We start from the raw sequence: 72,089 nt of genomic DNA, 5'->3' as shown, positions 1-72,089 counted from the left end.
AAAGTAAAAAGAGATTTTTTGTATCTATGAGTTTTAACGTTTGACGCACTCGTATAAAACTTGATATACTATATGTAACTATATGTTTTCCGTATAGTCGACATCAAAAAAAATGAGAAATAATTTCATTCCTATCTAAATAATTTTACTTTTATGAGGCTGCAATCATAGACTAATTAAAAACAGACATTTCTGTGTCATCAATATAGGCACAATTTTTTTTTAATTAATCCATAGCCAATAAGTGATATTGTCAGCCAATGAAATGTGTAAACGTAATTTTCCATTTCCTATGACTTCGACTATATGTTTCGAAAGTGGAAACTCCGTCAGGTTCCATCTAATGTCAACATTTATGAAATAAAATAAAAGTAGATGAGGGGAACTTTTTATTGATATATTCATTTTATATGTCTTTCGTTTGGACAAAAACATTTTTCATCCAGTGATGCAAAACTAATTCAAAAGGTCTGACGAAATTGACACGTGTACACTCGATACAAAACAAAGGCTTTGCGAGAGCCGTGACGTCGCTCAATTCAAAAGCAATAACTGTTTTTTTCCGTTTTGTTACATACGAAATAGAAGAGTTCCAATTTGCAGTTAACAAAAAGTTGAATTACATTCCACGACTTGCGGAATATAACACGACAACCCCATATTGATTATTTATTATGTTCTCATTAGTACATCTAATAATTTTGACTAGATCAAAATATAAAAAAAAAAAACGTTACGTATATATTATTTTAAAATTACAAGGACGTCACAGGTGTTTACTAGTAAATTTTTTATAATAATAAAATACGACAAGAACCCAGCTGTATTCAATATAACGAGATCTGTTCATCGGAACTCGTAATAAGCTGTTCTCACTGACTCGCTAAGAACTCGACTGTAATTTTCTTTATTACGCTACTCGAATTCGAATCATCGTTCTCACTTCGATTTCATTTATTTGAATTGTTGAACTGGAAACAAGAGTCGTCCGTACCCGATAACGATCTTGTATTTCTATTGAAAATCTAAAATATGTTTGTGCGGATGTCAGTAAAGGCTTTGCGTAATCTTATTGTACAGTCAGGGCCCTTCGCGGTGAAAGCCTTCGTCTTCTATTAATAATTCTATTACTAACAGTCCTATTAGTTCTCAGTTAATTCACTATTTGAAGTTTTAAATTAAATTTGTTGTACGAGGTGTTTTCCATGCGACAAGGTTGGGAAGTCTTTGTTAGTCGTAATAAACGTGCCGACCGAAGCGAAACTGAACAAAGCGTGTCCCAGCGTCCCGTCGTCCACTGCTCTACGACGCAACTAATTTGCTAACTTTCCTCGAAGCCTTAAGCAATTAACAATGCTCACTTAATTGTTATTTTATTGTCAACCGGTACTCTTAAATATAGTGCTCTTAAACTCTTAAATACATTAGTGTATTGTTTGAAAATTTATTCGATTATATAATCCAATATAAACTGTTGAGTAGATTTATTTATTTATCTTTCTTTCCTTAGCTTTGTAAAAGAGATCTCTGATTAATATAAAAACTTGGACACTTTTTAATGACCGTACTTAAGTATACTTATTCCGAAAATTCTAGTACATTATAATATAGAGTACTGCAATTAGAATTCTAATAATGTTCACATTCCATTGATGTCCTGCACAAAGGGCGTCTCTCATCGATTTTCTGTAAAGCCTCGGTGTACCGAATATCCGAATAGCTTTTAGATTTACAATAGGGAACGCATAGTTCGACGAGGATTCGAAATTGCAAGATAATCTGCTATTTCATTAGCATAATTCTATGGATATTGTAGGTACTAAAAGATATATACATACCTATAAAACATATTTCAAAAAGAACGTGGTAAAGTGTTTGAGAGATACGCATGTTTATCAATATTGTACTTAGAAGAAATCGCGAAAAACTTTCCACAAATTACTTTATACTTTTTACAGTTTCAATATACTGGACTATCCATCAATCTAAATAAATGTCCTATATAAACATTTTCCTTTATAATTTATTTGCGGCAAACCCTTTTCAATCACGTAATTTTCCTTCGAAATTCGATTAGGATTGATTTCAATGGTATAAAAAGTTATAGAATAACTCTGTTAAACATAATTACTTAAAAGTATGAGGTACACACTTTAAAAGGACGAAGGCACGAAAAAATATAACATTTTTACAGAATATTTACTCTCTCAAGTTTTTACGTGCTTACGTTACACTTGCATGTAGCAATACTTTATGTGTGAAGAAGTATGGAGACCACAGCAATAAAGACCATGTTGTTTTATGTTGAACCGTCGAGGACGTTTATTTCCTACCCGTTCCTGTGAAATGACGCTATCAATGTAGTTAGATTGATGACTTGTCATAGCAACATAAATACTTGCTAATTCATTGCTCTTTATTTTAGAATTCCTCTTCCGTTAATATTTTATTAATATTACAGACACTAGTGGTCATCCGCGACTTCGTCAGAACAGAATTTAAAAAAAGTCGCCTATAATATTCACTCTGGCGTTAGCCTACTTTCCCGTCAAAGCCCCGTCAAAATCGGCCAAGTCATTACAGAGAGTACCCGGCTTGCGGACAGACCGACAGACAGATAAAAATTTTAAAATTGAATTTTCGTCATAAGCAACTATATTACACTAGCTTTTACCCGCGACTCCGTCCGCGCGGAATAAAAAATAGAAAACGGGGTAAAAATTATCCTATGTCCTTTTCCTGGTCCTAAGCTACCTGCCCACCAATTTTCAGTCAAATCGATTCAGCCGTTCTTGAGTTATAAATGGTGTAACTAACACAACTTTCTTTTATATATATAGATTATGTTAACAAAAAAATTATTTTTTTAGATATTTTGTATGGATTTTATCATACCTTTCTTTCCCTTTGACAAAGGAGTGAGTACAATATTATGTTAATAAAAGTTTCACGTTGCTATATGAAATTCTATCTTAACTGGGAAGTGAAAACTATTTGATTTTTACAATCCAATATCTATGAATGAACAACAGGAGTTTGCTTTATGCGGACTCTATGAATATTAACGAGATTCTGCATCTGGTCCGGCTTTTTTCTGCGCACAAATTTATGCTTCGGATAAACCACAAACAAGCACCATTGATTCTATTGACACAATTTATGCACCAAATCAAAATTAAGTTGCACTTTGCTTTCAATTTTTTATTGTTATTTTTTACAATTGCCTTGATTTTGTAACTTTGGAAATGTGTCTATATATTGTATGTTATGTCGGCGACTAATTAATTAAAAATAACGTCTCACAAATGTTTAAATCATTCTAATATACTTATATAATAAATGTGTATGTTTAGATGGATGGATGGATGTTTGTTTGAAGGTATCTCCAGAACGGCTCAACGGATCTCGATGAAGTTTAGCCTATTGTAGAACATAGCCTGGAAGACCACATCTACTAATTAAGTTTATTTTAATACGCGCGGACGGAGTCATAAACGACAGCTGTAGTATTATAGTAGGTAATATTGTTTTATGGTATAATTTTTTAAATAACAAAAACCTTTGTAGAGCTTTCGAAAATTCGTAGCATTTACAGATATTTCAATAAATTCTGAGCACTCAAAATAATTGCACTGAATTCGTCGTCCTCCCAGTTGCAAGACGTATAGAGGCGATGTCGCGCCGTTGTAAGTGTTGAGTTTTGGTTCTGTTTATTTTGTTTTTAGTTAATTTTCGCCTCCACCATTACTGAAATTATAGCAAAGAGGACAACAAATAATTTGAGGTAATGATAATGGTAGTTAGATGGGGATTTAGAATTTAGCTTTAAGTTTTATTTATTTGGTATATGTTATTTAATCTGTGAAGTAAACAATGTTTTATACTTGTTGTAGTAAAATTCCTTCATCCATCAATCCTTTTCACTTTGTATCAAACTGTTTGGTCATCTTTTTTCATTGAATTTATATCCGTTTAGAAATTGAAAATAAGAATATTTAATTTGATTTATTTCAATTCGTCAGGTTTTTATTACAGCAATTGTTGTAAAGCGAAAAAGTTGAGTATCGAATAAAAAAACTCGCTGGCAATCTATTTTATGTTAAAGACATTCATTGAACCATTGACATGAAAGTAAGTTGATTCTTTTCCGAAATATTCTGGAGCACTGTTCAGAATTTCCAATTTACATGGTACGTTTACTATAAGAATGCGTACTTAATGTCTTATTCCGAATTAGCCGTTGCCGGTGACTCCATCCGCGCGAAATTAAAAAAATCTTAATTAATAGCTTATGTGTTCTTCCAGGCTATGTTCTACATCTGTGCCAATTTTTAATATTTTGGTTTTTGTTTTTATTTCTACAAGGATATCTGATATTAATATAGGTAACCACCTTAATCAGAATTTGATTTTTGTAATTATCTGATGAGACCCAATATAAAGCACAAGTTCGATAAAAGAACGAGCGAATGAATCCAATAAATATAAAAAGCTTAAGAATGTTATACAATTTTGTATAACGGAAGACAGTTACATGAGAAAATGACGACTTTATTCCTTGTAATCTTTCATACGGACATTATTTCCTCGAAATGTCTTCGGAAACGTGTTTGTGGTAGCTCCCAGACAATTTGTAGAAAATGTCTACCTGTTTATAGCCGACTTCAAAAAGAAAGAGGTTAGGGTAAAGGCGGGATAGTTGCCCCACTTTTTGGAATATACTCCTAATTCTAAAAATATTAAGTTTATATAAATAGTGTCTATTAATATAGCTAGTTTAATTCTTTATCTTTTACTATGATTTGTCTTTTTGGGCGTATAAATGACAGATTTTGCAGATTTTAGCTTTTTGTGGACCTCGATTTTTGAGGATAGATGCCTTCCCATATGGATAGTTGCCCCACCATGAAAATACTAACAAGGATAGATGCCTGCGGCGCGGGATACATGCCCTTCATACTGTAAAATTATAACATCTATATATATAAAAGAAAGTCGTGTTAGTTACACTATTTATAACTCAAGAACGGCTGAATCGATTTGACTGAAAATTGGTGGGCAGGTAGCTTAGAACCAGGAATAGGACATAGGATCATTTTTACCCCATTTTCTATTTTTTATTCCGCGCGGACGGAGTCGCGGGTAGAAGCTAGTTTATAATATTTTATTTTTGTCTTTGTCTTTTTTTATTTATAATGAAAAGCATTTTGCAGTTTTTAAAATCTTTTAATTGTCATCTTTACAATTTAATTCTAATTATGAGATCAAATAAAATTATCATAATAAATTTCTAACATCATTTGTTCAACAAAAAACAGAAATTCTAAATTCTTATTATAACTTATTAATTATTAAGTTTCAACACGCATATTCAAAAAAGCCTTTACTTATACTTTACGTTTATAATTTTCAAATCATTCTGTGCAACTGCACATCTTTGTTTGTATTTTAGGCTTATGCTGTTCATCTCTTTTTGTTCTCTTTACCGGCAAATCTTTAGTTTTCTTCCCCTTAATTTGTATTTTTGTCCAATTCCTCGAAAGCTGACTATAATTGTTCTGTAGTCCAAGAACATACTCGAGCTCGGACTCCTTCCTTTCTTTTGTATTTTCGTGGCATAGTTCTGCTACAATCAGTAAAAAGTCTAAATATAAATATACATAAACACATATAAAATATAATAGAACATAAAAATATGTTCAAAGCGCATTCAGTACAACGTGGTGAATGGAGGGATAGATGCTCCTAGGGGCACCTATACCCCGGAAAATCGGGGCAACTATCCTTTTTGATAGGGATAGATGCCCAAGTAGTTTTTAAATAAATAAAAAAACAAAAGAGCTACTATTTCCACCTAGATGCATACTTGATGAATCAGTATATTGACGTAATAAAAAATATAACGGAATTAATAACTACTTATAAAGATATACAACAGCAAATACTTACCTTTAAAACTTTGACGTGTTTGTTAAGTTCGCCGCGGACATAAATCCACAAATAAGCTAAATGCATCTTCACCGCACCACGGCCCATTGCTAACTAAGGTGCAGGGTACCTGCGGCTCTTAGTTATACTATTGATTTTTAGTCGCGAGTTTGGGAAGTTAGGTTTTATGAAAATGAGGCATCTATCCTACTGAGGCATCTATCCCGCCTTTACCCTATAATTCGACTGTATTTTTTAATGTGTTTTACCGCAAAGCTCCACTCCTGGTGCTCCGATTTTGATAAAAATATTTTAATCGAAAGGTAGTGCTTGCAGATGAGTCACATTTTTTTGATTATTTTTTTAAATTACTAGAAGACTTAGATTTTGAGTTTAGCTTTAAAATGCGTTGCGAAAATTAGGGACTTTTTTGCTTACATCCTTTACGTAGGCTAAACTATAGGGCCTACATAAAAATGATGTATGGAAGAATTGTAGCTTTTTAGATGTGCTAAATAAAAGTCCGGGATAGTATATATCTATCTTTTATAATTTTCTCACAATAACCAATGTACTCACAATAATGTAATTGTAATTGTAACCTTTTTTTTTTAGAAACATCAATTATTATTTTATACAAAAATAGTTGCCAGTCAATAACTTTACAACTCTTTCCTAAATATGTTATTTATCATAACTATGTAACAATATAGCTATTACTTTATCATTATATAAACCTTTTGAAGGTTCATGGAAATCTTATATAAGCTTCTTATCATTTTTGCCGACCCTTGGGTTTCATTAGTGGAACATTTATTTGACATGTTCTTGTTCTCCTTTTATAACAATTTTATATTTTACTACTCAAGCTAGAAACCTACCTATACTGTATTTAAAAAAGATTTTTGAAAAATTATAAAAACTATCGTGAGACATGTTTAATCTAGCTGTCTTAGTAATATTATAAATGAGAATGTTTGGATGGATGTCTGTTTGAAGGTATCTCCGAAACGACTGAATAGATCTTGATGAAATTTGGCACAGATGTAAAACGCATATATTACGTTTTTTTAATCCGCGCGGACGGAGTCACGGGCGACAGCTTCTTAATAAAAAGTTAAACAGCCAAAAGATTATTAAAGAATTTTCACATCGGTTCGGCGGTCTTTTATAGTGAGTGGGCTATTTTCGGCGTATCAATATCGACAAAATTCGGATCAGTTCGAAAAAAAATCGGTCATCAGAGTCAGTGGTAAAATTCGAAAAGAATAATTAATGTAATTTAGCTGTTTAATTTATAATTTAATCAATTCCAACTAATAAAATAAGATGTATATGTTTCTATGCGGTAATATCTCCAGTTGTCAAAGCGCTAGTTATTATGTGAGGCCGGGATTGTTTGCAAAGAGACACGTGTAAGATCAGCTCTATTGAATTTGTTCTCTATATATTTGTGTATTCAAGCAGAAAAGGGAAGCGGGCTACGTCTATATGCGTAACTAGTTAACTTGTATTTAATACATACTTGTATCTATTATAATAAGTTTAATAATTTCGATAGAAGTTCAATTACGATGTCAGTTATTTTTGGTTTCGTATTGAAGCTCATTTCTGTTTAATAAGTAAGGGCTTTGAAGCAGCAAAGATGATTTTGTATCATTTTCTCGGGTTAACGAGTTGTCAAATAAAAAACAAATACCGTGTATGTAAACATTTATCACAGCCGTGTATCTCTCAACAGATCTCGATATTTAATATGTAAATAACTCTGAGAGTTCCAATAAAAATATTGATATACACTCAAACCATTTTAGTATTAAAAATATCAGTAATAAATTTACTACTAAACCAAAAAAAAACTAATTAGATCACAAAAAATAGTCGTATAAATCTTATGAATTGATTTTCTACGCTATGAAACACTTAGATGCCTTCTTTCATAGTAAATCCATGGCTCCTAAGTAAACTATCGTATGTTTGAAACGCAAATTTTGATAGTCAAAACTTTAAACACTAATACTATTAATTACGAAGGATCGAATATGAACTTACAATAGACGAACATACAGTTCACTTTACTAACGTTACTTTAACATTTATACACTTATTAACAAATATTGGTAACGTTAAACACTCACGTACATTTGTCCGGTGTCGGCACCGACTAGTTTCGAGCCCATCGGGGACAATTCACTAGTGTCGGTGCCGACACCGGACAAATGTACGTGAGTGTTTTAGCGGTTTCCTATATAAGTTAAGGATAATGTCTCACGAAAGTTTGAATAATCTACACAAGTAATAGTTATCAAGTTAATTTAAAAAACATGAAACAGATGGTAAATAACAAAATCGTGGCTTACGATAGTCTACGTAGGAACCATCGAAATCTGTGTAATGTTTTATGTCAATGTGGAGCGACGATAAAACATAATGGGTGCCGGCCGTGAAATGAGACTAGCCGAGCGTATGCCACTGGTATGAATTTTCACAGACTAGTACAAAGGGATAGCCTTCGATGCGACATGATTAACCACTGGAAATGCTTATTCGCTCCAATAGTTTATGGATTAGTTATTTTTGATACCAAATCATTTTTATAGCTCAGCATTTATAGCTCACGTTTCACTCTGGAGCAAAACAAACGCAAACGTGGTCCACAAAGTTTTATGTCCCTCATTTAACAAATAACAATTTAGAAGATAACAATATAACAGTAGTAATTATAAAAGAAGAAAATTATAATGCATAACTCAGTTATATTAAAAATATTCAACTTTATGTAAGACTCTCGCTTACAAGTTTATCATTACAACTACTCATTTTGTGGTGTCTACCTTTATAACACGTTTGTTTTAAAATTAGCAATTTTGTTTTCGTCATGTCAATATTATGTAAATAAATGAGTTAACCAAAATCATTTATGTTACAAACTATTAATATTTGATACCAAAGCAATTAAATTGACTATTATACTTGCTTATCAACCCGTTCCGATTGACCGCGGCAACTATTAATTACTTCTGTAGAGAGTTGTAACGCGCGTATCGGTTTGTTTGTAATTTAGTTCTATGATCTCGTTGTATCTGACAGAAATAGAATTGTTCGCTATCTAAATTTAAAAATCTTTAACGTGCATTTTAATGTTTTACACAGATGCGACTTAAAAAACACTTATTTTCCTCATTAAAACATTTTACGGACAGATCCATTTCCCTCTTTTGCGTAATTTGCAGCCATATTAAAACGACAACTGTCGTTGTTACAACAGCTGCCCATTAGCGACGGACAGTTATTTTTAATTTAACAACTTTTGAAGATGTTTTTGTAGGGCATGTGTAAGAGTATTTAATTTTAAGATTTTCTTTTTTTCGTATTTTTATTTCACATCTTATTCAAATTAATTAATCCTTACTAATATTATAAATGCGAAATTAACTTTGTCTGTCTGTCTCGTTTTCACGCTAAACTACTGAACTGATTTAAATGAAATTTGGTACACAGATAGTCTAGAATTTGAGAAATATTTTTCGTATGTGAGGCAATATCTCCTTTGCTTCTATTATGGTTTTATTTACACTTAAAGTTATTTATAATTTTCGATACATGATTATACATACTTCATACATACGGATATGGAGCTTGATACATTGTACCTCAAACTATCTAGGAACGTAATATTGTGAACAATAGACAGGCTTCGCATTATTGACAGGCGATAATATGCAAAGCAGAGCTTATTGTGCACGCTGAGCGCTCGAACATTACCGGACACCTAAATTAGGCTTATGATCTCTTAGTACCCTATACTTATAATTATACTAAACTTAAATGGTTATTAAGTATGATGTTTTTGTACAATATTAAATTTTTTATTAATTGATTCAGTTACATTTTAATTTAACGGGCGTATTCTAGCAGGATTTAAATCGCCTTTTGTTTTTAAAGATTTTATGAAGACGGCTGTTTTACAATAATTAATATAAATATTGTAGGAGAAATGTGAAAATTAAAGTCTCGGTTTTATTAAAACTTTTTGCACATCCTAAAAAATACATGTATAATATAATATCGTATTCCTGTTTGAGTACCAGGCGCCCTGCACCCTGCTACCGCTGTGGAGCTAAATAAAACCACTTCGTGTCGAAGTAACTCGTGCAAACTTAATTTCCTTTACAGTGCATATCCACTTTTAATCATACTTAATAATACAGCTTTATTGTGGGACTCGTTTTATATCTATTAAAATAGAATCAAATTAGCTATCAATTTTGTATTAATTTGTTATTAAATATTCTTACAAAGTGCAATATTAATAAAGTTCAAAATGCATAATTGAATATTTCTATTTTCACTCATTCTTTCAATAGTATTTTGTAACACTGTTTATCTGGAATTAAAAAGTAGATTTATATTTCTTGTCTTAATTAATCATTCAAGTTTTTAGTATATCGCTGTTTTAGAAATCTTACTTGTCTAGTAACATCCAAAATATGTAAAAAAAATATTACCCTTTTAAAGAAAATGAGAGATTTCTACTAAATTATAATAAATTACATGGATCCTAAACAAACAAGGGAATGCATTATCCCTCTCTAGTATTTGCTCTTGTCCCGGAACTACCCTCCCACAGCTAAAAATAACTAAGTAACGGCTCAATGAAGCGACCCACTCGTGTGGAAGTGATTCCCTTTAGTTTGCACACTGAGCTTTAACCGAGGCACAACTCTACGCGTTTTATATTTACTGTCACATAACGCTGTTACTGCGTAGAGCTTGTGGAGATGCTTTTATGTTTTTAATTGAATTTCTATTTAATTTGTGCTTATATCTTCTGGTATTGTTCTTACTTAGAAGAAAGGAAGACATTCATTTAGGAAACGATATTGTATCAATGAAAAAAAAATGACTTAAAAACATTCGGAGTGCAAAAGTGACTAAAAATAATGGCCTATATTTTTTAAACGTTCGAAAAATTTGGTCCACGTTGTTAAGGTAGTTGATCAATGCTAGAACTTGCGTTTATTATTTGATCACTGAACTATTAGTCCATTTAAAATAAACATAAAATGGAATACTGTTTGGTCTTTTTTTATTTTCTTAATTCCAAGAATTTCTCCTCAAGATACAAAAGCTGTCATTGCAATTACGAAACAGCCTTCACGAGATCCGTAATATTATGTAGCGAGTCTTGATTATCTTTATTACAACTCACTTCAAAAGGATTTTGTACATTTTACAACATCAAAGGGAATCTCATAAAGCTTTGAAACACGATGTGATATTAAGTTTAAAAATTTACTACGAACCTATTTTCATGATTTTTCCTGTATGAAACTTTTTAAGAATCGAAAATTAATACAGTCTTGACCAGTAACAGGTTTAACTCTTCTAGCGCCCTGACTGAGATATCTACGGCGACCTTTTTTCTATGACGAGTAATTGGGGGTTAACAGAGTTATGTGTCACTGTGTAATTCGCAGACCTGTAGCACCCCTTTCTATCAAGCGCCCTGGGCGGTCACCAAACCGTGCCCTACCCTAACTACAGCCCTGGTCTGGACAGATAACTAGTAACATTAAAATCTTGGCATATGATTTTACTTGCTTGTCTCGACTAAATATAAAAAAAAAAAAACAAATCTTGACATGAATAAAAATAATAGTAACATTAGAATTAAACTGTTTATGCTTTCGTGAGACATCATAATTAATTAATTAAGAAACGGCTTAATTCACGTTTGATTGTCCGGTGACGGCACCGACTAGTTTCGTGCGAGACGCGACGCGACCGCGAAGTCCTCGGATTACACTCGCCCTGAAGATGGACCCCCGTTGGGTCCGAAACTAGTCGGTGCCGTCACCGGACAATCAAACGTGAGTTAAGCCGTTTCTTAATTAATTAGTAACATTAGAATTTACAAAATTAGATGACATGTAATTTTTTTTTCAATAATTATGTACTATGGACTTAAAATAAAAAAAATAAAAACATGCCAAGAAACCGTCTGAGAAACTTTAACATGATTTTCAATTGCACTTGCAGGTTACATCTATTCATTCACTTTAAGGCGTATTTCTTTCCGAGAATTTCTTTAAATTTTACGAAAAATTTCATCTTGTAAAATATGTTCTCCTTTGATCTTTTAAATTTTTATTAAAGTATATTGGATTGTAGATATCTACATGCATCCATAAACACTTTGATTGGATACGCAAGCAAGTGGTAAAAAATCCTTAAATGTTTATTAGCATCAAAGTACCAAATATTAAATAACACACATTAAAAAAAAAAAATTCAGTCGAATTGATAACCTCCTTCTTTTTGAAGTCGGCTAAAAAATATCTGAAATCTATGATTTTCACTTCGAAAAGAACATGATTGCTATCTCTGTGTTTTCTAAGAGAATGAACGGGATGGCAATATTGTTGTCAACTCAGTGCTATGTGCATTATATCAACAGTAAATGGCAATATAATTGTTACACAAAGGATCTATTCACTAATGAAATTCATATTACATTGTTGTTAGACATGTCCATCAACAGCCTGTCGCTTGTTCGCTTTCTCACCAAATTAATTGCTATTAAGTATATGCCACTAATTAATATATTATACTATAACTATAATTAAAACAAAATTTTATAATATCGTTAAATATTTTGTCAATTATGACCAGTACCTATTCCCTAGAGCCTTATGGCTTCGCGGAGTTCCAGAGCTCAGCGGAACACCTTTTGAATAAAACTGATTAATGTATCGTCTTTAACTTTATCAAATATGTCTAATTATTGGCTAATTAAATTCACAGTGATTTTATTCAAAGCATCTTTTAATTCTAACCCATTTCACTGAAGTATTAAGTTACATACAAATGAATTCAAAGTAATTGAATTTGCTCCGAGAAGTCTACCGATAGCCAATGAAAAAGCAAATTTAATTAATTCACAAGAGTCATATTCCAATAGAATCGTAATTCACATGTTATTTGCAATCAGCGCCATCTAGTTAAAATCTTCACCTGCAGTCGACTCCGGTTTCAATTCAATGAATACCTATGACAATTTTTTCATTTAATACATCGCTGGAGAGAACGAAAAAATGTTTTTTTTTTAATTAATATCTTAAACAAAGACGTCGAAGATATGATGTATGTAATAAACATTTACCTACGTTGAATTGGCCCTTTTATTTTCTTTCAAACGCAGAGCTAACAAAAACTTTTTGCGTATCTCAGGTGTACTAGGAAGTGAAAGAAAAAACATCTGAGCTGCGGTAATTTAGACGTCTTTTTATTAAAAAAAAGATTGCAGCGACTGCAAACGTATGGATACGACGTATCGTTTTAAATCAATAAATCAAGGTAAAAGCTGGGCAAAGCGCTTGCAGCGATGCTACGGGCTACGGATAAAAGGATTTTAAAGCTACTCAGCTTATATCGAACAATAAACCAATTAGGTATCAAAGAGTAGCACTTCGATGTAAGGGTATCATTTTGTATATTTGTATGCCTTAACTTGATACAAAGCCATGATCCGTAATTGATTGTTCTGCTTGTAAATCTGGAGATCTCCATTTTAATCTCAAATGGGCAGCAATAATAGTTTAATGATCATGTTATTATAAAGTTTAAATTTCAGTTGTTATTTTGCTCCTAGATTTTTCCTACAGGACGTTGTAGGTCATTTTCATGGTGATGAAAATAAGATCTACTTATCTTTCTAACTACATTTTGTGTATGTTGTGCTTTTTAGAGTAGAATAAATCCTAAAAATTGGAATAGAGATGTGTTGTTTAGTAAACAAAACCACATCTAAACAATCCATAATTTCGAATAATTATTATAATGAGTTGTTTTTTCATTAACTATTTAAGAATACACTGTTCTAAGTACTTATCTGTCTGTCGACGTTATCCTTTGAAATAACCGGGACAAAGTTGTAATATGCATGTGTATGATCACGTACCCGACCGTAATCTTTACTAATTAAATCAGTGACGGTACAAAATGAATGGTTTACTAGCTTTGGAATCGTTGCCACAGCTATTTACCCAATTTATCGAACCGAATCAATTTAGCCTTCGTTATTAGTGCGTAATAATATAACGATCGTTCATCAACTCATCGTCGATCGCCGCGGCGTTTACTTGCCGCCTTGACGTCTTGCCGCATTATTCAAATGTTATGTTTTCTGATAATTCATATTAAGTTTTTTTATTGTTATAGATAATTAGCTGTCGCTCGCGATACTGTCCGCGTGGAATTTAAAAAAACTTCAAAGTAAACTGTGTGTTCTTCCAGACTATGTTGTACAACCGTGCCAAATTTCATCAAGATCCGTTGAGCCTTTCTGGAGATACCTTCAATCAAACATCCATCCATCAATTAAAACATTCACATCTTCTATCTATCTATATAGATAAAAGAAAGTCGTGTTAGTTACAATATTTATAACTCAAGAACGGCTGAATCGATTTGACTGAAAATTGGTGCGCAGGTAGCTTAGAACCAGGAAACGGACATAGGATAATTTTTACCCCATTTTCTATTTTTTATTCCGCGCGGACGGAGTCGCGGGTAAAAGCTAGTTTATAATATTAGTAAGATTTGTATTGACAAACATAGCATTTGCATGTTAGAAACAGCTTTTCAATAGGATATCATTATTTATCTTCAATAACCCCCTGTCTTCCCAAAAAAAAAAATAATTCCATCATTAATGAAAAAACAAGAAAAACCTGTTCTCAATTAATCTTAACGTCAAAAACTAAGAAATGTCTAGGTACGAGTATTGTCAAAAATCGAAGACACTCCATCATTCTTTAGCTTGTTCTTCTAAAAATAATGATTCATTAAACACTTCAGATTGCTGTTGAGCTTCATTTAACGCTCTTTGTGATTCGAGTTTTGTTTAGGGTTGACACCTCTGTCGAAACATTTTTATAGACACAATAAATAAAATTTCATAATTATTAATTTTTTTTTTTGTACTTAATGTTATTTACGTTCCGTATAATTTTTATGGATTACCTAGATTATATTTTTATTTTTACAATGCAATCTGATTTTTGGATATCAAAGTTGAAAGTTCTTAGTGTCATAGTTTCTACAAGACAAAATATGTTAGTCGATTATTTTAAACAAAATGGCTCCGTCTCGCTTGCGTGCTTAGTTTTTTGGCAACCCTAGCTTTGCGATAAATGTTTTGTCTTCAATATGGGCGGTAATTAAAACTTGAGAAGTTAATAAAAGTTTGTTGTTTACAGCTGTCGAAGAGAAGTTTAAGGCTGCAAATATTTTATGGTGCGGGCTTGTTCGTGGCCGTCTTACTTAATATTCTTTTAAGATATAAAATTGAGAACATGACTTGGTCGTTAAGGCGTAGTTACACCTTTTTTTTATAACTGTGAACAAACTGACTGACTATTACTATAAAAATATTGGAATTTTGGAATATTTCAGTTACATTTTTTATTCTATACTAGCTTTTGCCCGCGACTTTGTTCCCGCGGAATTTAAAAAAAAAAAGGAAACGGGATAAAAATTATCCTATGTCCGTTTCCTGGTTCTAAGCTACTTGCCCACCAATTCAAAATCAGTCAAATCGCTTCAGCAGTTCTTGAGTTATAAATAGTGTAACTAACACGACTTTCTTTTATATATATAGATTATTTCCTATGTTAAGGAAAATTAACTGCACCAGCAACTAGCGCCATCAAACTATGTAACTTGTAACAATATAATGTAATAAATTGTTACTCGTGCACTTCAGTATAGCGTCCCAGTTATATATAATTCTCTTAACAATTTAACATATTTGCGTGTTACGGTGTTAAAAGTTACTGTAGTAAAGTTACTGTAGTACCTCTTGTATATACATCTTGTAACAACACAATGTCATCCTTGTCAGAAATCTTGTACGCATCAAATTTAATAAAAATCGTCCTCTCTGTTTACCCCCGGTGATGTAAAGACGCGTTATTTAGGTTATAATTACATCGAGGTTGTACAGGAAATCGTTTCTATGACATTTTAGATTATAAGATTTTCTAAATGTCAACCAAGTTATTACATATATATGTCGGGTGACATTTAGATGGGTGAGAAATCTTTCAACGACTGTTTATTTATTTTTTCTAAGTGTATCTTTTAGTAAATTATACTAGCCTAACATTTATACGAAATATATTATTTTTAACTTGAAGTTAATAATCAACTTCAAGTTAAAAATATTCAGGTTCTATTCTTATTTAAAACGCATTTTATAACTACTTAAGTCTAGATACTCATAGTCCATACATAACTTCTCTGAGTACAGAAGAAATTTATTAATTACTTTCATAATATAAACTTGAGAGAACTTTCAAAACTTTAATCAATTTTAAATTTAAATTTTCAATCGAGTTTCATTACATTTTCAATTTACAAGCTTCAGTGTCACGATACACGGATGTAACAGAAATTTTATTTTTAATTAGCGAGTGTTCGTTGAAAAGCTTTTGCAGCGCGGCCGAAATGAAGCGGGCATTTTAATTACGCGTTCCATCAATCGAAAAGCATCATCTACCTAAAAAAAAAAAACATTATTTATAATGACAACAAGCAATACTAAAATAAAAAATATCACTAGCCACTTTTTTCTCACACTCCGTGAAAATTATAACTTTGATTTTCCAAGATTACTCATAAAAAAATGTTATTCCCATACATAATTAATTGTTTTCACTTTCATCACAATCTGATCTATGGATTAGAAATACATAGAAGACTTACATACATACAAACATTAATTCACATTGATGTTATATTTAGCGTCATAGCTACAATCGTTAAGCAATAATTTCCGCAGGTGTAAACAGCACAACGGCATAGAGCAGTTAATTAGCGGTATTACAACTAAGCAATTGATTGGCTTACGACACTGTATAAGCCTGATTACTTAATCATTTAATTAACCCGTTGGTAATCTATAACTATATAAATAAACACCAACGTCCGTATGCTTACGTTACTCAAACAAATATTGATGAAATAGGTTTCGACACAGAGAATATATAATATACTAGCTGCCTGATAACTAAAATAAACATAATAAGTAGCCTATGTGTTCTTCAAGATTATGTTTTACATCTTTGCTAAATTTATTCAAGATCCATTGAGCCTTTCCGGTGATACCTTCAAATAAACATCCATACATCCCTCTAAAATTTCGCATGAATGGCTTACTTAAATCAACATTTAAGGTACAAATTAATTAGAAAATAAATAACTATAAATATTTCTAAAACTAATAATTATTGTCTGGGAATTTGCATCGACTATGAAATCGTCATTCGTCTGGTTCAAATAGAAAAAGTTTTCCCATTAAATAAATTCAAACGGGAGCCGAACAGAACGTGTCGGATGACCGTCTACTGGCAACTTTGATCTGCGATTTGAATTGGAAAGCATCAATTTTTTTACAACTTATTTAATCAACTACGTAGAAAATGAATAACTGAATAACTAACAGCCATATACAGGGACTTCTGACCCCTAAGTCCTCTCTGGTGGTATTTATGATGTTTTAGCTTACCTCTCCCCTAAAACCTAAAATCACGTGTATTTTTTTAGTGCAGAGTAATACTAAGCTTTTCAACATTTTATTAATTTACTAATTAAATCGTCATCAGCTCATCAGTCACTCCTTTTGACGTTTCGTGATTTTTTTCGTGATCCCTCCAGATTTTTTTGTTACCACACGTGAGCTTACTTAATGAGATAAATCTACAATAAAATTTAGCGTACTTAAGAAAACCGTCACTTAAGTCTTAGTAACAAAAAACTGCACTAAGGGCTCACATAGTAACTAATTAACGATTCTGGGAGCCGATGTAAGCTTTTTAAGTTAACATAAAGTGATTAAAACTTGAGATACGTAAGTACAAGTAGTATTGTTTATAAACTTGAGCTTTAATTTGTAATTGAAACTTCTTATTTTACCTGACTAAATAAGTTTAATATAATACCAGTAAGACAGAAAGGGAAAAGTTTGTTAGCAAAATGTTTTTGATAGCTGCTATCTGATCTCAAGACTAATTATGAGATTTAGTTTCTTCTTTTAAAGTTTTATCCACTTTTTCATGTAGTCTCGTCATTTTTTAGTCGTAGCTTTTTAAATTGTTTCTTAGTCGTCAATCTATAATTGAATATAGGCTTGAACCGTTTTCAAGAATTTAGTACAAAATTAAAATATATTCTGTTCTCCTTCATATTAATCCCCCACAAAAGCTTCAGCTATTCTAACCCACTATCTCTAATATCTGGATTTTAAATTTTATAAGGCGTTATTCAATCATCATCAGCTCACTCCTTCTCTGCTCCTTCACCGTAAGAATCTCGTACATATATAAATCGAAAAACACATTGGTACAAGGCAGGATTCGAACCCAGGACCTGCAGATTACAAATCAAGTGCTTAACCCCTGAGCCACTACCACAATAAAGTTGTTCAATATAAAAGTCAAAAAGTGTTAATTAGTTAGCTTTGAATCTCGACTGTGTTTAAATGTGCCGTCCTGAAACAACAATAATCCTAATGTTATTGTTTTTATATGAAAATATATGTAAATCGAATAATATTCACAGAACTTAGTAGTTTAACTTTGTAAAAACATTCAAAAATATTACCACTTTAATTACATTTGTTTACCCTGTTTATACCTGTACAGTATTAGTGCAAACGATAAAGTTTTAATCAATTTTGTTTGATCGAGATATTCAGCATTTAGAAATCTAGTTTGTGCCGGTCTAGAAAGGCTTATCCAGATTGATAAAATGCTCAAGAACAACAAAGAGACGTACATACATACATGCGTAGATGTATGAAGGTAGAAGAAGCGAAAGAGATATCAGGACCGCGCCAAATGGAAGTCCGTAATCACTGCCTACCCCTCTTGGTTACGAACGTGAGTCATATTGTTGTTGTATTTAAAACGAGTGCAAATCATTTGACAAAGGCGAAAAATTTGATAAAGTACGAAAAGGTACTGATAAAATATTGTAGGTATCTATATTTATAACAATATCAAAAAACCCCTCCGGCAGTATAAAGTAATCTTATTACAAGAAACTTAATTATCTACGCAACACTTCAAACGAATTTCCTTCCAGCTTATATCAAAGGCATCTATAAAAGCTTTGAATTCTTAAAAGCCGGTTATCGTTCCTTCTTTTTCAAGTAGATAGAACATATTACAAGAATTCATCCTTGTAGAATAAAAACAAGTAAAGCTAATTTTGTATGCACATTCGTATGTCTTCATAAATTCATACTCCTGTTATATTTATCATTGGTTTAAGTATAAAAATTCACCTGAAGATGGCGCTTTTTATGAGCAAATTTAAACAAAATTACTATCATTGTTTTAGCATTTAAAAACTAACGTACTACCTATACCTAAATGTCGTACTTAATCATTAAGATTTAAAAGCAATTCAGTTTAAGTAGATGGCGCCACCAGCGTATTAAATAGCACTGGCACATATTGGCGCCGTGAAATATTTAAAATAAAATGTATCGAATAGAGTCGTCTTTTATTTTTTATTATAACTTCGAGTGAGTGTTTTCTTCACGTTTCAACATATTTGTGTTGTCCTAGTGTTTTTACGTTTCGTAGTTGTGTATAAAAAAAATAAAAACTTAACGAATTTCAAATTAATAATGTTGACAAAAATACTTTACGTTCAAATAATTAAGCATCCGATGCTTTGTTAATTTTTAATGATGTATCTCGAGTATAAAGTTTCAGATTTGCTTCACACAAGTTACAAACGATTTAATTAATGCCTGGAAAATGTCGATACACGGTACGTCCTTTTTGATTAAAAACTGTTTGAGGCATCACGAGCTTAAGTAATTCCATTTCCAACTATTAACTACTTCAAACGATACATTCAACTTTAAATTAACCTCAGTATCCTTTTATGTTCTATTTAATAAGATTATTGTTGAGGATTGTTAGGTACATACAGACTTAAATAGAGATAATTTTAGAAGTTACTTATGTATTATTTTTTTTAAATCAAAACTGACAATACTTAACTATTGTAGATAATGTAACAGTGAATTAAATAAAAAGAAAGTGGACTCTATATTAATTTAGTGCGAAATACTTACTCAAGAAATGTGTTAACTTTAAAGTTCATAATGTGGAACCCGAACGCAACAGACAACAGACCGATGGAGAAGAGAGTGGTGATAGGGAGAGTTCGACCAACATGGGCACGTAATCTCCCAGACGCAAGAGAAGAAGACGACAAGAGTGATCAAGAAGTAGGCGTGATGCCGCACAGCGAACCACCTTCGCCCACTGACACCTGGGACCATCAGAACAAACAAGAAGACAAATTTGATGTATTTGGAAAGGTTCGTTATTACAGTGGTCTTGTTCTGTTGAAGCACCGTACAAGATATTGTCATCTCTGTCTTTTACAGCGATATCGAGAGGGATGGCAATATGTTTTTGGACAGTTCTTTCGTCTATAGAAACAAATTGTTACATTTAGCAAAATGTCTACAAATTATATTTAAGCTAGCCTTTAGATTTCTTATCAGTCAGTTCTTTCGTGCTTTTGGCTTTCGTCACTTATTTAAAAAAAAATTATGGCATTATTTGTATATTTCAGGTGATGCTGCTAGGAGACAGTGGCGTGGGCAAGACCTGTATGCTGGTGCGGTTCCGCGATGGCACCTTCCTCGCAGGCAACTACATATCCACTGTCGGCATCGACTTTCGGGTACTTGAAGAAACCTGAAACCTATTCTGTATCAAAATACCTATGATGAAAATTACAAAGGATAATAATTTAATATCTACTAGCTCTGTTCCTAAGCTGTTATAGTATTTGTATCAAGTGTATACAAGCGGGGTTACTTTTGAACAAAATGTGAATATCGATGTTGTACGATAATAAGGCTTACTCAACAGTATTAAATAATCCAAAGATATATGTAAAGCCGCAGCCAAGCTGATATGAACACCAACAAAGTTTAAGCCATACAGTTTTACAACTGCATTCCAACATGACGAATAAAACCTTTTCCGTGACTCTAAAAGTATTATTAGCTGTCAATAAAAACATAACTGGCTGGTTGATGTTTTTTTTTAGTTACAAGCCGCATTATAAAATAAAAAAAAGCAATTAAGTAATATTAACCAAGGGTTCGGTCTCCGCGAGCCACTCACGAGTGCTGTTGCCCTGGTATCCGCACTGCTATTGGTCTGCTTCGCGCGCTTAGCACGCCCCTAGCCAGCTGTGAACTGACTTCCATCACTGACTTGATTTATTGTTACGTAGTATTTTTTTGTTCCCAGTTTTTGTCGGCTGATTTATAGCATTTGTCGCCGACTGTTATTCATTTCGACGGGATAACTTAATATAAAAAGTTTGGTCCCTTCATTTTAGATTGCTAGAGTTAGGATATTCATATTATTTTTTGAATTATGCCTTACCATAATACTTTTTTATTTTAAATGATCTGTTGAGCCTTTTTAAGAAACACACAGCGACTGAAAACTGGAGTTTGCTCAAATTACTATTCAAATCACTTACAATTTGTTGTGTTTTTGAGACATACTTGTTATTGCTATGGAGTAAAGAGTGTATAGAGATATTAATACGAATCATTTTGTTGCATTATTTCTTTAATTCTAGCTGATTATTTTCAATATCTGAATTATTTCTCAATTAATCAAATATACAATTTATTCGTTGTTGGTATATTTTGATACATATAACGCCATCTGTTGCAGAACAAAGTAGTGACGGTGGACGGCGTCAAGGTGAAGCTTCAGATTTGGGACACGGCGGGGCAGGAGCGCTTCCGTAGCGTAACTCATGCGTACTACCGAGATGCACATGGTAATTTTTTTTACACATTTTTGGTAATAAATTGTCCAATTTCTTGGAAGGTTTATATAACTAGTTATTATTGCGTTCAGTTTTGTTTTCACATCAAAATCAGATTTTTGCTCTCTAAGAATAAAATAATGGTAAAAAACGCCATCTATGGGCGACACCGTCCACCTTTACTGTAATTCAATTAAAACAGTTCTGATAAATGATCGAAGATAGTTAAATCATCGTTACATATTACAAAATTATCATTTGATAGATTTTGTTTAATTAATAATGGTTAAACTTATGTTATTCAACCCTATAATGAGATTTTTATTTCTATATAAACAAAGTATAGTGTCAATAGACGTGACCTCAATTAGTTCATACCGCGTACTGTGGAAGGCATTGGGAAAGGCCTATGCCCAGCAGTGGGCAGATAAAGGCTGTTGATGATGATGATGATGATGAGTATACCTACAAGTGTGTGATGGTTTGACGTTCTCAGGTAGTCCAAAATAACAAACCGGATCACGTTGTACATCTGGCAAGCTGACTCTTTCATATATTAACCATTAACGAGCCTCAATTCTACAACATAATGATCATAATATTTAGAATTAAAATAAAAATTAATTGAATCTGAAATCTATACTAAGAGTCAGCCTAAGTTACGAATTAACAACTGTTAGTGTTACTGTGTGAAAGTTAGTAAAACAGAATTATAGTTTTAGTTCCGAGTTTGTTAAAAAAAAAAATAGTCTTAAAAAGGTAGCTACTAAACACATCACGTTATTAATTTTTAATTAGGTTTGTATTTAATTAGTTACATCAGTTTTCTATTATGTGACCGATGTATGAATGAGGTCGAATTGATTACTCATTGGTAATCAATCAGCGTGCAGCAATGAGTCGAATAGAACGTGCTATGAATGTAGCACTGGTCGCTATATCATAATAATGTAGTGAAAATAACTCACAAAAATATCATCAATCCACATTTAATAACGGCCGTAGATCAAAAAAACTACATTTACTTAAAAAAAACATATTGTAAAAAGTGTTTAAAGCTCAATATAAAATTTTGAAATAAGTAAATATGTTATTATGTGATAAGTTGGATGAAAATAAAATAAATACGATCTAGAATCTAAAATTATAGTAGCAGATTGTTCTCCTATAATTCCTCACGTGCCTTTCTAATCATCATATAGCTTGTTTTATGTTTGTTTTTGTAGCTCTCCTACTTCTGTACGACGTGACTAACAAGACGAGTTTCGACAACATACGGGCGTGGCTGGGCGAGATACGAGAATATGCACAAGATGATGTCGTCATCATGCTTCTGGGTAAACTTTTCTCTGTACAATTCTTTCATATTCATATCCAAGCCGATGCAACATCAGAGTTTCAAACATATCGCGGGCAGGGTAGGTCTTTGTAAGGACTTTTAACTTATGTTATCTACTGAAGCTAAAGTTTGTCTCTTTAAACACACAAATGCATGCTGTGTGCTGTTTCGGTGTGCAATTTTTAATCTTATCATTAGCCACACCTACTTAATTTATAACACAATGACCACATCTCGTACAGGTCAAATATTTATTTTACAGACAAAGATATACGACAAATTCTATGGAAAGTACTGCCTTTTTCTAACAAACATTATGATAAATTATATTAGTGACTAAGACTAACAATAATATTTATGTTCTTTATATGGAATATTCTATAATAACTACTCCATTTTCCTGCAGGAAACAAATCGGATAGCGGCCTAGAGAGAGCAGTGCGGCGGGAGGAGGGGCAGCGGCTGGCGCGAGAATATCAAGTCGCCTTTATGGAGACGTCGGCTAAAACCGGACTAAACGTGGAAGCGGCGTTCGGCCATGTGGCGCGGGCTCTCGTCGCAAAAGCGAACCCCGTGGACCCAGCGCGCCTGGCGGTGCGCGCGCAGCCGTCGCAAGAACAAAAGTCCTCGTGCCCGCCATGTTCCTAAATTGACATGCACGTTTTCCCGCCACTCGTTTCTGTTATTCTTGGCATGTGTATTTATTAAAGATCTTGAAAAACTTATTTCATCATGTACAACTAAGTACGGTTTTAAAATTAGGTTACACCTGGGATAGACCCTTGTTCCTAAAGAACACTATTGACGTATCTGCACAAGTTTGCCTCAAGCATTTGTATGTACATGTATTTTTATGAGTATTTATTACGACGGATTTAAGCGTACGATGCTTGTTAGCTAATTTTCTCACAAAAATCTTTACTGTTTTTATTAATATATTTTTACCTTACTAAATATCACGACGTTGGAATTGTTTGCTTATTGCAAAAAAGTTAACACAGTATGTTTCTGTTTTTTTTTTCTTTTTAAGAAATAATAATATATTATTTCATTTTGGTATAGCGATTTGATTAATGTACAACCATGATAAATAGAATAATTAAAAATATTGTTTGAGTTCTGCATTATTTGAGTAAAGAGCACAAAAGTACATAGTAAAGTATGATAAATAAATTTATTTATTATTTTGAGTCGTATTATAAATTCAAAAATAAACTTATATGTGTAAAATAAAAAGTAGATTAAAAAAATGTTGTTCAACAGAAAAATATCTTCAACTTTAATAAACGTTTTAATGCATTAATCATAAATCTAAGGTAACTAGTACTACTAATAATTATCCTATCCTATATCATCCTATACCTCAAAATTAATTATGATTCTCTTTAAGAACTCTAATTGTATGTAGTGATAATGAATTAATATACAAAAAATATATAGAAAATACTTAACATATGCATGTTAATATTTGTGCAATAATTGTAAATGTGTAGCATTAAATGTTGCTTGTAATAAAATGAAATCAAACAAAATTTTAAAGTGTTTTATTTATTACAACATTTTGTAGGTTTATGGTAAACTTAAAAATTCAAAACGAGGAAGTATAAGTATAAATAATGCTAATTAATGTCAGTCTTTTCCTTCTGGTAAACTACGGTAAACTTAAAATAACGAAGAATAGAAACTAGCAAATAATCATATTTTAGTCGTGTTACTAAACAATAATACAAAGTTAGCAAAAACTTTAAAACGCTAATAAAGTTGGCAGGTGGCAACACTGAGAATCTTTTTATTGAATTGATGATTTAAAAATTAATAATAACCACCGTGGACGTCAAACGTATATTATTTTCAATTGTATTATAATTACAAAAATAGATGCAGACTTTTTCATTATTTAAAAACATTGTGATTCTAAGATATTACATTGCGATAAGTCGTTTGATTTCATATTTCCCGCTTTGTGTGAACAGCTGCTAAGTTCACTCACGTTTGAATTTAGCGCTATCGTCACACATTGTAGACAAAGACAGAATGATGTTCCAGGGGTCCTAAACTATTGAAGTAGAACGTAAAATGTTTTCTGTCATCAAATCATAACAACATAAAGTTCTTTCTTGTCGTTTTTGTTTGAGGAATATTCACAATTAGTTTTTACTAAAGTCAATCACGACCAAATGGCTATTTCTCGTTTTTCAAAAAGTTTTACTTCAATTTCCTATTCCATGTTTGTGTATTTTAAGAAGTCACGGCTTATTTACATTTTTATTTTTATGACAAAATTTGACATTATTTATGGCTAATAGATACCATAATTATTTTACATTTATTTAATTTCATATTTACTTCAACAAAATAATACTTTAACGACTTTAAAACGAGTGTAACTTATTTAGTTGATGATACCTGACTTTTGAGTGCTAGTTTGTTTCGTTATGTTGGCACTCTTGCTACCATTTTACGCGCACATGCGCAGAACGACAGGTGGTCGGCGACTCGACCCAGCTATTCCGACCGAACATCGACTTCTCATGCTCATCATCAGCCGCTTTCATACTCAAGCTAGAACGATGTGCAGTGTATTGTGTTGAAGTGTTCGTGGTGACATGGCGTCCGTTTATTAAGCGCTGTACAAGTTTATACTTAAAAAAAATTGTTTATTTACAATGCGTGTGAATTATGATCGTGTTTGTAGACTGTGCTTGTCATCTCGAGGCGAATTACTGCCGATATTTCCTACCACCAGTTCGGATGACTCGGAACCTTCTGGCCTCGCATCAAAAATCAGGGATTGCGTGTCTGTAGAGGTAAGTAATTTCTAAAATATGTGTTGGAATCATGTTTTGAGTGAAAGTAGACCCTTGGTGTACGTGAGAACTCGTCATCCGTCCCTGTTCGAGCAACGCTGTGTCGAGGTGGAGATGTCGTAAGATCGTCCACCATTTTGTAATGTTCCACCGCTATCGCTCGGGTCGTGGCCGCGTCGCGTCGCATTCCGTTCAGCCGGCGAGGAATGGCGCGCATTATGAGGGTCGGGTTTGGCATTATTCCCGGGGGTCTGGCCGGGAGGGGGTCTGCGTGCCGTCAGATAGGCATGGCGTTGGATGTATTGATTTACCGGACGAGACCAGGCCAGTGCAGCTTATCCCTCGAACGGATCGAGCGTCGGTCGGTGTCTGCGTGAGTTCGCTATCGGCGTGCATGTGTGCGTGTGTGCCTATATCGCGGTAACCCTCGAGGGGCTCGCTGGTTGCCACTCGACTCGCTTCTACTTATTCGGTCGAGGAGCAGCCGTCCGCCGCGCGCTATACCTACGCCTACTTAGTTTCTCTTCGCGTCGTATCTACACACGAGGCGCGGTTTGGCTCGTCCGTTCTGATGAAATGCGTCCGTCGACCTTCATACATTGATTGCGTATGATTATTTTTCAGATAAACGAAGATGACGACCTGCCAACTAATGTTTGCAGAAAATGCTGTGACAATGTCAATAACTGGCACATTTTTAAGGATATATGTGAAAGGTCACAAAACAAACTACAGAGACTCATTAAAAATGATGGCAGCCAACTAGAAGAGGTTGGTTCTCTCTTTGATTTTCCATTGCCATTCGTTTTTCAACTGTCAACTTCATTGTTGTTTACATAAATTAATTATGTTTTTACAGGTGCAAATTAAAAATGAACCTTTATCTGATGAGGCTTATGATGATGGAGTGGTTATTGAAGGATCATACCCTGACCTTGAGGTATGTTATATGATAGTTATGTCATTTGTTTGAGAGTTCATTTGTTGTAGGGAAGTAAAACTTTTGGTAACTTTTGCTTAAGGAAAATATTAATTACTAATCAAAAATAACCAATTTAAATATGATACTTAATATTGGCTGCCTGCAAATTAGTGTCAAGGGCATTAAATATGCAGTGTTTTCAATGTAATTTGAATTAAGTTTTGTTTTTATTTCTTGGAATTAAAGTTGTAGCTGATGCTTAAATATCTTGGTTTTTAGAACAAATGTAGTGTTATTTTTTGTTATAAAATTTCATAGATATAGGTATATAAATGTAATGATATATGACATAATGCAGTGACCAATATTATCATGTTACATTCCAGTGTGCATCTACATCAAGCAAAGTACAAGCTGAAGGCCCTCCTATCTTGGCTTCGCTGGGTCTCACACCGAGGAGTGATAAGGTAAAGATTAAACATATTCATGCCTGTCTTATCATTAAACACTGAGAATTGTATCATTGTATAAAATTGATATGTCTTTGTTTTCTCTTCATACTCTTTGTACTTCTTATAATTTTTGTATTGGAAATGTTAATGGGAAAAACAAAATGGAAGTGGGAATACCTTAATTGAATTAATTTTATTCACAGAATTATGTAGATCCAAGGATGGACTGGCAAAGAGTAAATGCAATATTGGACCTGGTTCAAAAAGATGAGGTCATTGACTCTCTGCAATCTGCCGAAGAATGTGATGTGTTACATCATTCTGATCATGACTCTGAATCTGAAACTGAATTAAGTTGTAACACTAATGCGGAATACCTTGATTGTGATAATGGTTACTTATGTAGAAATGAACAAATTATATCAAAAAATCCTTTATCTAAAACAAATAATGACAATGCAAAAGTGAAGAAAGTGTTAAAAAGGAAACGTAAAGTTGAAAAGAAGAACTGTTTGCTGCCGAAAAATGTCTGGCAACTGTTTTTTACTGAAGAAATATTGGAGCTTATAGTTACAGCTACAAATGAAAAAATTGAAAAACACAAGGAAAATTATTCACCATCCACAAACATGAGTGAAATAAAAACATTTATTGGTATTTTATATTTGCATGGCATATTGCGCCCTACAAATGAAAAATACAGTGACCTCTGGCTTAATGATTGTGGTATTGTATGCGTTCAAAATGCAATGAAGTTTGAGAGATTTAAATTTCTTCTTGAGAACTTAAGCTTTCATCAAGACAATGTTAGAGATACAAAACAACATGACATAATGAAACCTATTCGTACAATTTTCGAGATGTTTGCATTGAATTGTAGAAAAGTTTTTGATGTCAATGACATGGTTGTTATTGATGAAGTACTTATTCCTATTTTTGGTCCGTGTCCTTTTAGATACTGCATTAAAAAGAAACCAATAAAAGGTGGTATCAAAATGATATTAATGGTTGATCCAACAAATTTTTACATCAGTAATATTAATGTTATCACTGACCCATATTCAAGTGCGGAAGAAATTGTCTTGAAAGTTGTGAAACACTTGGCAGGTTCTGGTCGAACAATTATATTGGATTCTTGGTTCACATCTTTTAAATTAATAGAAACATTAAGAAAAGAGTATAATTTATTTACTATTTTGGCAGTTAATCCCTCTAATAAAATAATACCACCATTTTTTCTTGCCAATAATAGAAAAAGTGAAGATTTTATTACTGGTTATGTTGATGAAAATATTTCATTGACTTCATATGTTAATACAAAACATAAATCGATAAACATATTAAGTAATGTACCAAGGTTTTATGAAAGAAACAAAGGTAAAGGTGATTCGGTTGTATCAACATATAAAAAAAACCAGTCTGCAGTTGAAGTTATAGATGTCCTAATGCACTATTATACAACAATGCAGAACTCTAACAATTGGGCTCATTCATTATTTTTTATGTTATTAAATATAGCAGCGGTGAATGCTCAAGTTATTTGGGCTTCTGAGAACTCTGGTAAAATAGTTAACAGGCGTTTGTTCATAAAGGAATTAGCTATTAGTCTTTTGGAAACTAAATGTTTATCAGTTCCGCTGGAAAATCAACTAAAGATCAAAAGATTTGCTACAATGGAAGAGTTTGCAACACCGAAAGGCAGGATAAGATGTAGAATTTGTGTCGAGTTGACAAAAAAAGACCGAAGAACTCAACAACGTTGTAATAAGTGTGGATTTTCTGTTTGTAAAGAACATAGTGTACTTATTTGTTCACTTTGTGATACATAGAAAATACCATAGTAATTTGGTTGTTAATGTGGTGTGAGAGATTTTAAGTTCAACTTAGTATATGAGATTTTTTTTGTAAAGTTTGTTAAGTTGAAATACAAAGACATGTCAATTATTTTAATATGCAATAGTTAACGTCATGTTATAGTTAAATCAATATCTACTTTGTAGGGGAAAAACAGCAAAACGTTGATTCAGATTTTAACGTTTTTTTTTTTTCCAATATGTAGAAAGTTATTATTTGTTAGCTTTATTTTTCATAACGCTTCTTTTTAATTTAGTTTGATAATATGTAGTTGGTGCTTCATTCTATTAAAATAAATTGTGTTTGTTGTGTTGAAATTATAAGATTATTATTGTTAAAGTGTAAATTTTCATTCCTATAGAATTTAGTATATGAATAAATTAATTTTACTTTATTATGTTTTCGTTTTGATTCAGTTTCTATCATGGTTAATTTTGCCAGAGTGATGATTATTTGATTACTTTGTCCGATGTCTCAAAATTCATATTGTCAATCGGAGACCTATGTTCTGCAGTGGACAAGCTAAATATTATCAAATTATTTTTAATTATGTGGGAAATAATGCATTCAGTGTTTTAATAGTTACAACAATGAAATCAATTTAAATCTGAGAGTTAATTAATCTTGTTTTTTTTTTTTTTGGATAGGGATTTGGTTAAATAAACAGTTCTACAAGATACAAAACAAATCAAATTTGATCTTATTTTGGTTCTAAAAATTTTTTTATAAATCATTTAATTCTAGGGGATGGAGAGCGAAAATAACGAGGAGGAAGATGAAGAAATGAACGAAGACGAGATGAATGGTACCGCTCAACAATATCCTAGCATGCCAGCTATGCCTGAGGTCTCCATCACTGTGATGCGTCCCACAGGAGAGACCCTGCACGCTCGACAAGGGATACAACAACTCGCTTCGAAGGAGTGCCTCGTGTGCGGCCGATCTTACAGATATTCACATAACGCCAGACGACATGAACTTAATGCTCACAGTTTTGACAGATACACTAACAAAGTAACCGCCAAGAAATCTCACAATACGCACATGCAGCCAAAACTTAGACCCAATCCGTTCAATCCTAAAGCGAGGCTCATGCCTAATCCTATTAGTCATAAAATGCAGTTGATCCCTAAAGGTATTAATGCAAAAATCATACAGAATAAAGCTCTTGCCCCACCAAAACCTATACCAGTTAAAACACCAAAGGGAACCCAAAATAATTTGCCGTACCCACTTCGTATTAAGGCTTTAAAAGACTTACAAATAAAGAAAAAGGAACCACAAATCCTTAAGACTTTGTTGACAACGAAACCTGAAGTTTTGGTATCGGAACCGGAAATTCTTAATTCTGGTCCAGAAAGTCCTGAGACTTTGATATCTGAACCAGAAATAGCTTCGTTTCAAGTAGAGACTATACTTTCAGAACCGGATACTTATATACCTCAAGATGATGACGATGTCGATGGTGAAATGCAAAATAATCAAGGTCAAAATTATGATACCGTTGACATGGATTCCGAAAATGAGATTGAGATAGCTCGTCAAAAAGAAAATGCTGGCGAAGATGAAGGGGATGGTGAAGGTGAAGGCGACGGTGATGGTGAAAGCGGTGGTGGTGGTGATCATCTGGTTATAAACGAAGGGGAAGAAGGTAACGAAATGGATAATGATGATGAAAATAACATGGAAAGACAACAAAGCGACAATGAAAATGACCAAGCAGACGACAATGTCGATAGCCAAGATGGGTTACAAGTCGGCAACGAGAACGATGGCAGAGAAGAAGATGACGAGAATGGACATGAAACCAAAGAAGGCGATGAAGGAAATTATGAAAGAGACGATGAACAGGTGGAGTACAATCAAGACGATGATGATGAGGAACTGCCTCCTATAGCCCCCGTTGTCGAAATCAACGAAGATATGCAAACAAATTCGTACAACAGTGAAGGAAACGACGAGGATCTCGACGAAACGGCCGACCCTAACGACACAGCAGAGGACGTCAAAGAACTTGATCCCGATAAACTATATGTGACAAAGACGCAGAGAGATTTTATACTGAAATATCGCGATATAATCGAACAAATTAATACAAAAAGATGTCTCTGTTGCGATAGGGAACATCCCCGCCGCAAAGCTGTCATACAACATTTGCAGAAAAATGGACACAAAGTCCCCAAACATACCTGTTACAACTGCGTTGTTACATTTGGACATATCGGCGCTCTGCTCAGTCACATGCGCTCCAATACTTGCACAGATCTATGGAAGATCATTTACAATGAAAATGGTATCACCGAAGATTTAGTTCTGGAGGATGAACCTAAAGATACCAAAGTAGCATATAAAGACATATTCAATGCTAGATCTTATGCTTGCAAATTGTGTCCTGCTAAATTTCAATTGAAACAGTTTATAATGAAACACGTGTTGGACGTACATGAAGATGGCCAGTCTCGGGTGCAGCTCGTCTGTGTTCACTGCAATTCCAGATTCAAAGATAAGGCGTTGTGGAAGAGGCACATACGCAACGGAGAATGCACCGTTTATATTTCATGCGATTTGTGTTCAGAAAGATTTGGCAACATGCAACATTTCAACGACCACGCATTAGCAGTACACGCCGGAAACTTCGACCAATCTGATAATCAGAACAAATGTGTCGACGGACGACCGACCGATTGTCCCGTTTGCGGGAAGAAGAACAGTAGCTACCCAAATTTAGTTAAACATTTAAAGATTATTCACAACGAGGAGAAACCTCATTACTGCCAGCACTGTGATTCCAAATTTGAGCAAGCCGCTGATCTAAACAAACACATCTATATGGAGCATTCTGATAGAACATTGGGCGTGCAGAGCAACGAGCCCGACATGTCTCTCGTGAAGGAGGAAGCCGAGGAATACCACTACTCTTGCACAGAATGTAACGCCATATTCGAAACCGTCGACGCTTGGACGGATCATCAGGTGGCCGAACATAATCAAGTCGCTCACCATTGCGACCAATGCGATAAGAAATTCTTAAGACCGTCGGAACTCGCCGAGCACAAAAATACGCATTTGAGAGTTAAATTTTATCCTTGCAACATTTGCTCCAATTCGTACAGCACGCCCCAAAAGCTTTCTGAACATGTTCAGCAAAACCATCCTGGAGCCGCGGGAGCGTACGCGCCCGTGGACTATGACTTTTTCTGTGACATATGTATCAGATCGTTCAAGAGTCGCCAGGCCTACTCGAACCATATGCGCATACATGCTAAAGTCCCCACCACCAATAGAAAACCCGGGGAACCGAAGGGATTCGCTCCGCAAATTGTCGGCAAGCCGATTAGATCCTTCTCGATGGTACAACCTAATTTTCTTTCTTTCAAACCTAATTGTAACGTTCCGAATGCGCCTTACTCTTGTGATATCTGTGGAAAAGGGTTCATGCACAAGAAAAATATTTGGAAGCACAAGAAAGTACTGCATGCGGACACCGCGGACCGAAACGACAGTGAAGAAAATACCATGCAGGCCTCCACCGAAGAGGACGAATTCAATTTAGACGAGAATGGTGTTGTCCTTTCGACACCGCAATTCAATAGCTTTAATTTTACTAATTTAGCAAACAACCTGCAGCAACAGGCCGCACAGACCCCACAGGAAGCCGCGCCTTATTCCTGCGAATTATGCTTCAAACGGTTTCCACTTAGGACAAGTTTATGGAAACACAAACGCGCCAAACACGGAATCATCAACGCCAGCGCCAGCGGCAGCTCCGATTCACCAATAATGGCCGGAGAAGGCGGCAGATCGAGTTGTACTATTTGTAAAATTACTTTTTCAGACAAAAAATCTTACTATCGTCACAGAAAGAACGTTCACAAATCGTCTGCCCAAATGTGCAAAATATGCGGAAAACCATTGAATTCAACGTTAGAATTATATGAGCATCTCAAGGCTGCCCACGCCAGAGAGTTGCTTGGATATAACGCGAGTCAAGGTCCCACTAAACAGGAGGGTACCCAAGAATTGGAAGGGGAATATGACGGTGATCAGGACTCGGTCGACCCCAGCGCGGAATATCAGGCCCGCTATCCGTGTGACCAATGTGGCAAACAATTCGTCGGATTGCTCGCGTTACAGAACCACCAATGTGTAAACCAACTACAATCATCTCCTCAGACCTTCGACTGTGAAATATGCCACAAGAGTTACACCTCTATTTCTGCGCTAAAGAGCCATCGCGGGTGGCATTTGCGTTCTCCGGACGGCAAAGCTGCCGCCAACAATTCGGGTCTATGGATGCCTCAGCATAAGGTCACCAGCAAAGTTAGCAAACACGAAGTGGTCGATCCCTCGCAGCTCGCGCGCGTCTCCCACTCGACGCCGACGCCCGCCAGCGTCGCCAAGAGGAGACTACCACCGGAAGTCGAGGTCACCGTCGTAAATCCCAACAAGAAATTGCGTTCCGACGATTCGGTGGAATTGGAACAACAGAACAATTCCTCCACCGGAGCCGACGATAGGTACTGCAACATATGCGACAAAGAGTTCACCAAGCGAGCGGCCTACCAGCGGCACATGGACGAGGTGCACCAGCCCAACTCCGTGTTCTGTCCCGTTTGCGAGAAGAGTTTTACGCGCAAGTCGACATTGATCGTCCACATGAAGAAACATTACGGCGGCGAGGGCAGCTCCTCCGCCGCGGACCAGAACGAAGACGACGGCCTCGCATGCGACATTTGCGGGGCGCAGTGCGATAACGAGAACGCTTTAAGAGCCCACCGAGCCATGCACCACGGTGATGATTCAGGAGAGTCTGAAGATGAGGGCAGCAGTGCGCCGCCTCCGGGCGAGTTCACATGCGGGCAGTGCGGAGACGGCGTGGCGACGCCGCGCGACCTGATCGCGCACCGCACCATGCACGCCACGCCAACCAAGTTCTACTGTAACATCTGCAAGGTGTACTTCGCGCGTGCAATCGACCTGTCCTCACACACGCGCGCGCGACACTCAGACAACGAGAAGGTGTTCTTCCCGTGCGCGATGTGCGACAGGTTCTATATGAATAAGAAGAGTTTGCAGCGACACATAGAGATGGCGCACTGACCGTCAGCCCGGCACACGGCTCGCCGACCACCTCCGGCACCTACGGCGAAATACCACTAATTCCTGTAGAGCGGACATTAAAGTGAGTCAACTGATACCATAAAACTTTCCGTAGTTGTAAATATTTATAGATTACGCAATCTTTGCATCTATTTCGATGATAAAACAGTGTAACTGTCTGAAAGTATTTTATGTATCGTGTCATTGTCATTCCTTGACTGTTATTTGGTTTTATTTCTTTAATTGATAGGAAGTTTATCTTTCATTTATTATTTTAAGTATTTGCTCATTTGTGTTATTTATTAATGCACTATTATGTTCATTGTGATTTTTGGGAGACTGTTGCAAAAGTTTTTTTGTAATGGTGATTACATACTCGCATTGGATGAGTCGTACTTATATTTTTCTTGTATTTGTGTTGGAAATGAAAATATCGTTTGTATTTCATTATGCATGTGTTACTATTATTATTGGAACAACGGGCCAAAATTATGAAGTAGTCAAACCCAGTCATAAATTAGCGGTTTTATTTTTATATTTCTTATATATAAGTATCGTTTGATTGTTTTTGGGTAAAGTCATTGCGATTGGTGTCGATTTATTTAATTTTTTTTATATTTTAAGGTTAGAAATAGAAATACATTTTTTTAATGTAAATAGTTACTTATCATGACGATCATTCGTTAGAATAACCATAATTTTTTGACTAAAAATGGTCATTTAAGTTTCGTTACAATGTACTGATTATTTAATAGTAATTTCAAAATGTATGTTTTATACAAACGGAACTAACCACTAATGACAACATCTCATCTATGCTGTCTTTGTCTTCGGGCCTACGAGTTATGTACATTTTAGATTATAGATCTATTAAATTTTTGTATTTAAATTTCCTAAGAAATTGAAAAAAAACTACTATAGATTTATACTTTTGCACAGCGGACTTAATTCTAGTTTTATGGTAATATTTAATAGTGCCAAAAATTTGCTTGATTCATTACAAAAAAATAGGTTAATTTAGGTTATACGTAGTTTTTAAATTAAGTAACTGTAAATTATCGTATGTAAAGAAAAATGATACACTATAAAATGTAATCAAAATGAAAAAGTTTATAAATCCACTTGCGTATGTTACAAAAAGAAAAATAATCAATGTATAGCTAAATATCAATGTTTAGCATATCTAATTAATATTGAAAATAATAATATAAACGATTTTTACTATTCAAAGACATAAAGAGTATTTTATTATATTAAAATTAAATCATTTACATTAACATAACTTTTTATAGTTTTTGTGACCTACATCAAATTTTCTTTACCTTAGCCATCAAAATGTATTAAATCCAATGTAAAAATTACGTAATGAAATAATCTATATTAATTTACATCGTGATACACATTCGAAATTGAAAAAAAAAAAGATCTGGCAGTTTATTTAAAAAAAAATCTGCCTTGAATTAACTTCATTGGGAATGTCTGTTGTATAGATGCTCTGTGACTGATATTTTCATATATTTTATGTTATACAAACACGATTTAAAGAATTATTGTGATATGTTTTCGATTATCAATATGAAACTTGTAAATATTAAGTTTCTTTTAACTTATATTTTCTAAGAAAAGTATAATACAAATTAAATTATAAGAAGTGTCATGTTAAAGAATGTTGGCATATTTTGCAGATGGCGAGGTATTTTAATTGGAAATTCACTTTTAGTGGATATTCAATAGAAATATTGTTGGCCATAGATGAGGTTTAATTTTGTCATCATTGTGGTTTGGTAAATAAAGTGACTTAATAAAAATATGTCTTTTATTTTTATCTTAATTATATTATAAATGCGAATTTTTAGATGGATGTTTGTTTGAAGGTATCTCGGTAACGCCTCAACGGATCTTCATGAAATTTGGTACAGATGTAGAAAATAATCTGGAAGAACACATAGGCTATTTATTACGTTTTTTATTTTTATGCCGCGCGGAGTCGCGAGCGACAGCTAGTTATAAATAAAATATTGACCATCCACTGTCATAACCCACTAAAACAGAGAGTACGGATTTTCATTTGGATGACTTAATTTTAAAGGATATTATTACTTTCTAACAGAATCCTTGTAATTTTCTTACAAACAGCATTAAACGCACAGGGTATGTGCATCAATTGTGGCATTTCCAAGCTGGATTTGTAGCAAAAGGATATTTTGTTTTCAATTAAAACACATTTTAGATTGCACAAAACATTTTAATATAAACTTAAAAAGTCGTACAACAATATGAAAAATTATTATTGACTAATTTATATTCGCGGGCATGGAGTTACCGCATTCACTATATTATGCAAATATTATATTATCTTTAACACTTCCATCGAATATATCTTACAAAAGAAAGAAAATGAAAAGTTATCTTTATTAATAAAAAATCTCATTACGCTAAAGTTTATTCATTCTTAGACTTACATTATAGATTTTATCTACAAAATACTGTAGCGTTTTGGTCAGGTTTCAATCGAGCCCGCTGCACAATTACACATCCTTTTAATAAGAATAGGGTATCCATAAAGTATTAAAATCATACAACTAGACTTAAATCTAAATCATCAAAATATAAAAATAGTAAAAAAATAGATGCAAATTCCCTATACACCTTGTCATTGTTGCGCATCGGAACATAGTGTGCCCTTAGGGGGCGATGCGGCCGCGTCCGGCCACTGCGGCGCCGTGTGACTGCTCTTGCTATTGCTTTAGAATATGTACACTGCCAGCGCAGCGCACGAGTCGCCAGGGGCGCTCCGGACGCGGCCGGGCTGCGGAAGTGAACCCGCTCCTGCTTTGCGCACACCGATCATACCGCTACATACCTCGATTGAAACACTGAGCCCAAGTGCCGAGTGAAATATAAAAAAGATAAATAACACATAGTACTTTATTTTCCACGAATTCGCATGCACCCGTTGTTATATGAATTGAGAATTTTTTTTCTATCATTTTTCATATTCATGTCTTTTATAACAATATTACAATAAGTATACCGTAAGGACTAAGGCCGGCCACCGGGCGGGGCCGGCGATGTACACGAGGACTAATATCTTCTTAAAAAAATACTGTTAGATTGAAACGTAGCTATATTACGAGACCTATATTTATGTATATTATAATTATTACAAGGGTACGATCGTAAGAGTGATGATTAGAACTAGGTGAGATCTCCGAGAGCGCCGGCGCCGGCGGGCGGCCGGCGGATATGCATCGTGGCCGTGGCGTAACGCCGACTGCGCATGCCCTGCCCTGCCCTGCCCACTGCTCCACTCCACTGCGACGCATGCCATGCCATACACATCATACATACACTATATATTATGCTACAAGTATCAATTTCAATATTAAAAATACGTAATTTCTCTATTGGCATTTCGTTTCCACGTGAAAAATTAGACGTTTCGCGTACGAGTAGATATATACATATATGTAATGTATACATATTAAATATCAGTATTTTCTTAGATCGGAGGACGTATGTATAGAGGCTCGCTTCGGAAGGTGCGTCGCGGCGAGCGCGCGCGGCCACTCGGCCTCGCTCTCACACCCTACAAATATCGATATCGAACGAAGACGTCAAAAAACTCGACTCGGCTTACGTTTTAAATATTACGAAAATAAATCGCCGGCGAGTCGCGCGGCAGATTATTGCTCCTATCGATAAATTTACACATCGACGTAACGAACGTGAATACAAAAAGTTATGGAAAATCGTACGGTTATCACAAGCGGCGGGCGGCCCCGCGGAAAATAAAAAAGTAAATCGCGGCGCGCGCCTCTTTCGTACAAAAGTAAAGACTCTATGGGCGCGCGGGGCGGCGTGGGTGTTGCGGGTCGCGGGGGTCGCGGCGGGGCTAGCGGCGGGCTCAGTTGGCCAGCAGCAGGTGCGCCGGCGCCTCCCGCCGCGCGAAGTACGCACCCGCGTCGGCAGCCGGCGACAGAGCGCGCGCCGCCAGCTGCTGCTGCACGGCGCGCTGCTTTATGTAGTTGCTGAACTCGGTGGGCGACATGCGGTTGGCGCGCTTGCTGCTCGTCTTCAGCTTGGTGCTGCCGAACTTGGTCTGCGCGAAGGTGGCCGTGGTGAAAGTGAGCGGCTGCGCGCGGAAGGGCGGCGCGGGCGAGAAGGCAGCGGGCGCGGGTGGCGACGGCGCCGCAGGCTCCACGGGTCGGAAGCATTGCGCCTCGGGGTTGAATGCGCGAGTTACCTAAAAACAGATAAAAGTTATCACCATTAATATTTTCATTGGTTTTGCAAAATCATACTGAACATGACTTAGAAAAGAACCAAAGAAATACATAAGTACAACTAGCCATTATTACGATAGGTTTGCGGCGGTTATTCTTTATCTATGCCATAAAATGAATGTTCCAAATAATAAATCTCACTGTTTTCGAGACAATGGCCATCAATACGCGAGTTATGTACGGAAAATCGATTCTGTACGCTGTCATAAATTTGATTACAACGTTCGCTTAACCGGACGATCACGTTTGCGGTGCGTATTGATTGGCCGATTGTCACAGACTTCACTTCACGCGGTGCAGTTTAATTGCAACGCTTGATTTGGCTTTAAAATTAAAAATTGTTACCATGCGTATTTCATGATTTAAAACGCATTGCAATTTTGCACCGATTGAATGATTTCGTATCCTTTACTTGGTGTTTGAGAGTACCTGATACTAAATTAAAATATATGAGAGGTAACAGTTAATTGAGTGAATATTTTAGATAATAGTTACCTCTCTGTCGGTCCTTTCGTCGGCCGCTCTTTCGTCGCTGCTGAAAAGAACTTTTACCGCGCCCTTTTCACCGATGCGATAGGAAACTTCACCTGAAAATAATATAACATGAAATATTATTATTTTATCAAACACATTGTCATTAGAATATCGTTAAACTTATCATTTTATTTGACAAAACTGGACTTAGATCAGGCAAATCACATTAACTATGACTTTTATAGTTATAGATTTATACGAATAATTTTAACGTTTTAGAACTATATAGGTTTAGTGCAGTGATATCTAAAAGCACTATGTGATGAATATGCCTTGATAATAAGTCCTTGTCCACGCTTATCCATCTGACCTCAACTAATTAACGCCTTGTGCATTGCTAAGCGGTAATATTACCGTAAGTTTTCACTGCTAAATCACAATTATAAAAGCACATTGCTATCACGGTCTTTTCAAACAGAATGAAAGGGATGACAATACTTTATTGTTCATTTGCTTCGGTAGTGAAAACCCAGGGGTTAACTGATGTACTTTTTTCATATTACACACATCGTATTATGTCACGGACTACATTGCGCTTTTTATATCTGTTAAAACTTTTGTTACGCTATCGTCAGCCCGCATGCACGTTTATTCCCTTGTTAAAATAAAATAAAAAAACTGCAGTTTTTCAAACAGACACTGTTTTTGAAAAAGTGTTCATCGTCCAGTTATATTTTAAATTTGTTTTAGACCTTGTAAAATTGTGTGTAGTTTGACGTAGTTGATTTAGACAGATCTAACAATAGACATTTTATTTTCATGTTAAGCAATTTAAGGCAATTATGAGCGGTAGATTATCGTCTTATTTTTATTTTCACTGCAGTGGCATAGATAACAAAATTATTAACGACATCAATATTTGCTTCTGAGAAGAGATACAAGTAATTTTAATAGTTTCCGTAATGAATAGGAGAGATGAAAAATGAATAACAACCTGGGTCAACCCAAACGGCAAGGTCCCGCGGCAGATGTTCGAGCACATCTCGCACGGGCACGCCGGACTCGCGTGCCGCTCGCTCTAGCACAGGGTCGAGGGGCCCGCCAGTCTTGAGGCAGCGGTACGCGGAACCGCGGCACGGCCTGTCGGGGTACCAATGGCCGCGAAACTTGTCCTTCAGCGCCTTCTCCAGCTCCTCCCCGAAGATGTTGACGCGCCGCCGTGGCAGCTTGTTGTACAGGTACGATATAACGAAGTTGAGCGCGACTTGTACTTCAATATGCATTTTTGTTATCACTGTGGACAAGGAAATTTTACTATTAGGAAATTTTTACTTATAGGGTCACGTCTTACCGTATACATATTATAAATCATATAGAAAATAATTTTTAAGATGTTTTCAATTAATTTTTAACTTATGTTTATTGTTTTGTTCCTATGTGAGAAATGTGCGAGTTGAAAACTTAGAAATGCTGTAGTAACCGTATATTGTAGTAATAAGATAATGACATAGGTAATGCGTAAAATTATAAAGTTACGGCCTTTAGGTCTATAACGCGTGACAGTGGCTGGTTATCTAAGCGTAACAATTGTTTAAATGAGATGTTTCCGCAGCGGCAAATCATATTGCTTCCGTAAACATCATAGTTAGCTAGTAGCTACCGCTTGGACATTATTTAATTGTATATTTTACATGCATTGATATTACGAAGATTATTATTGACGTCGATTGTTTTTATTCAATAAGTTTACTAAATTATGCCATCTTTTTTTATGTATTGTACTTTTTTACGATATTACATTATCATGTAAATTATAGTTACAAATATTTGGCACCTATTTTTTTAATTTAATCAAATATAAACATAACCTACCACTACTCAATTAAATCTAAATCCATCACCTAAATATTTGTTTTTATCTATTTCGATCAAGCGTTTCTATTTTTGAGTTTTTTCATCCGCGTATATTTTGATAGGCGGTCATCGCTCCCGACCTCAGAGTGCCCATGAAATGTCCACTAATATCGTTTCACGTACAAAATTAGCCGACCTTCTGCGAACGGCTGCTCTGAGTGGGTGAATATTGTCCACAGAGCAACGATACATATATGCTTCCGTGCGCGAAATAAACTATGTTATAATTTTAACTGATCTAGGTCGTTTGAATTCAGTGATAGGAATATAATTTAAGTAATAAAATTAATATGCTGGTTATAAGAAGTTATAATTTACAAAATAATGAATCTTACATACATTACAGATAACACTAATGTAAAATAAATTTAGTTGTTGTTACATTTCCAACTGTTATGTTGTAACTTTTACTGTAATGCGTACAATTGATACTAAGGTATCGAACCATTAATAATATTGTCATTATAAAAAAAAGATCATCTTTAGAGCAAAACAATAGTCATGTAGCGTTTGCATATATTAAATCTGGATTCAGTTGCAGTCGATACTGATGATTACTTAATGAATTAAATGAGCATCTTAAGACTACTGATGGAACAAAGACCTTGTAGGATAAATAACGTGAGTGATTGTACAGTTTATATTTTAATTGCACAATATTTTTTTGAGGAGGAAAGTTTCCGGTCACGTTGTGCAGTCGGTGCGGAACGGTGGGCTATTTGCGGGCTCGGGTCACGTGCGCCGGCCCTGACACTCGCACAACTTTTATCTTATGCAAACTATATTTATGTAATGTAGTGGGAATTTTAACTATTCTTATTCGATTCGAAGTCTACATTTAAATGTATTTCGACTTTAAAATTAATAGTGATTAAGATTTACATTAAAATACCAAAAACTTTATTCGTTTTAAAATTGTAAATTAAAAAAAATCCCTTGAATATTACTTTAGTAAAGAAGTTGCTATAAATACCCTAGTTATTTAATATAAAAAGAATGTGAAATTGATTAAATTTCTGAAATAATATTGTTTTATATTACAAAGATTAATTGAATCCTTCTACATTGTATAGCTATTTAGTTACAAATTAAGCAAGAAAGTTATTCTTTCATTTCGTTTATATGGAAATTAATTCAAAAACATGTTTACAAATTTAACAATGTATTTAATAAACGTATTGGATATAACTGAGGAACTCGGAGCCTACTCAAGTGTGACTAGGTTATATATAGCCACGCTTTGGTGAGATGTGCAGGTTGCATTATTTACGTTTTCCTTCATCGTAAGAACTTCGAATAAATGTACTAATGAAATTAAAAAATCGAAATACATATTGAAACATGACAGGGATCGAACCTGGACGTTAATATTTCGGTCCGGTACGGGAAAGTGCTTTACCGCCGACGCTCAAAGAAAATCTACTTACTTAAATAATATAATCTTTGTATTCTTTTATTATTTGTTCCAGTAATTAAACAAAATAAATAATAAAGCTTTAATAACTTCACTACTAAGAACATATCTGTCTTTTGGCTAAAAGCTTCGTAGACACTCCAAGTCGCATAAGGCTTAAGCGGATTTGTACATCTCAAGTTCTTTGTGACAAATATTTGAACCTACTTCCAGAGTCGGATTATGTCTTGGCCAATTTTGACGCATTTACTTAATATGTTTGGATTATAGTAAAATAATACATAAGCCGATTAGTTTGGATGTTTTACTTAGCTTTCGAAAGCTAAGTTAGAAAAACTGGGTAATTTTAAGAAGCTAGTTGGCATTTTTTTCTTTGAAAATTTTAAGTTTGTGATATAATTAGGTTTACCCTAAAAAGGCATACGAGCAAATATTGTGGATATTTAAATACATCTGTAATGGTAGTTTCGCACGAGGTCAGAGCAGTACCAGCTGCTAATATTTGAATGAGCACTGTCATAACAGGACAGCTTTATGGTCGTCGTACGTTTAAACTATAATGTTCTGTCTCAATGTGCTGTCCTCGTGTGAAACCAACTTAAGTTCATTGAACTATGTTATCACGTGAACTTGCTTTAGATAATAAATTGAAATAGAGTAGTTGTGGGTGTATATTGTGCAGTTCAGTCGAGTGCTGAACATTGTCGATGCTTCTTATTTCCACGACGTCTTGACTCCGTGAGTTATTTTTCTTCTACGTGACTGCGGTGTTCATGAGATGTGAGGACGATCTGTTATCTGGTATAAGAGATTGAAAGAAATACGGTCGCGTTTTAACGACAAAATATCTTTAGCTGGACATATATTTTAGTTAGGAGTTAAACATAGTTAAAAATCTTTATTTAATACTTTAAAAGTGACGAACTATAAATCGGCTACATTGATTCGCCAACGTCACTGACACTCTATATTTAATCGAGATAGAAGACGCACAGACGAATATTTCTCTTTTCTTTGCGTCCTCTCCTCCGTAACCAGCTCATCCCATCCCTTCAGGAGGAAGGAAGGCAAAGAAGACTAAAATTAGGCCTCCTGCACGTACACTATTAGACAAAAGGCAGAATTGCTTCCACTTCACGCCTGTCTATTATTTGCTCGTGGTATCTCAGCGGTCGAGTTGACCAATTCGTGCAATCGATGTTATTATTTAAATATAGCATTGTTTGTCAGTTATTCACAATATTAAAATAAAAATAACTAATCTTCGATAAATTTAAATCGATCGTCTATTACACATCGATTAAAAATAATGAAGAATTATGTTATACCGTTAATTCTACAGAATCGCTGTATAATAATCATCTAAATCAATTACAATTATTTTTAAACAGAGTATACTCTATCACCAGATGATATTGATTTCATCATCATCATTGGGTTAACCGGATATCAATGAAGTTTATTAATCACATCATCGAGAACGTTATAAATTAAATTATCTGCAAGATTGTATAGTTATTTATCTTCATTGCATCAATAAATCAACGCGGAAATTTTATCAATTTGTTTTCAACAAATTTTATTTTAATACTTTTGAATATTACAATAGAATACTTTTCACGTGGAGAGGAAACTGAATATTTGTAATGACATCCTAGATAACGAAGTCTTGATATGGTGAATAGCTTTCTTGTCCAAATTATATTGTTGCTATATTAATTGTAAATAAATAAATTTGAATAGATATAATCTGGACGCTTTTTTATTTTATTCACATTTAATCTAGCAATGACGTCAAGAGAATGTATTAACATTTTTAAAATTACCTAACAATATTTAATAATTGACATATTTCATTTTAAAATTGTCTCAGATATTTTCATATTTTGGTTGAAAAGTTAATTAGTGAAGAACTGACGAAATAGTGTTGAGTGAGTTATGGAAAGTTAATATTTTGGCAAGTTTCCAAATGTATCGACTATTATAGCCCGTCAGCGTTACTTCCTTAATCTTTGGCTGTTATAATTCATGCGGTGGATAACAATTCCATTAGATGTTAAATAATCTAAGAGTTTTACTATATTTCCTAGTAGCGTAGGCGATTCTCTTCTACTCGTATTAAGGTACTTGGCAGGTTCACTGATTTGACATAACAATATGTTACAATTATTTCGAAAGAACTCGTTCTTTCCATCCAATTTAATGAAATCGTACAGATAATAAAAAGACAAAGAACAAGAATAAAATTAGATAAAAAGACACACAGAATGAATAAAGTTAAATGGATATTTATAAATAAAATCACACATTTCTCAGCGCCCAACATAAAAACAAACTGTCGGAAAGACAACCCTTTCTCTTGAAATTACGCTATCTTTCGTATAAGAAGGCTTTAGATAAGAAACGACGCAAATGTTTTTCTACTGTAATAAATGAAAAGGACTTCGGAGCTCTTTGAAGAGTTGGGAATAACTTTGAAGAGATAAGTTACTTTGATACAAGGCGGTGTTACGATCAGGCGGGGTCACGGAAGTAAGCTAACGCGTTCCCGTGGCCCCGCCGTAACGCGTGAGAGGGCAGTCTGGTTTTAGTGGGTATTCCGGTCGCCTTCTGCGGCCGGCGAGTCCCACACTCCCCTACGCCATTGCACAGCCCGGCGTAGGGGGTGCGTAAATGCATTTCCAGACTATAAAAAAAAAAAAAAAAAAAAAAAAAAAGGCGGTGTTACGATAATAATACGACTAGAAACTGGAAATGATTGGAAGTTATCGACTTTACGAAACCTTATGCGGGTTGTAGGTAGCGAAACTTATAACTCACTACAGATGACTTTTCAGCAACTTGGTGAAGAAAATAACTTAAGGTATTTCAATTTTTATCAAAGTTTGTTATCGTGATAGTGATAGTTGATAGTTTTAAAAAACATTTATGTAGTGGCTATATATACTATTCCCCTTTCCACCCTTTCCTTGAAAGGAAGGAATGAGAAATGGAGGTGAATTTGGTAGAGAAAGGAGAAATATCCTCTTTTTGTGAGTCCCACCTTTGTCGATCAAAGATAGGCAATGTATCTTGGCAACGATCACTTCACTATTTTGTGGAATTTAATTGGCCGCTTTGCTAAAATTTGGTTTAAAAAATGTAACGCAATTCTTTCGGAAGTTTACGAATGTAGTTTCGCTTTTTAAGTGTGATCAGTTTTATGTGATCGACTCATATAGACTTAAAGTATTAAGATTTTTTACATGAAATATAATTAAGAAATTGAGATCAAAATAATAATAATCTTTAATTATTTACGAGTTTCGTTTGGCATTTGATTTATTCCGGAAAATTCTCTCAAGAAAATTCCGTAGATAATAAACCACAGACAAGATAAAGCGCTAGATGCTAAAAGTCAATAAATGCTGTCGTTCGAGTGATATAGTGACATCTCGTAAATTTATTCCCAGTCTACGTGATTTAGCGGCCGCCGAATTAATTATCCTGACCTTCAAACTTCACGACTCGCATGTTTCAGCCGCTCTTAGAAAGCATTATTATTATTTACACGATCTAATTTATTAAAGTCTGCCAGCTTTGTAGCTTTTATTTTGTGACGTAACATTTATTTCTAAAGCTAGCTAAATATGATATCATGTTTTTTCATGCAATCATTAGTGTTGTTTGAGTTATATAAAGTATATTACGCTATTATCACATCGCTGTTATTTCCCATCACGACCTTCACGTTGTCACAAGGGTAACAATGTAAGCGCATAATGATGGGAACTGTTTACATGCAATAATGACATAACACAATCTGTTGCTTTAAATTCTATTGTTAGTTTTAATTCTTTTAAGACTGGCATAAAAGAAACATTGGAATTAAGAAATTTATGCTTAAAAAAATGACAAGTGTTTATGAAACCGATGGTAATAAAATTATTAGATACTTATTTACTATTTATTATAAGTAAGAAACACAATTGTTTTTGTAGGTGTATATTATTTTTTTAATATTTTATAGCTAGTTATCTAACACGAGCACAGAATAAAACAATAGTTTTCCATGATATACGATCAAATTAAGAAATTCTTTAAACAAACGGGTCTGAAAATGTAACTGCTGTAGTAAAACATTTCTCTTTTTTACGATTTCTCGTAAAAATTCAGAAGATCTGTGACGAATTACACGCGAGGCCGGAATACTATAAAAGAATTTTATTGTGTCCCAGTTTCATTTCGCCATATATCAATTTAGCAAGCGGCTGTGACACCAGTAAGGTTATTACAGCATCTCATCTCTGAATCGATTCACAAGAATGAAACCGAGCGTTAGGGGCGTACGGCCTTAGAGTTCGCCTGTCCTATTTATATCTGTACCCCCGTTATCGATCTGGCGCCCCACTGCCCGACAACCCCTTTATACCCCGCATTCGATAGTATCACTTATGCCGACAGTACCAAAGTTCACATTGCGATACCTAAGACTACAGTCGATTTAAATAGTTAGAGCAAATTCAACTTCCATACATATTTAAAGATGTTTTCTATTTGCTTCACGTTTAAAATGCTTTGTTTGTGCTCCTATTTATTTTCTACAAACAGTAAAGTTATAAACTTGCAACTAATTTTGAACAAATCGGCGTAGAAAGATTTAGTAATTACTGAAGCATTTTCTACTTACAATATGAATTTGCTTGTACGGGAAATGCTGCGTGTTTGTATTGTATATATTGTTACTGTCTAATTGCTACACTCACTATTACAGATACTAAAGAAATACCACAGTGTATTTAATATGATAAATCTACCCTAAGTGGCTGTTTATGTATCCAATGAAAGCCAATTTGTCATTTTTTTTAAATTAATACTGATTTGATTGCATGTATTATGTAGGTAAAGATTTCAACATGTTAATGTTGTAGTAAGTGTTTTAATCTCTTTACGTAAACTTTTGGAGCTTCAACAAGAATATTTAATCTGTAGGTATATTAATCCTTTTCATCTTTGGTTCAAATCGCTTTAGCTAATCTATGGTGTAATAACTTCCTCTTTCGTGTCTATTTAAGTCATTATGAGGTACAAAGTAGGAAGTCACTTTATGACTTACTACTTCTTACTGCATTAAGAATGCTGCTTGACAGTAATCCATTAAGTAAATTACATTACAATTGTCAAGAAGTTAGAGCGAGGCTAGAAAACCTGAATCAAGGTTTCGTTCGATAGAAATTTTCCCCATGTTTGAACTTATTGTCAGTCTACCATTGGTTCCTATTTCAATTACATCTAATGCCAGGATTTGTTTACGCAATAAAATACAAGAGAGCGCAGTACGTAAAAAAATCGCACGTAATTTAAGGACGAGATTTCTGAGATATATCAACAATTGCATTCTTCGCCCACGCTACCACGAGATAGAGACATTTTGTTACTAATGAATAAAATCCTCGTTTCATAGAATTCAGATTTTATTGATGTACATTTTTCTTAATAGTACCTTTTACTTTCACGGACATTATTGCTACAGTAACACCTCTATTATAAAAATAGAGCTACGAAATTATTTATAGTAGAAATGAATTTAATGACGTCTGGAGACGATGAAAGAGGACATATTTTCCATTTACATTTTTGTAGCTCTCTGAAAGCTTTTAAATATATTTTACGCTTGAATGGCGAGCGACGAACGGATGCCTAAAGGTACCTCTATTGATATTTATTGAATATATTTATGTTCAGATCGCGACAGAAATATTAAATGTATAGATTATTCCCTAAGATGCTTCTTTTTTTAGCAATTATTGCCTTTTTAAACGAGTATTAAAGACTTAATTGGTTTCCATTTATTTTTATTTTAATGAGTTACTTTTAATCTACGATAAAGAATGGCCTTCAATATGAAAAATTATAAAATACTAGCTGTCGCCCGCGACTCCGTCCGCGCGCAGTTAAAAAATGGGGGGGGGGGGGTTATAAAAATAGATGTTGGCCGATTCTCAGACCTACTGAATATGCTCACAAAATTTCATGAGAATCGGTCAAGCCGTTTCGGAGGAGTACAGGAACGAAAACTGTGACACGAGAATTTTATATATTAGATTATCCAAAATGTATGTGGTTTTATGTTGCTCGTTTCATAACATCTTTGTAATTTACATAAAGTGTGAAAGAAATGAGAATTATAATAGATCCTTTAAAGCGATTCCTCTTTCATATTTCCATGACAAAAGTAGAACCCACATTACGGGGGATTACAAGTCGCACGATTAGGGTAACTCTATTCACTCTGAGTATTAAACCACTTACTATGATGTAGGCAAATATTTATACGTACTCTCATGAAAATGGTTACAATTTAAATAAAACGAAAGACTTATTTCATTTGTAAATTCAATGTATTTTAAGTAGACTGAGTTAGATATTCTTTCATTAAATAAGAATAATATTAATTTGCATTATCATTGAAATTCGTTTCACTGTTTTTAATTTGGCAAATAATTTCATGAATATTAAACATCAAGCCTTAACAAAGTATAATAAAAAATTCTTTTGGCTGCTTTGAAATAGAAAAGCAGTCTTTTAAAACATTATGTAGTTATAATAAAATGTTTCATTATTTGAAATTAATCTTTGACAATTTAATATAATAGGGATATAACGTTATAATATAGAATTTATATGTTTAAAGAGATTTTTTTTTTCATTTTTACGTTACGAGTATAGCTATCCCGTTTTCTCATAACTTTAGTATATCTTTCTTCTCTTTCATGTAACGAAATATGCCTTAACGTGATATCTCTCTTGAATCTTTATTTTTATCCAATTAATCTAAAATCACTGTCGAAATTACGCAATAATATAAAAATTACATGTTAAAATCTGTATTATTTATATTTAAAGTTAAGTAATGTTATTTCTTTTGTCTAGTAGTAGACTAATAAGTATGCGGTTATCGTTGTAACGCCTTGCGTAAACAAGGCCGCTGGTTTCGGATGTAAATCAGGGTTGTGGGGTCGCTTTAATTATCCTTGTTCGTCTGAGATTGACCGATGATAAAGTATCCAACCTTCACAAACCAAATGTTATAATTCTCAAAGTAAAAAAAATATCAAAGGTCTTATGAACAGAAACTTGAATTTTATTAAAAAAGCTATAAAAATAACAATATATAAGTAGCATATTGTGGGAGGGATGATAGGATTTATAAAGATGTATTACATATTACTATATTATATAGTATATAATATTATAGGTGTTTCATTTGGCTCGAAGGACCATGCGATTTTTTTTCCAGTAATACAAAAGAGGAACAAAAACTCCTCATGTTCCGTTTAGGCGGCGGTGCACCGATTAATAAGCGACAACGTGCCATTAACTTTGAATACTTTCCGGTTTAGGTCGAGTTAGGATACAGTATCAATTTACAGGACATCGAAATCGTTCTGAAGTTCATTCACTGGCAAGTATCAGTTTAATGAAGGATAACGAAAGATTAAAAACGGGTTAAAAAGAATTTTAATTACGATGCAAATTTTATCAAGTTCATATAATTTAAAAGTATAAAACATTTAAATGTAAATATATGTAACAAAAATATATCATTAAATAAAGGACATGACTATAAAATTGATACAAAGCTAAAGTACCTACCTAGTTTTTTATATATTCAATTAAAATAGAATATTTCATGTAAAATAACATCTGTATTTATGTGAATACAAATAGAAACCCAAAGTTATAGGTCATTTAAGTAAACCCCACATAGTGTTCTCCATTTGCAACAAATTTGTTATTTCATCAGAAACTATGCAAATTCCTATAGATAAGAGCACTTTCACATGTGTTTTTCGGATAGAACGATAGCAATGTGGGTTATCAGTGTTTAGGTAAACCATGTACACATTGCCGCTTACATATGGAACAGTTTTTGTGTTAGTTTCACCATAGCTACAAAAATAATGGGCACAGAATTATTAAACATTTTTAACGTATGAGGGTTGGTCAACAGTGTTTTGTATTACAACTGCAAAGGATTGGAATAAGTTGCCGGCGTCAGTTTTTCCGTTCAAGTACGACGTGGAGGCCTTCAAGAGAAGAGTGAATAGGCATTTACAAAGTTAGCGCGTACCATCTTTAGACCACATCATCGGGTGGAATCGTGGTCAAGGACTAGATTTTTCAAAATAAAAAAAAATCAATTATCAAATTACTATTGCAATATTTTACAAATAATACTTCTAACGAACAAAAAATCTATATCTTTACCAAACGATTTATTTCTTTACGCAGTTTATGAAAAAAAAACTATAAAAATACTAAATATAGTTACGCAAGATATAGTGAAAGTTAAGTTAGATTAATTTGCTTTGATTCTTCAGAAAGTATAGTTGACAGATGGATGGATGGATAGATGAATGTTTGTTTGAAGGTATCTCCGGAACTGCTCAAGATCTTGATGAAATTTGGCATAGATGTAGAACATAGTCTAGAAGAACACAGGATACTTATTAAGATTCTTTGTAATTCCGCGCGGACGGAGTCGCGGGCGACAGCTAGTAAACTATATGTGCAAAAGCAATAAACTCGTTGACGTCAGAGCAGAACATTTTGTAACAATAAGCCTCAGTATACGCAGGTGTATGTTGTTTGAACAAACATACGCACGAGAGCATAGAGTAGAAAAACATAATGCCTTGTCACAGACTGAGACTATAACAGGACTAATAGTTGTGAATCATCATTTTTCGGATCGTTATCTTGATAAGTACATCTCTTGTCACGTTTCTAAACTGATAAGAATAACGTGACATATTGCAACAACTGAGAAACATCATAAAATCAAAATGTCTATTCTATTTGGTTGGATGGATGGATGTTTGTTAGAAGGTATTACCAAAACGGGTGCATGGATATGGTTAAAATTTGGAATGTAGAACATAGTCGGGAAGAACACATAGGCTACTAAGTAATTCCTTTTTTTAATTGTACGGGGACGGAGTCACGGGAGTCAGTTAGTATTTAATAAAGTTACAACATATACGCCACTTTATATAACGCGAGCATGTTAAAGTAACATCAAAATATAATTTGAGTTATCGATTTTGGTTTGCGTATGTTTTATAATGTTTATTGCAAAACTGTGAATACGAGATTAAACGTTACGAGAGAATATCGCTCGAAGTTCAACGAAATGTATTAAAATTAGTTACCGTCGCACGGCCGTGTAATTAATTCTGCAAAAGCGAATAATTAACGCACCAATTAAGTTACGAAATTATCAAAGTTTGATTATATCCAATACAAAGTAACTGAGTTGTTGATAAAATTTAATGTCTTTGTAATTAATATTTTCAAAACCCAACTCCTCGTTTTAACAAGCGGCTACAAAAGAACATAACTTTTACGATCAACGTTAACCTGAGTACATAGTAAGTATATATGTATTCATTACTTATGTACTTTGTTGGTTTGTCTATGTATACAGTATCTATTTAAAATTAATCATTTCATGCGAGCATTTCTTTGACACATTTTATAGTTTTCAGAAATACAGACAGCAATATAGAAACATAGATTGTTTGCAAAATTCACACACTACAAGCAATAATCATCTTACACAAACTGCCTAAAAGACGGGATTACCAAGATTAGCTTTTTTTAGGTAAAAATCACGTCTCATACGCATTTGATGAAAGTAAAATCCATAAAAGTTTTACGTTATACAGATGGTTTCAATCTATTTGCTCGATAAAATATTATCACGATAAGTACTATGTAGGGAAATTACATGTTATTAAAATTTCGTGAAGGTTGAAAATATCTACCAATATTTAAATATGAAATCACAAACAATGTGCCTTATTTTGTTAACAACTTGTTAAATGTAGATAGATTATTGTTTTTCACAAATTAATTTCTTGATAATAACATTAAATTCAAAACGAATTATTAAGTTTTATTATAAAAAGATAATTATCAGATTTGTAATAAAAGTAAGTATTAAATTCTACAAAGATAATAATCTTTTAATGTCAGGTCATTTACGTTTAATTCTAGTTTAAAGATATTAGAATAAAATACCGTAAGGAAGCTAAACAGTTTATTATTATCCAGATCTAATTAAAAATAACCTTCGGCTTGAATGTTAAGCGCGGTTTTTAATTAAAATGCCAATTAAATACGAACGTAATAGCATTATACGTCACTTTAGTTTAAGTGAGCATTCTCTTAGCATTTTACAATGTTTTTTTCAAATATTTTTTAAAGTTTTCTTTGCTAGAATTTTAAAATAACTATACTTTCACGAATACCAGTTGTGTTATCGTAATTTCTAATTTTGAATATTAATACCCAAGAAAAGGTGGAACAATGTGTTCAGACATTGGTGACCAAGTCTCAGACAAAAACAAAGCCGAACCCACCACCATATGGCATACAAGTTAGGCAGAGAGATAGAGAGATAGAGCGAGAGACAAAGAGATAATAGCGGCAAGACTTATAAAAAATATACGTCGACAACCTGTGTATTAATTAAGGTTTGATAAAAAGACAATAACTACTATTCTACAAACATATTGATTTTTTACCTATCTTTTTAGAGATCTGTGTCACCTACAGCTCTATAAAAGTTTTATAGCTATCGTTAATAGAACGCCATGAGCTGTGAAGGCTTAATCCGTTTTACTAATAACAATAGGATAATGAATTACTATGTCAAGGTTTCTTCCTTATTAATGATCAATGTCAATGAAGCGACACTCTAAAATATAAATGAATGATTTTGTAATCTGACAGATGATTTAAGGGCAGGTGAAGGTTAAATAAGTTAGGCAATAGAACAGGGAAAATTGTCAAGCGAACTATAAGATCTAAAAGTTTATTGGGATAGTGGACTTTTTACCTGACTGACACAGGAGGGATTTCTTTATGTAAGTTCTTTTAAGACCGCCTGTAGATTAAATGACTGAACAGATTTTGATGAACGAGGTGTCGTGTTCTTCCGCAGAGTGCCATAAAGTTAGTCAGTTGAGTTTTTGGTTTTAAATAAGGAATTTCAGAAATATACCCTTCGCAGAATTATAAAAAAAATGAAACACTTACATTAAGTAAGTTTTTATCAGTTATTTTTTTATGTATCTATAAAAAAGTACTTCATTAAATATATAGATCAGCATTGAAGATGTTGTTTTGAATAACTTAACATTAAAAAACAAAAAGAAGGTCACACGTGTCGTCAGTATTAAATAAAAATCGTATGTTATACGAAACAGTCCCGACATTAATAAATGAATATACCAGTAGTTAGGTGAATAGTCACGCTATATGTATATTACCGATTGTAATGTCACTGATTCACAAATAAATACAGTATTTTTAGTTCGTTAGGCAATGTTTTATGTAAACGAATTTGTACAGGTATATCCTAATTCCGATGGCTGATGATTACTAAGCGTGCAAAGTCGCGGGAAAACATCTATTTAGTAGCGTAATAAATAAATAATTTTAAGAGATCAAGGTGAATAAAGTGAATATTCATATCACATTAATACTTTAAATAACGCAAATAATATAATTATTGAAGAAAAAATTAAGCAATATATCTGCCGAAACTATTATGATAAAACCCGCCTACCGAAATTGTTACATTTAGAAATTGCGTAGAACATTTGCGTTAGCATTTTTCATGAGCGCCTCATTACGAGCAGTCCCGATCCATTAGCGTCAAAGGTTTAATGTTAACCTTACGTAAGATCACGTTTACTTGTCGTGTATGAAGTTTTGGTTGCTATTAGCACTATTAAGATGATCGTTTCATGTTTGTAATGCCTTAATACGTCATTTTTTTGTAGAAGCAGTTTTTTGATAATGTTTTCACTCATACAATTTTTAGGTAAATTGGGTATGACCAATAGCCAAAAGTTGGAACGCGTCAAGTGAAAATTGTGTTGTTTTTAAATAATTAATTAAAATAAAACAATTCTTTAAGTAAACATATGTTACTTCTATATAACAGTTTTATGGCAATGAGGATCTTTGCTCTCGGTATATGGGACACTGACGTCAAAGTTTTCGCATTAGGAAAGCTACTGGGTCTTGGTCGATGGGAGGTAGGCGGTAGTCGGTATATGGGATATTAACGCGTCGGCACTACGAATTATAGATCAGAATCCCGTACAAGTTCAGAAGTGATGATGTAATTGCTAAACTACTGTAAAATTAAGCCAGTCTACTCTGTTAGTGGGTTGTTTTAAGGCTCAAGATTTCTATAGAGCTCTTTGTATGATAATAGAGATTGAAGGATAGTGTAGGAAAGTTACTTTAGTTATGTGATTAATTAGGTTTAGTTATGGGAAGTTCGTTGAAATAAGGATTGAATAAGTCACATCGAGATATGAGATTATACTGATGTCTTTACAGGTAAGCATTTTGAAGTCTGAGCATAAAATGTTTCAAACACAAATTAAGTGATAAAAGCCCATGTAGCTCAACAATATTGTGATGTAATTGCTGTTTCCTTACTTATTGATGAGTGCAGTTTCGTATTAAATTAATCGTAGAAGACTAACTTCTACCATTGACTGGTAGAAGACTTAACATCTCATAAAAGAACTACATTTTTACAGGAAGACAGGAATCTGATAGGCCGAGAACTTCACCGAGAACTGTGCAAATTGAAATGAATTCTGAATATTTTCTTAACTAAAATAAGTTACAGGCCGGTGTGTAAAACGCGGCTTTGACTTCGTATGATGAATAGATTTATAAAGTAGAACGTAAGCCTGGAAAAAACGCAACGAGGTCGGAGTTAAGGAGCTTTCTTTGCCGGTTCTAAGTGGTGGCTGGATTGCTATTCTTTCTTGTTAAAAACTTTTTTATTACGTTTAATAATCTTGTTTCAGTGCGAACTTCGTGTACCGCCTCCGCGATAACAACCGAGCTGTTTTTTTTAATTACAAAACTTTTAGAACACCGTCAGGGTTCTACCTTTGAGTGAAAATTTATTTAATTTTTTGTTATAATTTCCTATTTTTCAATAATAAGACCAACATGTGTTTTAGAAGAATTTAAGGAATAATCGGATTGTAATAAAGGTCTCACATTATTTGAATTTAGTCGCAATAAAGTTGTAGTCAGCTCTCATGTTTGTGTGAGACGTAGTTTTAAATGTAAAAAAATATCAGAAGTTTCAGTAGTTTGTTATGACAAGAAGTAGTTAAATTAAAGAAAACATTCCCCAATTTAATATTTATGACGGTATGTCAATTAGATTCCGCTGATATTTGCGTCATCAGAAGTTATAGACGCAAGTAGAAAATTAATTACATTTCCTTTTTTATAAGAACGAGAAGAATTAATATCGTCGAAAGCTTTTTCATTTACGCACAGAAACGTCTATATAAAGGTCACACAATAAAATTGCTATCAGAAATATATTAACGTTGTTTGTACTATGACACGTTAGTCGACGTCGGAAAGTAAAAAAGTCATGAGATATATTCGACGATAAAGGCGACATTTTCAAAAGAAACTGGGCCAAACTACGTCCATCTATAATGATTAATGTTGCCCATTTATTTTGTATAGATTCCGAGGGACGGCCGCGAGAAAAACTTGATTGATGTGGGATTGTATAAGGACACTACCGTAATATTTTCCTCATTTCCGTGCCATATGTTTTTTTTGAGAACGGTTTTGATGGACGAGTTTATACGGATATATAAAATATTAAAGACATATTAAATATGGTTTAAATTTTTTAACATGATTTTTTTCAGCTGTTATGATTTTAAACTAAATTTTGATCGAGAATTAGAAGAATAGCCACTGATTCCTACTGAATTCTTGTTGAAAGTTACCTTAAAAGATTCCGATACTAGATTGATGGTTACAAACAGGCTAACCTAATCAAAGTGTGTTAAAACCTTATTATAACATTTTGCACGGCTGAGCGCCGACAGCAGTAGTGACGTGCACGCGATGTACCTGACCTTGTGACGTCAGAAGGTCATCTAGCCACATATTTAAAACAGTACAATTAGCGTCACTAGTGTTCTATCAAACCTATTGACCCGCATTACAGTTAGCGACCTTTGCGCCAAAGGTCAATGTGAGGTCAACTCTGATTAGAACAAGGGGGTTAAATGAAATATCCTTTTAGGAAACGGTAAATTATTACAACGGTTATGTTATAACCCTCGACTGTAAGCGTGAAAAATATCTTGAGTGGTAACTTTCGCAACCATACGAAAATTAACTTACACTTAAATATGTTCAATACGCATACTTAAAGTGTACAAAATATTACATTTTTCTGTTACTGTAAAGATATAAATTGCTAAAAATTACCATAAAATATTTTATACACGATTAATTAATTCCATTTCCAAGAGGAACTAAAATTACCGCACTTGAAATTATCTGCTTTATAGAAGCTAGCTGTCGCCCGCGACTCCATCCTCGCGGAATTAAAAAACTAATCATCTATGCCAAATTTCATCGAGATCTGTTGAGCCGTTCTGGAGATACCTTCAAACAAACTTCCATCTATCCATCCATCCAAATATTCGCATTTATAATATTAGTAAGATAGAATAGTAATAAAGAAACCTTATTGTCCTCGTAATGATATAGAGTATTATTGTGATTGTTTAATCACACATTACGGTGTAGTGTGTGCTTGCCCTTATTGTAATAAAGACTTTGACGCAGTTACCATTGCACATTACGAAGCGCAAGCAATGTCATGGAGGCCATTCATCGGTCGGCTGGCGTCGCGTGCGGACGTTCTACGATGCGTGACACCGTTTATTTTTATTCTTTTTTCCCGGTTACACGACGTGACTTGGACGTTTGAAGGTGTCTCTTGCAATACTCTGTATGGTTGAGGTAACACTGACCGTGACAGTTATTTAAATAAACAAAAGCTAAAGATTTACCTGTTCTTATTGTTATGCTAAAAGCAGCCTTTGCCTTTGGTTTCGCACGGCTGGTTGTCATTATCAAAAGCCCATGATTTATGTTGATAAGTTTATTTAAACGGTTTAAAGGCATGTTCTAGAGAATTCTATGTGCACTTTTAGATCATGTTCGCATGGAAACAAAAAAGTCAGAAGTCTCCATAGGACAAGTATAAAATCATAGTACATTTACAAGATAAACATAAAGAAAACCACTAATGGCCAAAAGCAGAGGACTTTAAAAGTTATATTAAGATTCTTGAACGTTGAACTGAATCCTGGTTTATGCACTTATTATAATAGTATGAAAAAAGGGTTCATTTTTAACGATTTGAGGTGCTTGAGGTGAGGTGATTTGAGGTGGTTTAACGATTTGATGGTCCACAAACCTGCTAAGGTTTAACATGAATTGCGCATGTAGTAACGTTCATCACAAGATTACACGGTACTTCACATGCGGTTTAGGTACTCACCAAGGTGTTCGTAAAACGGGCCATAAATTATCATCTTATGTAATATATTTAAGCTTAAAATGGCGATTGTAAAGGACATAAATTCTAAATGCTATGCATGTCATTGCATTTGGAAACTAGGTATAACAAACAAATCGTAATTAAAAGTTATTCTAACAGACTCATTGGTATGTATTAATTCAAAGTTTGAAGTTGCGTTACATATAATATATTCGCCACTAAGCAACGGATCCGAAATTCGAATGACCTTAGAAATCTTTCGTTGGACAACAGTTGATACAGAAGTGTTAAAAAATCGAGTATTACGAACAATGACAAAATGTATAATTCAGTTAAAAAATATAACCTTCACGCTAGCCGTTACATGGTCTATTAGACCGTAACATTATGTAACTGGAAGCGAATGATTACTGTAATAATAATGATCGAATTTTTATCTTTTTTTTTTCAAGTTCAGGAATGGAACGAAAGCAAAAGTAAAAAAATGATGAACGATACTAAAAAATGTTGCCTGTTCTATTTGTCCGAAGTAGCGGTTAAATTTTTTGTGGTCTAACTGAATTATTTTGTTTAACTTCAGAGATGTACAATGGCGGATGGGGTTCGAGGTCGGATAGATCTAAACTCATTATCCAATATACATACTAGTCACCGGCACGCGGTTGTGTCTGATTGCAACCAACGCTGTCTAGTTTCGTCGCAGACTTTACGAGTTTTTTGCACTCTGACTCGCAACTGAATCAAATGAATGTCCATCAAGCTATTTTATTTTTTGTGTTTATTTTTCCGCCAGATGTAATGTATGCTTTTTATCTACGTAGTGGCAGAAGAAAATTTTAACCTAAATATATTTAGGGCAAATAATTAAGAAATAAAGTGAGGTAAATTTATTTATAAAGAAAATTAAGATTGGGGTAGTCAGATGTGTTATACTATGGTTCAGTACGTCATTTGTTTTCATCAGTTTACTAATGTAATAAAAAGGATTTAAGTGTTATTTTCTTTTATATTCCAGTAACTAAAAGAAAGTAAAAAAAAAACTTCAATAAGTCTTTAGCATGTTACAGTAGCATCAAATGGCAAGTGTGAACTAAAGTTAGCTCTATTTTTACACGACAATAATTTATGGCTGATAAATGGTACGATAGCGACGGCACAGAGCACGCTAACAATGCAGTGTGCTGTTAAATCTTTATTTCATTTAACGTCCTAAAACAGCGTTAAAGTTATTTATTGCTATAGCATGCTATACTGTTGATAATAAATATTCTATGCGGATAAATGCGATTCTGTTATATTCGATCTGTGAATATACGCGTCCTTGCTTTAATCATTGCATGTAGTTCAAGTTTATTGCAATACATCTTTAAATCTCTTTTGTACTGCGGTAATATTATATTTCAGTTTAGGCACGAAATTCACAGTCTTTGCACTTGGCAAAGAATAATTAAAGTTCATGCTGTGTCCTATGTGTTCTTACACACTGTTTTACATCCATACAAAATTTCATCGAGATCCGTTCAGTCATTCTGGAGGTTTCACGCATGTAAACTTTCGCATTTATAATATTAGTAAGATAAGATCATTGTAACTTTTAACAAAAAATATGCCATAACGAAATTTTGAAATTATAAAAATTTGTAGTAGATTAGGTACTTAGTAAGCGTACTCGTGTTAAGAATATTTTACGATATTGGCACAACTACCAATCTTATAAAGTACAAAGAACAGTCTGTTAGTAAATTAGTTTGAACAAAAAGAGTATCGTTATTACAAATGAGAAGTTGTGATAAGTCGCATCACATCTACATAATAAGATTGAAGTCTGTAGCGTGCATCTTGTGATAAACCATTTATAGTTAATTTATTTTAAAATATAACATAAATTAAATGTAGTAGGTACATACTTCTGAATATAGTTTCATTTAATTTAGATTATTTAAATTAATTTAAATACCTATAATTATTAAGATACAATTTCATATATTTACTTAATAATACTTTGATAAGCTACTACATATTTAGTACTTAATTTCTTTCCACAAATATGTAGTTTTGGTTATTTTAACGATAGAGATACTATTACAGGTTCGTGTTTTGATTCCAATGCAAATTAATTTAAACTTTAAATGTGTATATGAAAATATGTTTAGACGCCTAAGGCATTTAACATTTTGATCAAGAACATTACTAATTATTAAATTTCGATGTAAACGACTTCAAAAGCTGTCCACGTACGGCGGTCTTTAAAGTCACATTAGTACTTGAAATGCGAATTTCTAACCATGGCTTTGTATTTGACAAAACAGAGAAAACGTTATATTTTAAACGGAGATTTTGGTCTCAGAAATCCACGGTTAATAATACGTTAATACTTCAACTCAAAATCACCAATTATTGTTTTAAAATTGAACAAGAGTTATTTGAATACATTAAATCAAACAACACCTCTTGTTATTAGAAAGGGAAAACATAAATTGACTCTGACCTGATAAAAGTGTTTGTATATTGTCCTCTGCTAATAGGTTTATTATTACAAATATATGTAACAACCATGACACAAAAATAACCACAAATAAATTTTCTATCAGCATATCATGTCAAAGAAATCAACCTATTCATACGTAATGAGTTTAAGGTCAATATGCAAATGCTGGTTGTGTTTATTATTGTAAATATCATTAAATATTGTCTATCGAATAAGACCTTTTGAAATAGTGAGAGCATTTGTTCACAATCGTAATGGTATGTGGCTTATTTATGAACCAACATGACGGACTAATTTAGCAAAAAACAAGTTTTCTTTCGATGTTGCTTTATAAGGAGTTATTAAAAGATATAACAGCAGCTTTCGCTCGCCACTCTGTCCGTGCGGAATTGAAAAAAAAAGTAATAAGTAGCCTATATGTTCATCTAGATTTTGTTCTATATCTATGGCAAATTTCATCAAGATCCGCTGAGCCGTTTCGGAGATACCTTCAAACAAACATCCACCCATCTAAGCATTCGCTGTTATTATTAGTATGATTGTGTATATTTAATGATAGTAGATGGCATTTGATATAATTAATACATAATGTAATTTCAAAAAGGCCAACTAATAATATAAAATGAAGATAGCAAGGTCTCACAAATCAATATTAATACCAAATTAGAGCTTTATTATTAAACAGAATGAGAAGTTTATCTCACAAAATTTTATTTCAAATTTACATAACTTTTGTGACTTATGTGATGTGAACAGTAGAATGATTGACATACAGAAGTGTCACTGGATTGATTTATTATAACATGGTTACAAATCATTTGCTCAATTTCAAAGCTCTTCATGTTTCTAGTGAGAAGAAATATGTGCCAACTATGACATAACAATGATACATTCCAATAATGAATATTTTAAAGTTTTAAAGTCATTGCCAAATTAGAGCAGATACCTACGTAGACGTATCTAGATTCTAATAAGCCATAGATCAAAATATGTGTACAGACATTAAAAAAACATCATAATACTTAAGTTTTTTTTTATGTATTATAAAAAAAATAAGAATATAACCCGTATACTATTTAAATAATATTATAAACCTATATACTTTGTAATAGTAAATGTATGTTATTAAAGTCAAGTATCTTTTACTAATATACTTAATAGGAAGCTTCAAATTGACAGTACATCTGAATTTTAATACTATTTCACATTATTTTTTATTATATAAAGAGGAAATATTTGATTGTTTGTTTGTACTGAAAAGGCTCTGAAACTACTGAACCGATTTAATAAAATATTTCACTGTTGGAAAGCTACACTATTCCCAGTTGACATAGGCTATATTTTTAATTCCTCGTTGTCAAAGTCGTGGTTAACTGCCAGTTAAAAAATAATATTAGACGGGCATGGCATGTCAAGGATGTAGTCTGAAAAACTTTCTAATCACGTACAATGAATTTCGTCCACGGTTAGTGTGAACAGCACTTACGATTGATTAATCACTTTATGTTATGTTGTTACTTTATGTAGACGGGTATGTTGAAGTAATTCATTGAGCAAATAGTTGTATCGCGTGTATCTCTACATATTTAATCATTTTGTTATAACAATTATTTTTTAACTTAATGTTATATATAAAATTTATTTTAGATAGTATTGTAATGTTTAAAAAATTATGATAAGAGGTACTGTCGTCCATATGGGAAAGATATTTGATTTTTATTTAAATTCGAAACATATTCGTAATTTAAAATAACATCGTATAAGGCAGTGTATCCTTAGGGAGCTCTATAATGAGAACATGTACATCGTTCTATCTACGAGAAAAGGGAAAAGAAAATTTCTGCATAAATAATACGTTTTGAGAACACGTGAAAATTACCTAGAGGGAAGATTGCTTTTCTTTGTTTAGATATTCTATAGATTTATTTATTCTTTAAGCAATGAGATGCATTAAATCTAAAAGAAATTAGAGGATTATTTTATGATATTACACAAAACAATTGAATATGTAAAGTTGCCTTAACTGTTAAATAAAAATTGACATTGCTCTGTAAAGGTCAACCAATTGACTCTCTTATTTGTAGTTTAGTGTTACGTTTTGACAATTTGGCGAACAATATTACTACGACCACGACCGACTAGTATTTTATTGCTCGGAATTATTAATTAAAGCTAATCATTAAACACTATAGTAATTACATAAATGAAAAGGCTCGATTACAACGAAAGCAGAGCGCCATAACAAGTGCTAGGGAACGAAAATACATGGGAACGATCGCGTGACTACGAAAGGGTTATTTCGTCTGTGGAAATAAATCCAGCAGCGAATGAAATAAATTGTTCACTAACTTACATTTTACTTTTTTAAATTAATAAGAGTGAATTCAAAGTTATTTTGTTACAACATTCAACTTATAAACTAGAACAAACGTATTCGAACTCGCACTGATATACATATTTTAAAGCAAAATTATATATTTTTTACTGATTTAATAGAAGCATTAGATTTAATTTTTCCTGTACAAGGAAACTTTTTCATTCGAACCGATCGGAAAAAAAGATGTTGAGACAGGTACTTTGTTAAAGATTAATGTAATCAAATAAATTCTAAGTCCTTCTATTAACTTTTTTACCCACTTGCATTCGTATTTCTTTTTTTTTTAAACAAAATTTAACTGTCGTATTAACATCGCTGGTGTTAATCACAATACAAACATAGAATAATAAAGCTTGGTCTGTTTGTTTAATAACTTTAAATGGGTCGTGCGTTTTTGTCGCGAGCGCGAGATTTGAACTACGTCACGGCTTCGGTGCGGCCGCGATGCGCTCTTGCCTTGACATCGATACGTGCCAGCCGCACATCAATATGTAGGAAATTTTGACCTTTATACAATTAAAATATATGGCATAACATTGAAAATTAAGATCCGTTAGTTTTCAACTTAACTTATCTCCAATTAAGTCCATTGCCCAACCCTTTTTTTTTTAAATACATTTTGGACTATTTTTAAATGTCGTCTCTTTTGAATGTATACTACAATGAAATTATTAACTTTAATTTAATAACTGTAATACTTTTTCATAATTTACGAATATCTTAGGACAGGACAGTAAAATTTGAATAGCAATAACTCTTTGTCTATTTTGTATTTGAAATAAATACAAGTTGATTTAGATTTATTGGATCCAATAGTGATATGATCTGAATACATCAGAGTTAAATATGTAATAACTATAAAATCTGTAGTAAATAACTGGATACATCTAATAAGATTAGGAGATGATTTTATATTGTATATGGCTTCGCTTATATTAACATAGTAAGCGATGTAAATGTTAGAATAATAGCTTTTACACATAGCATATGTACATAAAAACTTTTATATGTGAATCCAATCGGTTCTCCACCTGTTGTCATTTACTTTCTTTTCTTCTTCTTTCATCCTTTTCTAATTAGGAAGGAATGAGAAAGGGACTTAGATTTGAGAGTAGTGTGCAGTAATGGGAAATTCCTTTTTCCGTACATCATTTTCTCTATTTATTAATGATAAGTATTTCAATGCTATGTACCGATGTCGTATGTAAACGCAAAATTTAAACTTATTTACGATTAAATAAATAAATAAATTCGTCCCCACATATTATATGTCACTACGCAACTATTGTTTACATTTTATAGTATTTACACGCGTAATAATTTCAAGGTTTAAAAATAATCGCGATTGAGTATGCATGAAGTTAATCAGCAATTACAAACAAGAATGTTCTATATTCCTGAAATTTTGTATAATATCAATAATTTTCTATTAATTAGAGCCTTCCAAAACAATATTTAGCACACATGTAGAGCATATTCTGGAAGAACACGTAGGCTACTAATTAATTTTTTAAATCCACGTGGACAAAGTAGCGGGCAATAATTGATAGATAAAAATTCTGTAATAAGCCGTCCATACTTGGAATAAAAATATTTATGTAAACAGTTTTTTTAATTTTAAATGAATTTTATATTGATCATTTGAACGTCAAATTTTTCAGGACTTCCCTAATTTTTAAACACCAATCTTTAAATTCCAATTTGTATTCACTATTATAAAATTACTTTATTTGGCTGCTCTTACGGCAATGAAAATTGAAATCGATTTGACAAGTCAAAATTTACGGCATTTTTTAAATGATAAAAAAAAATTACATTAGTTGAATTTTTCTTTCGTTCACGGCAACATTGTGCCAGCCAGTTTCATATGAAAACTTTTTTGTTTCGATCACGTCTCAACTGTAGGTATTGCGATAAGAATCTAATAAAGTTAGTTTATTGTTCTGCCGATGAAAGGGTAGGTACTATGTTGATATGGATTTATTGTTGAGCAAAAATATAAAACTTTGATTAACTTCTGTATTGCAATAAACCGATTTCACTTTTCGATTGTTTTTTTGTAATCCTGATGTTTTATTAGCTTTAATACATATTTTAGAAAAAAAATTGTGAATTTCAAAATTGTACTACATAGTTTTGATGTTGAGTTTATAACAACAATATATTTAAGTATAATGAAATTAATAAATTAATTATAATTGACATTTTAAGACAAAAAGTTTTAGTATATTTTTTGGAATTTAATTATGTAAAAGCCACTTAAATAGCGTTATAAAGTCTAATTTAATATTCAAATCTGTACGGTTTCGAGCGTCGTTGGTGGCGAGATATAAATGAAATGTACGAATACTGTGAACGTAATTACATTATCGTCTGAATGAATCCCTGCCTGAACGCACGCCAAGGCGGCATAGCTCGCTACGTCTAGGTCACGATCAAACTCATCATGCACCTCGTCATTTTAATTCTATTACATTACAAGGATTATTTTCAAGTTATATCGTCAGTAAATATGATAAAATAACGCTTGTTTTAATTTAGGACGTATTCCTTATTTCCATCGTGCATCAAAGGCTGTGAAACCATGAAAACGATTCGTTCCTCGCTCGTGAGTTACAATAGATAATACATCACACAATTAGGTAAATTAGAATACGAAAGGAAACCGAAAACGTAATACCTAATGCAAACATACCCGGCCTTGAACGTTAAGCGGTTCGAAAATACGACGCGCGTGGAAATAGCCACGATGAAAATACTAGCACGTGATCGTACGTACCTCGCGTAAACTCGTATGGAGAAAATCGATGGTGCTTGTTGCCCGAGAACCTGCGGCCGACTGAGACTCAGCCACTGTGTCAGCGGAACGCCGCGCCCGAACCTCCGCCCGCCCGACTCGATATCACAAAGTTTGGTAAAAAAAATCTTCCAAGTTCTAAACTCACTTAAAAAAAATACAGTTCTATCACTCGTGGTTCAGGCGGCGTTACTGAGGTCGAAGTCGAGATCGCGGGTAGCTTGTTGTTTTGCCACGAAATGCGGGCGCGTGTTCACCGAGCGGAGTTGGGCGGCGGACTGGTCGCAGCGAGGCAGTCGGCGGGCCGTCGCTACGTCCCCTTGCCGTCCTACGCCCCCCGCGGCCCCGCGTGACGTAGGCTCCGGCCCGCGATGGTGGAAATTAGCAGCTTCCCGAGCGAGGGTCGTCGGATGTAGGTCACGGGGACTGGGCCTGCACTTGCCCACTCTACCATGCTGATACACTTGACAAGTTTAAGGACGTAACAATGATATTAGTTAATCGTAGTCAGTCGTAGTAATTACCCGAACCGCCTTGCTACGATTTCGTAGCACGACCGCTGACGTAGGGACAAAAGGCTACGCCGGTTGCGATATACCTTTCCAAATTACACCGCTTGCGTGACGTCAATTGGATGGAGTGATTTTATCGTAACTTGAATTTTAATATGTAAATAAATAATAATATGTTTTTGCATCATCGAACTAGATAGAAGCTCATAATATATATGAGAAAAAGTAAATAGGTATTGTAAATATTTAAAAAAAATATCACAATTTATACAAGTTTTACTCAGATTACCTTAATAGGGAAAAACTGTCGTGACTATTAATTTTACACAAGCATAGAAAGTTTTATATTTCCAAGGTTTACCGATTCTCGGCGCTCTTGAATGAGGTCGTTATAGGACGGTTACTTCCGCCCGGCGACTACAGCAGCCTACTGTAATGAAATCTTTGAGATGTTAGCCGACAGTCGTGATTGTTAGAGATTGTTAGCTGAGAGAGCAAGCGCGGACTATACTAGTCACGACTGCATTCAGCTCACGTGATGTTTGTTAAAAATCAATCATCTCGTATTGTAACTATGTAGCTCTGTCTAAGGATCTGTGGTATAACGCGTAAATTTTTCCTTTCTTAGTTTGTGGTGTGTTTTTTACTCTCATAATTTTTTTTGGGCCTTTGTCTTTAAATCGTTGTCTCTTATCTTTTTCACTTACTGAATTTATCTATATACAGATATAACATATTTTTATAATTATTTGTTTTCTGTACAATTTGAGTTCTATGATATTTATGTCGAAATATATTATTAACTTATTATATAAAATTACTCAGTATCATTTTAGCTAATAAATATTCTAAAATTATAAGTCGAATGAACACTTTTTATCTTGATATTAATGAAATTGAAAATAATTAATTAACTTTTCACATTTCACTGCAACTTTCGTACCGAAACTTTTAAAGAGTTAAAAACTAAAGAGCATATTTCATGAACTTATAAAGTATAGGTAGTATTTTGAAAAAGCAATAAACAAAACAGCATCATCTCGTCTTAACTACAAGTGTGATCTCCCAGCAGACATTTTTCATTTGTTAAATTTGTCAAATGCTCTTAAAACTTCCACCACTAATACGATAGTGTCGTTCGAACTGGATGCACTCCTCATATGAAGACTGTCATAAGTTTAAATGAAATTGCTCCGCTTAGCGCGGGTTCAATGAACTGTTTAAGAGTATTATACGTGTTTTGTTTATATACATATTAGAGTTCTGACAAGTTTTTAATTTGAGTATCTCAGTGGGTGTACTGAGCGAATTTGTTTTCATTCCCTTTTTGGAGTTCATTTTCATAGAAAATGCACAAATTAATTAAATCAATCCAGAATTTATAATATCTATTACAAAAATATCAACATAATATTAAAGAAATCAATGTCCTTAGTTATGGAATGTTTTTTAGAATCAGCGAACCTGAAAAAATATCGTTTAAAAATGAGTTCGTTTGGAATGAAGTAAATTAAAACAGTAGTTGTTAACTTGTTCATATATTTAGAATTTGCTGGAAACTTGAAAATTATTATTATTGATATATGGATTAAAAATTATGTATTTTACTGTTCATTTGATATAAATAAATATGACATTCAAATGTTTTACCAAACTTTGAATGTTGAGGGTACTCAAGGGTGTAAAACAACAAAGAAATGGAAGATGAAAGTTTGTATAGGAATATGTGAGGTTTATATGAATGGTTTACAAACAAGTTTGTTACGTTTTGTTGTAATCTTACTAATATTATAAATGCCAATGTTTAGATGGATGGATGTTTGTTTGAAGGTATCTCCGGAACAGTTCAACGGATCTTGATGAAATTTGGTACAAAAGAACATACTCTGGAAGAACACAAAGGCTATTTATTACGGTTTTTTAATTTCGCGTGGACGGAGTCGCAGGATACAGCCAGTGTTTTATAGTGTACGTGTAAGTGTTCGTAAAATAATTTTCATAAATAATGAAAATGCTACCAGAAAACAGTATTTCACGCAGACGAAGCCGTTGGCACATCTAATATAAGTTAGTAAAATATTTTAGTAACTCAGTAACCTTTTGAACTTGAGACATAATATTTATTCATTTATTCGAAAAAAGAACGTACATTTTAAAATAAAGCTAAAGGATTTTTGGCAAAAGTGTAGAGTTGAATTTTAACCAGGTTTCTTTTTTAATTTTATATGTTAAATCGATAGTCCTGTTTATCAAATCGAAGCTAAGGTCGAAATAAATTTGATTCGGTGCTGGTCTATAAAAGATTTTATGAGTGTAGATAAATCTTTTTTTTCCTTTCGACTTTTGCACAAAGAAATCTAAACACTTCTAGAACGCTACACCAAATTTAAAACTTTTCTTTTTTATTCTTGTGGCCAAGGGTTGGGAGTAAATTATAGGTAGGAATAATATCATTCACCTTTATGTATATTACGCTATTCAGGTCCGATTATTTATTTTAGGATATTCACTATCCAGCTATAGATACCGCTTTATCTATGAAACGTGAGAGTAAGACGAATTTCTTTATTAAAAAAAACATACCATGAATATTTAGATAAGAGATTACGTTTACAGACTGCTTTTTATCTTATTTTGTACAGATTAGAGTTAAGATTTCATATCAAAATGAATGTTTTCCAATATGTCATGAAGTTGGAATAAAACGTTCGCGACAGCAATATGTTGAAACAAACAAACCACGTAATCTCAACTATTCTATTTTATTAGCCATGACTTTAAACAATGAAACGACTTTTTTTTGTAGGTAGATCATCATCTCCCTGTTCTCCAGAACGATTTACCTTTAGTCGTCACACCCTTTTAAATCATGTCACCTTTCACGCAATCCATCCATCTCTTCGTAAGCCGACCACAACATATTTAAAGTATTGGTAATATTGGTTTGTAGGCGTATTAATGTTCGTATTGTTATTAGCCATTTCGCTTGCAAAGCTTCTACTAAATCCAATCGTACATTACGTCAATCTAAACGCAATTTATGACGTCATTAGACATAACACGTTAATGCCTACTTATGTCTATAATAATAATTGAAGCCGCAGCGCGGTGTAGAGTGTGATAACAACGAGAATTATCCTACATATTTTAATGCACATGGCTCCTTTCCTACGACGAAAAATTATCGAAATAAAGTATGAACATATACTTATAAAACAAGTAAAAGTAAAGAAAGAAAGAAAGTAATAACAGTGGTAGTCACCGGTAACAACAACTTATGATGCAAATTGGCCGTGTACGACTATACAGAAGACAAGCATAGTGGCAGCAATTCCGCTTATGGTCTGAAGAATGTGCGTGCAGAAGGCCAAATTTTAGTTTTTTTCCCTTCCCATCCTTGTCATATAAGGAAAATATGGTAAGATTAAGTAGATTTCACGGAGGAGGGGACGCAGAAGAAGTTGAAATATCGTCTTTCTGTAAATTTTCTTCTCTGACAATTTAAGGTAGGCACTTTAAACATTTAAGGTTTCTATATTAACATAGTAGTCTTCATTTGAACGTGGTATACAAATTCTCTTACATTTCTGATTATTACAATGCTAAAGTCTCGTTACATATCCACGGTGTCATGTCTTGATTGATAGCGCAATGTATCGAGATAATTTGAACAGAGTTAAATTGATCGTACTCACGTGACATGTGACGTCATCTTACTACCTCTTGTTGTTTAGACGAGGAACCGTGTACGAAAATATAGAAATTAAACTTTAAATAAGAAATAAGAATCCAACTTAAATGTTGCATTTATAAGGTGCAGGAGGTTCGTTCCTTAGAGATCCCAGAACCCGCTTCTATTTCACTTGAGATTGGTAACTGAAAGGGTTTTAGTGGGTCAAATCTACCATAACCCAAGGCAGGGTATCTTAAAATTTATAACCCCTTCCCCTCAAAATTGGTAAAATACATTTTTTTTAGCAGTGATAGACATTTTTTTACGTTTATTATTATTAAATAAAGCACACGAAAACTGAATTGTTGAAGATCTGCGCAGTCTTACCGCGTTGGCTTTAGTAAATGCTGCTCAATTCAATTTCAGCGTATGCAGGAATAATGCTGCAAAATGTACTTCTATATCCAATAAGCGTTACTTACGCTTAGTTTAACAAATAGCAGTCATTTTAGCGCAATTTCTTTTGTTTCTGTTTCACGGACCAAAGAAAATAATGCATAACGGAGTTAGCGAGATCATTTGTTATTTACTGTTATTTGAACTTTATTACAATAAATAAAATAATAAAAAGAAAAATGTAAGAGCATTTCGTATTTGTTACAGTGAAACACGAATTTCTCTAAAATTTTCTAGTTTTGCTTGTGCAATGTTTTCTAAATGCGAGTTTACACTGCTGAAATACTAAAAAAAAACAGGTCTTTAATATCACCATTAAGACGAACCAATAGTTTTTCCAAATATAAAATTGTATTGTATAGAACATTAGTAAATTCCCGGGAGAGCTTTAGGCTTTCGTATTGTGACCTGGATTCGTGTTCCTGTATTTTATTGATCGTTTCCCGACGTTACATTGCACGGCCCGAGCTCCTCCGTGTTCGTATTAAAACATATTCTACTATATTATGTACGCAGCACGAACACTCTGACACTATCTTGTAGCATCCTACACAAACACGTCGCAATAAAAATATGATTTTTTATTAATTATATTAAATTAAAAATCTAGTACCGATATAATTTCTGCCTTTTTGGAGGAAAATCGCGTAAGAAAAAAGAGAAAGATGGTTAGGACCAAGGTAAAGAACACAAAAATGTACCCCTAAAAGTTTCGTTAATAAATATGTACATTCTTACCGAATTTCATTACGCTATAGAGCCTTATATTGCCTGAAGGCATGTATAACAAACCTAAAATCAGTGGTTTCTGAACTCAAAACGTTTAACAGGCATAACACGCCCGCCTCTAGGCTATTAACATGAACCACCTACCGCTGTTGCGGAATAAATCGTTCAAATTAAACTTAAGTTGCGTAAATTCATTGCTACGCTCAGAACTTACTAAGTAAAGACTCTCCAGTCGTAAAGTTTACATAACAGTGAAGAAATAAATTTGCGTTATTTCACGGGAATAATTTGGCAAATACCTTAAATAGGTAAAAATTAGGCTTAAATACCTTAAAGTTGATGATTTTACCAGAGAAACCAAGCAAATATTTTACTTTACAATATGTTTTCTATATAAGTCCTGATTTATAATAATTCATATTAATAATAATAATAATAATATATGAAAAGAGCTCTTTAACTCAAAGAAACAGTTGTAATGATCGTAGTCTCATTTTGTCTCAATACCTTTTATTATTGTAAATATTACTGCTGATAGCTAAGGTGAAATGTCCCATTATTAAGAATGGGTTTTCAGTTCACTACAATGTTGCCAAGTTCTTATTAGGGTCCATGTTCACTGTACACATACACACTGATAAACATATTAGTATCCTGTACATACATAAATTTATGGATATACCGTAAAAAGAAAAAAATTAAGAATGTATAGACTCTTTGTTTCATTTTAGACTTCAGGAAATACTATGACACTATGACTATGATACTGGCAAATAAATTGATTATTATTATTATTATTATTATATTCATGTTATCATTGTTAAAACGTGTTAATTTTATGTACAACTTAGTTACAAACTTATGTAGTATTTACTAGGTAGCATGGCTAATAAGTTATACAGATACAATTTGTCCGCTTTATTTATTGTTAATTGGGAAATAAGCAGACACAGAAATAAACACCAGACAGATAAGGTCAATACAGTGAAAGAATTTTGAAGTAAATGGCTCGTAAATAATAGGCATTAGAGGATCTGGAGTGATTGATTAACACATCTGACTACACAAGCGTGTAGGGAATCTCCTACATTTATTTATGTTAGTCGGGATTAGGCGATATTGATTTTCCGTCTGGGGCAGTAGGGTAAGAGCTCCGTCGCCTACAGCTCGGGTCCAATGATAAATCGTTCCGCGATGACACGACACAATCCCTGCCCTCGTACAAAGTTAGAAATAGCGCCGAGTAATTTTTGTTTAATGGTAG

General features: G+C 33.6%; 3 protein-coding genes across 4 annotated transcripts in view; 2 read left to right on the top strand and 1 right to left on the bottom strand.

Moving 5' to 3' along the window:
- The window catches only part of LOC106718459 (ras-related protein Rab-37), a 39,909-nt gene extending 16,089 nt beyond the window's left edge, over positions 1-23,820 (top strand). The window contains exons 1-5 of one of the 2 annotated variants that reach the window (XM_014512546.2): positions 20,058-20,332; positions 20,593-20,703; positions 21,720-21,828; positions 23,043-23,153; positions 23,562-23,820. In XM_014512546.2, the coding sequence (XP_014368032.1) occupies positions 20,114-20,332; positions 20,593-20,703; positions 21,720-21,828; positions 23,043-23,153; positions 23,562-23,803 (792 nt within the window). In that variant the 5' untranslated portion in view covers positions 20,058-20,113 and the 3' untranslated portion in view covers positions 23,804-23,820. Of the gene's footprint in view, positions 1-20,057; positions 20,333-20,592; positions 20,704-21,719; positions 21,829-23,042; positions 23,154-23,561 lie in introns of those variants that run through there. The other variant, XM_014512547.2, reaches the window with a different exon arrangement.
- A 1,828-nt stretch (positions 23,821-25,648) lies between these two features.
- On the top strand, positions 25,649-34,475 carry LOC106718515 (zinc finger protein Xfin). The gene is made up of 5 exons (XM_014512611.2): positions 25,649-25,962; positions 26,587-26,733; positions 26,822-26,902; positions 27,271-27,351; positions 29,935-34,475. Exons 1-5 carry the CDS (start codon positions 25,822-25,824, stop codon positions 34,288-34,290), a joined length of 4,806 nt encoding a protein of 1,601 aa, XP_014368097.2. The 5' UTR covers positions 25,649-25,821; the 3' UTR covers positions 34,291-34,475.
- A 2,821-nt stretch (positions 34,476-37,296) lies between these two features.
- Positions 37,297-65,722, bottom strand: LOC106718516 (protein Tob1). The gene is made up of 4 exons (XM_014512612.2): positions 65,438-65,722; positions 40,045-40,344; positions 39,072-39,163; positions 37,297-38,536 (listed from the first exon to the last, which is right to left on the bottom strand). Exons 2-4 carry the CDS (start codon positions 40,331-40,333, stop codon positions 38,198-38,200), a joined length of 720 nt encoding a protein of 239 aa, XP_014368098.1. The 5' UTR covers positions 40,334-40,344; positions 65,438-65,722; the 3' UTR covers positions 37,297-38,197.
- Between the last annotated feature and the right edge of the window lie 6,367 nt (positions 65,723-72,089).

The sequence above is a fragment of the Papilio machaon genome, chromosome 4 (assembly GCF_912999745.1).
Source record: "Papilio machaon chromosome 4, ilPapMach1.1, whole genome shotgun sequence".
Taxonomy (NCBI): domain Eukaryota; kingdom Metazoa; phylum Arthropoda; class Insecta; order Lepidoptera; family Papilionidae; genus Papilio; species Papilio machaon.
This window is presented reverse-complemented; position numbering and strand designations above follow the sequence as displayed.

Coding starts and splice junctions, on each gene's coding strand:
- LOC106718515 (XM_014512611.2), top strand. CDS start 25,822: ATGCGTGTGAATTATGATCGTGTTTGTAGACTGTGCTTGTCATCTCGA. Junction 25,963..26,586: donor GGGATTGCGTGTCTGTAGAG/GTAAGTAATTTC, acceptor ATTATTTTTCAG/ATAAACGAAGATGACGACCT. Junction 26,903..27,270: donor GATCATACCCTGACCTTGAG/GTATGTTATATG, acceptor GTTACATTCCAG/TGTGCATCTACATCAAGCAA.
- LOC106718516 (XM_014512612.2), bottom strand. CDS start 40,333: ATGCATATTGAAGTACAAGTCGCGCTCAACTTCGTTATATCGTACCTG. Junction 39,164..40,044: donor TGCCGTTTGGGTTGACCCAG/GTTGTTATTCAT, acceptor TATTATTTTCAG/GTGAAGTTTCCTATCGCATC. Junction 38,537..39,071: donor ACGAAAGGACCGACAGAGAG/GTAACTATTATC, acceptor ATCTGTTTTTAG/GTAACTCGCGCATTCAACCC.